This window comes from Salvia miltiorrhiza, chromosome 6 (assembly GCF_028751815.1).
Source record: "Salvia miltiorrhiza cultivar Shanhuang (shh) chromosome 6, IMPLAD_Smil_shh, whole genome shotgun sequence".
NCBI classification, from domain to species: domain Eukaryota; kingdom Viridiplantae; phylum Streptophyta; class Magnoliopsida; order Lamiales; family Lamiaceae; genus Salvia; species Salvia miltiorrhiza.
This window is the reverse complement of record NC_080392.1, coordinates 9,631,000-9,702,681: the sequence shown is the minus strand read 5'-3', so window position 1 is coordinate 9,702,681 and position 71,682 is coordinate 9,631,000. Positions and strand designations below refer to the sequence as shown.

At 37.9% G+C, this 71,682-nt stretch overlaps 6 protein-coding genes across 10 annotated transcripts; 3 read left to right on the top strand and 3 right to left on the bottom strand.

Moving 5' to 3' along the window:
- The first annotated feature begins 24,633 nt into the window (after positions 1-24,633).
- Positions 24,634-26,106, top strand: LOC130988522 (zinc finger CCCH domain-containing protein 20-like). Its single transcript, XM_057912398.1, has one exon. It carries the CDS (start codon positions 24,704-24,706, stop codon positions 25,751-25,753), a length of 1,050 nt encoding a protein of 349 aa, XP_057768381.1. The 5' UTR covers positions 24,634-24,703; the 3' UTR covers positions 25,754-26,106.
- Positions 26,107-43,096: 16,990 nt separating this feature from the next.
- On the bottom strand, positions 43,097-45,733 carry LOC130990465 (uncharacterized). Its single transcript, XM_057914697.1, has 3 exons — positions 45,413-45,733; positions 44,342-45,274; positions 43,097-44,188 (listed from the first exon to the last, which is right to left on the bottom strand). The coding sequence occupies exons 1-3, from the start codon at positions 45,731-45,733 to the stop codon at positions 43,097-43,099; spliced, it is 2,346 nt and encodes a 781-aa protein (XP_057770680.1).
- A 1,476-nt stretch (positions 45,734-47,209) lies between these two features.
- LOC130990464 (uncharacterized) lies at positions 47,210-48,043 on the bottom strand. Its single transcript, XM_057914696.1, has one exon. It carries the CDS (start codon positions 48,041-48,043, stop codon positions 47,210-47,212), a length of 834 nt encoding a protein of 277 aa, XP_057770679.1.
- A 9,227-nt stretch (positions 48,044-57,270) lies between these two features.
- Positions 57,271-61,952, top strand: LOC130988521 (uncharacterized). 2 transcript variants are annotated; one of them, XM_057912396.1, is made up of 6 exons: positions 57,271-57,589; positions 59,483-59,774; positions 60,642-60,926; positions 61,026-61,181; positions 61,268-61,604; positions 61,737-61,952. In XM_057912396.1, the coding sequence occupies exons 2-5, from the start codon at positions 59,496-59,498 to the stop codon at positions 61,598-61,600; spliced, it is 1,053 nt and encodes a 350-aa protein (XP_057768379.1). In that variant the 5' UTR covers positions 57,271-57,589; positions 59,483-59,495; the 3' UTR covers positions 61,601-61,604; positions 61,737-61,952. The 2 variants fall into 2 exon arrangements, with proteins under 2 accessions (XP_057768379.1, XP_057768380.1); XM_057912397.1 differs by having other exon boundaries at positions 57,310-57,589; positions 59,490-59,774.
- Positions 61,953-63,019: 1,067 nt separating this feature from the next.
- Positions 63,020-65,580, bottom strand: LOC130988519 (pentatricopeptide repeat-containing protein At1g73400, mitochondrial-like). 4 transcript variants are annotated; one of them, XM_057912393.1, is made up of 3 exons: positions 65,197-65,494; positions 64,887-65,118; positions 63,020-64,769 (listed from the first exon to the last, which is right to left on the bottom strand). In XM_057912393.1, exons 2-3 carry the CDS (start codon positions 64,997-64,999, stop codon positions 63,293-63,295), a joined length of 1,590 nt encoding a protein of 529 aa, XP_057768376.1. In that variant the 5' UTR covers positions 65,000-65,118; positions 65,197-65,494; the 3' UTR covers positions 63,020-63,292. The 4 variants fall into 4 exon arrangements, with proteins under 4 accessions (XP_057768376.1, XP_057768378.1, XP_057768375.1 ...); XM_057912395.1 differs by having other exon boundaries at positions 63,020-65,118; positions 65,197-65,580; XM_057912392.1 differs by having other exon boundaries at positions 64,887-65,468.
- Positions 65,581-68,394: 2,814 nt separating this feature from the next.
- LOC130988518 (transcription factor MYB36-like) lies at positions 68,395-69,445 on the top strand. Its single transcript, XM_057912391.1, has 3 exons — positions 68,395-68,645; positions 68,714-68,843; positions 68,914-69,445. Exons 1-3 carry the CDS (start codon positions 68,510-68,512, stop codon positions 69,323-69,325), a joined length of 678 nt encoding a protein of 225 aa, XP_057768374.1. The 5' UTR covers positions 68,395-68,509; the 3' UTR covers positions 69,326-69,445.
- The last annotated feature ends 2,237 nt before the right edge of the window (positions 69,446-71,682 follow it).

The window sequence follows — 71,682 nt, the reverse complement described above, 5'->3', positions numbered from 1 at the left end:
CCAAAGTAAACCAACGTCAACAGATGAGATATTGCGAAAAAGGGTAATCGGAGGAGAGAGTTGGAAGAGAATAGCAAAGGAGACAAAATATTGCATGAGAAAATGAAAGGAAAAATAAAGAATAAAAATGTTGATTTACCCTAACTTCAATCTAATTAACAAAAAGACGTCATTTTTATCTTGTTTAAAATGTCGCCGTTTTGTTTCACTCTAATAAGACGCTGTCATTTTATTTCCACGCGGGATAATTAACTTGACACGTAGGCGCCACGTCATTTTTTTCGATTACCAGAAATGAAATCGGTGCCAAATGAACTTACAAAGTTGTTGTATTTAATAGTAAAATCATAACTTCGCGACAAATATGAATTTATAGCAAAATTTGTGTATCTACATGCAATTTCCCCATATTTTAACCTTAACATTTTGTATTTCTGTTGAATACAGTGAGCCCTCGATAATGTCAGATTAATTAAATTCGACAATGGATATTGTAAACAAATTTGGTTTAACGCAAAATATAAACGAGAATGGAAAGAGCTAAGTCGAAGAAGACAAGATATACGTGGTTCGGCCCAAGAATAGCCTACGTCCACGGAGGGTTTGGAGAATGTTATTGCTGTTACTGGAGACTTCGTCGGAATTACAGTGTTATAACGTAAAGTGTTAGAAAATTAATTGAAATATCTTACCCTTGGTTTTGCTGATCCCATAACCCTTAGATTATCTTTTCTAGACTAGAATTTCACTTTCTTTTTCCTAGGTAAACTGAAGAGCAAAAAAGGCAAAAACCAAGTACTGAAGCTCGAAAGACTGAACATCTGAAGATTAAAGACTGAAGACTGAAGATCTAAAGACTGAAATACAGAAGACTGAAGACCAACTGAATCAAGACTGTTGACTCAACTGAAGGACTCTTGTTGAAATACCAGTGTTAGGAAAACACTGATACGCCACGTCGGATAAAGCACTAACTGATGTTGTAGTAGAATATCAGAAGAAACCTCGGACTGATTGCTAATCCGGACTAATTCTTCAGTATAAGAATGTTTCGCTCAGTTCAATCATAGCCACGTGGAAAGTAAGCTGCTGACTGCTAGTACAAGCTGCATTTAATACGGAGATATTCAGAATCGTCCTTCAGAGTGCAGCATTTTCCATTTCGTGTTGCTTTATTCTGCAACACCATCTCCTATGAAAGCAAGGACGGTACCTACTTTTAGTTTAAGGAGATCGAAGACTAAGAACTAGAGCCAGATTCAAATCCGAGTCACAACAACAGAAAATGAAGAAGAACGTCCTCCAACGAATCTATTCTCCATACGCTGCCTATAAATAGAGCTAAAGGATCAACCTCATTATTCACCGATTCAACGCACAAAGCCGAAGCTCTGTCGAACTTAAGAGTCAAGCTAACCCACTGCATCCAAGTTTGAATCGAATAAGAGAATATCTATTGCTGTAATTATAAGTCTCCATTGATAAACAAAAATTCTCTTAGCTTTTCTAGGCATATGCACTCTCATCCTTAGCCTAGAAACTGATTACTGAGATCTTGTTCTCAATAAACCTTGTTGGAATACAAACCATTTTCAAAGAGAGAGAAAAGAGTTTGAGAGAACTATTCGAGACAGTTGTCTGAATACTAGGTTGTTTAGAACCTGTAAGCTAGATGTGTGGTTCACTTAACACCAGCAAGCTAAGGAAGATAAGTCTAATGGTTGTTGGCACTGAAACGAGTGTTTTAGTTGTAAGGTTTGTTGTGCACCCGTAAGCACGAGCTGAATCGATTGTCAGTGTGATCTATTGACCGTGGACGTATGAATAGTTATTCTGAACCACGTAAAAATCATTGTGTTATTTACTGCTTTAAAGTATTTTAGTTTCTATATGTGCACAAATCCTACATATACTGAAACAGATAACTTAAAGGATAAACCCTAAAATTGACTAGTTGATTCACTAAAGACTATTTCTTAAATCGCTTCTGTATCAGCGTTATCAGTCCAACTGATCTGTCTTAGGACAATCAGTAGGATTTCTAACACTACTCTGATTTTGAAAACTGATAAGACTGAAACTCTATCTGAACTTTAATTTGTTGAATAGTTCCTCAAACTGAAGTTACCCTACTGACTCATTATCAGTATCAGTCTTAACCCTACTTCATACTGGTCTTTATTGCACAACTCGCTTCTGTTTCAGTTTAGAAACTGACTTCAGTTTTCATTTTAAAAATAGCCCACTGATGTATTTCTCCCCCCTCCCCACTTCATACACCAGTTCAGATACCCACCGAGACAACATAAACTCTAGAAACTCAACTTGAATTACAATAGCTAATACACCCCAATCTCTCAGCTCAAAACTCACGCGATGCACAGTGAAAAACTAACAGAATAAGAAGAAACAATGGTTTTAACCAACTCGTAAAAGCTTAACTACCAAACGACGTCGCTTTCCATAAAACGTAATGCGACTTTATTAAAGTACTCTGGGAATATTGCAATCCAGTCCTTCTAATTCTTCCAGCTAATAAAATGACCTCAAACGTAAGCTTTGCAGTCACCATTTATAACAGATATTGTTAGCAATTATTTTCAATACTACAAAAAATATTTCAAGTGTCAATATCGTAAATAAAAAATACTAACTTAATATAAAAAGGCACCCAACTCAAAAAATTCGTTCTAAATAGGTTGTGTGACGACATCTACGAAAACATAGTCGAAGCAGCAATTATTTTTAACGTTTTTCCTTTCCTGAGCACCGCGTGTTGTTCTCATATCGGTGTGCAAATATCTCAAAATCCAATAGTGTATAAAATTTTATTAAACAAAAAATTAGCCTAATATCTCATTTTTGTTTGATAAAAACAAGAGGTCTTCAAAAGAAAGTTGAGATAAGTGTTCTAAATTTAATCGTAAAATATATCAAATCTTCTATTTTATCCCAATTATCCTAAAAAGAATAAAATTGTCCACTATTTCGATGTATGTATTTTGACGGTTGAGTATATTTAGAGAGTGATGAGCTTCTTTTAAAGAGTATATTTAGAGGCTGTTTGTGTGAGCTTATTTTAAAGAGCTTTACGAGCTTCAATAATTTATAAAAAAAAAATTATAAATTTATAAATTGTCAACATATTTGATAATTAAATTTATAATTTAGATAAAAAAATTATGATTAGAAAGTAAAAATTCTAATTAGAGAAAGAAAATTAAAAAATAGATGAAATTAAAAAGGCATGTGATGAGGAATAAAATACGCACCAGCGCTGTGCAAAACAGGGTTGAAATATTTCTCTTTATTATTATTATTATTATTATTATTATTATTATTATTTTGGTGCAGCTTTGACTTGATAGAGCTGACTTCCAATCGATGAGTTATCGTGGCAGCTTAACCCGGCACTTGACTTGGCAAACTCAGCTCTGTCTTCCAGCTATGTCACGCCAGCTCTGACAGCTCAATTACTAGATGGAGATCAAAAAAAAAGATTGAGCCTAATTATTTGAGTTAATGAGCTCCTTAGGTTTACTTTAATGCATATAAATATGAGTTTTATCACTAGCTTAGGGGGCTTTTGATTCATTCATCTCTTATTGTAAACTGTAAACTCTTCAATCATAGTGAAAATCCCGAAAAATCCACCCGTGGATGTAGATTCTCGCGATCAAACCACGTAATCTTGTGTTCTTATTGTTTTCCTTTAATCCTTCAATTTTTGTTACATCAAAATGGAAATAATGAACTCTAATATGGTTATTCATATAAATGATTGTTGCTCATAAAATTAAAAAAAATAAATTAAAAACTCTTCAAAGAAAATTTATAAGCTGTTAAAAATTATTCGTACAATTTATAAATAAATTATTATCAAATACTTATTAATAGTAATTTATACTCCCTCCGTCCACGAAAGAACTTCCTATCTTTCTTTTTTGGGATGTCCACAAAAAAACTTCCTACCTATTTTTGGATTATACCCCACCACTTATAATCCTCTTACTTTTCACTTTTCACAACTCTCAATATTAATTATAACATCTTTTCACCACTCCCAATACACTCAACTACCTTTCATCCACTCTCAATACACTCAATAATATTTTTTCTTAAAACTCGTGCCACTCCCTCCTAGGAAGTTCTTTCATGGACGGAGAGAGTATTAAACAGCTATCAAAATATTAATAAAGTGAGTCAAACATATGAAACGAGCATCAATCATTGCTAACATATGGATTCACATAATATTGCATCCAAAAGGGTTATACAATAATGAATTAAAAGCATAAAGAATTGGATAGTTTCACATGGAGAGAGGTAAAAAAAGAGGTAAAAATGTTTGTTTGAGGAAGTGGGAGGTGTCCCGAAATGGGGTCCACAGGGCCGTACGGGGATGGACAAGTGGTGAAGGCGAGGACCGTGAAAATGGGGCGGGCGTGGCACGTGGGGGCCCACAGCCAAAAGAGGGGCGTCACGTGGTCGGACGGATACGTGGGAGGCCTCATCGTACGGCTTCGCATCGGACCATTTAATGTTGTGTCGTATTGCATGTGTCCCCTGCTTTACTGCCACTTCCCATAAACATTCCTCGTGGATGTATCACGTGACAACGACGCCCCTACCATTTTTGACCAATCTTTCCCCCCTCACGCCCCTCTACTTCTCTCTCATTCCCTATTTTACCCACCACCGCCCTACCTTTTTCATCCCTCAACTTCTCTTAATTCCCCTTTTAACCCCGGCAGCGCCATGCCCCTCAACTTCTCCTAATTCCATATTTGACCCAGCACTATGTATTGTAGTCGGTAATCCGGACATGCCAAATCCACTCATCATATACCTCAATGCTTCAATCATGCCTATCCTTGGATATTTTTAGAATCAATTCATCACAAATCATCATCACACCATTTTAATATTTCAGTCGGTATGTTGAATAGTTAAATTAATAACTACTTTAATCCAAGCCTTGTTCGATATTACAATGACTGCTGGTGTTGGACCTTTGGAAGTTTAATCATTTTAGAAGGACATTTTCATAATACTATTTTGAATAATTGCTTGTAAATATAAAATAATAATTTTTAATAAATGTTATTTTTTGCTAATTAATGTATGAACCTTACATATTTTAGAACTTGACCCAAGTTAAAATTTCGATAATAATTAATCTTACATGGACGGCAAAGCTTTATTACATGGCATTTTAGTCGACATTTAGAATGTTGTATTTTTAATAGGCAAATATATTGTGAGTGAAGTAAGAGTCTCATTTTATTATGAGTAAAAAATTTATTAAAAATAAATTAGGTACGTTTTATAATGATAGATGAAAATGACAAATTGAATAAATTTTATGAGGACAGAAGAAGTATCTTATTTCCTAATTATACGATGTGAGTATTCAATTAAGGCCTAAAGATCGAACTAATAGAAAATTCAAAAATAGTCAACCAAACATATTCACTTAAAATTATATTTTTTTTTAATATGATAATTGAGCTGCTATTAATTATACACACACACACACACATATATATATATATATATATATATATATAGGGAATGGCTAAAATAAGAGCATTTCTTAAGATATAAAATAAGAATCATTTTCAGCCCTTAGATCATCAAGATCTACGGTTGATTCGTAATCCTGTTGGATGGATTTATGGTCCTGAGTTCGAATCCCAAAGGTAGCAAAAATTTATTTTTCACAATTCATAATTTTATACAGCAAATTCATACGTGTTCTACATAAAATTCATACATTAAAAAATTGCTCTTATTTCTTATTTTAATATGTGCTCTCACGGTAGCCCATCCCTATATATATATATAGGGAGAGGTTCAAGAAAGAACCATAAATAAAAGAAGACCGGAGAACCATTTTCAGCCATTCGATCATCAAGATCTACGGTGGATGCATCATCTTGTTGGATGAATGCAGATCCTGGGTTCGAATCCTGAAGGGAGCATTTTTTTTTTAATTTTTTTAGTGCATTAATTTTAACAGCGAATGCATTAATTTTTACAGTGGATGCATTAGATTTGATGGTTCTCCCGTTCTCACAAATAATGTAGTTCTCTCTAGAACCACACCCTATATATATATAAAATATTTACCTTATATTGCATAAGTGCTAAGTGCAAATACTAGCATTTTTTTTAAGCTCTATATTTTCATTTTGGTTTGATTTCGATTAATAGAACTTTACAATGTATTTTATTTTTCAATCAAAACTAATTACTAAAAGTAGCCCAAACCCTAATAAAATCAAAATAAGTCCAACATCCATTATACAAATGATTAAGATTAGGCTTTATAAGTGTACGTGTGTTGGCTTAGTGGTAGGTGATTAATGTCCAATGCCTGAGGTCCAGGGCTCGAGTCAGTCCACCATCGTACAATCTTTTAATTTTTTTGTTTATTCATGTAATTTATCAAAAAAAATATTAGGCTATAGAATTTGTTCGGTGTTTAGAACTTAAGAAACAAATAAAACATTAGTCACTTGTTTGGTATCCATATTTGAAAATAAACTGATTAATAAAATTAAGAGAAATAATGAAATAAGAGAGGTTTCTGATTTTAGGGGTGGAAATTTGGATCGGGACGGGTACCCTATCCGATTTTAGCCGGGTACCCGACTCGAAAATAATCCAAAAGTAGCACTCGTACCTGTACCGTTTTATAAAATCGGGTACCCTAATACCCGGGTGCGGATACCCGGTCAGGGTATTCGGGTACCCAATTATCCGATCTAGCTATTAAAATTAATGTTCCAGTAAGTCCTAATTGCTATAGCCTAAGTAGCATGTTTAATTAAGGATACATGGATTGGTGGACATTTCAACATTTCAAAATTGGTGTTTTTTATTTGTTAACAAGTTTCTTTTATCCTAAATAATTTTTATTTCATTGATTACGATTCATGAAAGATGAAATTTAAAAAACGAAAATAAATGATGGATACTAGGCATTTGTCAAAGAAAATCAATATATAATGTCACAAAAATCAACGGTTATTTACTATTTTATTCAATTGAGATAGTATTTATAACCCTTAATTTAATACATAAAATCCTAAATATATAACCATAGAAAAATATGCGGGTAATCGGGTATACCCAATGGGTAGTCAGGTATACCCGTTACCTGAAAAATAGTAGCCTTATCTACCTGGTACCATCCTGCACCCATAAAATATCAGGTATTGGGTACCCAATAACCGATCACTTATCGGGTCGGGTATCCCGGTACCCGACAACCCAAATTTCCACCCCTATTTGATTTTATCCGGTCTCTCTTGATTAATAATCTGAGATACCAAACACATAAATAATCTGAAATTAAAGTATCAGACACATAAATAATCCCAAATCATTTAACTATCTAGGCTTATAAAACCTAAGAAATATGCACTAAAAGTTTTGTCGGTTCGATTGTATCTGATGTTTCTTATGCAGAAACCAAATCTAACGAAATATATATATATTTTCCTACAAATAATAACCTAATCGGACTAGATAGAGCTAAATATTGAGTCCAAGTAAGCCAACAATTGAGTTGAATTAGAAGCGATGGGATCTGATGAGATAAGATGATGCTCAGCTCCACTAGTAATCAATTATATGTACATATCCGTTAGGGGGGAAAAGGCATTTACATTCTTAAGCTTCATCCGCAAGCTTATTGATGGGCATATTGGAAAATCCAAGTAGGGGGAATATAAAACTAGCTCGGTTGTACAAAAAGAAAAGAACCTTAATGCACCATAAATATGGAACAATAAAGTTTGGTGCTAAAGCCGGTTAAAAAATAGATTCTACTATCTACATGTTAGATTTGGGCACATGACTTTTATAAATGCCAACCAAATTAAGTTGTACGTGGACACTCTTTATGTCTATTTTGGTTTGGTTAACAATAAATAAACAAATAAAGGTTTCCTCTTCAATCTATATAAGTAGGTGCGGCCCTTAAAAATCGTTGTGATCTATTATTGAGCTATATTTTAGTTTAACTTAGTAGGCCTAGGTAGATAGGTAAATGCTTTATACGTAGGTCAATACTAACAAAACTACGATTTCTTACCACAAATTTTCTTATACACCTAATTGTACCATACAATTAAATGAGGCAAGAAAGCGTGTATACAGTTATCACTATGTTCAGTTGGTTTGTACGCACAACGTCGTGGGCTCGAGTTCCACAAGCAGCGCTATATTATCTTCATGTTCAGTGCGGTCTAGGGCGAATTGGTCCAGGCCAGTGCGAGGCTTGCTCGGACTGGTCTTTTTTTACCAATTTTTTATTTATTTATTTTTGTCCAAATCCTTTTCGATCCATTCAAAAGTATTATTTGCATGCATTAAAAATATCATTTGTAATATACTCCCTCCGTCCCGTTAATCAAGTCCCCTTTCTTTTGGGCACGGGTATTTAGGAGACTAAAATTAAGAGTTAAATGGTATATTGAAAAAAGTTACTGTTACTTTAATTAAGGCTCTAATACACCGCCTGTGCACCACCACCACCGCCTGTGCACCACCGCACCACCACAGCCGCCAGAACAGTAAGCCTTAATTTCAATTTCAGAGCCGGAACACCAACCAAAACACCACCACAGAGAAATCAAGAAATGGAAACCTTTCAATTTCTGAAATTAAAACAACAAAAATAATTGAAAGGGTGGAGGCAAGCCCTAATCGTTTTGGGCGAAACAACAAAAAATGAAAATCTTTCAATTTCCTCTCTGCAGCGGCCGACGGCAAGAGGTGGTGGGCGAGAGCCGGAGGCGGAGGGCAGAGGCGGCGTTGGAGCACGCGGAGGCGCGAGGCGACGGAGGCGTTGGAAGCGGAGCAGGAGGATGGTGGAGGCGGCGCAGGAAGATGGTGGCGAAGGCGCGAGGCGCCGGAGGAAGAAGGCGGAGGGCAGCGGTTGTTGCGGCAGAGGCGGCGTTGGAGCCCGCGGAGGCGCGAGGCGGCGGAGGCGTTGGAGGCGGAGCAGGAGGAAGGTGGAGGCGTCGCAGGAGGATGGTGGCGGAGGCGCAGGAAGATGGTGCGAGGCGATGGAAGGTGTTGGAAGCCGTGGAAGGTGGAGGGATTGAAGGTGGTGAAAGAAGAAGAGGAGAGGGGGGAGTGGGGGCGATTTTCAGAGAGAAGAGAGGAGAGAGAGAGAGACAGATCGGTGGGTGGGTGGGTAGGTTTTAGGGTTAATTAAGTTACTAATTCATCCCTAATTTTAGCCAAAAAAGGAAAGGGGACTTGTTATATGGGACGGCTCAAAAAGGAATACGGGACTTGAATATTGGGACGGAGGGAGTATCATTTATGTTTACACAAACTATCATTTGAATTTATAAAAAAAATATCATTTACGAAGTATCATTTTGCATGCATTAAAAGTATCATTTGTAAAATGACACTTTCATATAAAATATCATTTGTTATATATAATTTACTTTCATATAAAATATCATTTGATATTATAAAAAATATTATTTACGAAATATGATTTGCATACATTAAAAGTATCACTTTTTGTTATTAAAAGTATTATTTGCATGTTTTAAAAGTGTCATCTATAATAAATTATTTATTTTTATACAAAATATCATTTGATTTTATGAAAAATATTACTTGTGAAAGTATCAATGGCATATATCATTTTATTTTATTAAAGTGTCATTTATAATGTATCATTTGATTTTATAAAAAATAGTATCATTTACAAAATATAATTTGCATATATTAAAAGTATCATTTTATGTTATTAAAAGAGTCATTTGTAATATATCATTTGCGAAGTATCAATTCTCGGTCCATTTGAAAATTTCATTTGCATGCATTAAAAATGTGATTTATAATATACTATCATTTATTGTTATAGAAAATATCATTTATGAATATCATTTGCATACATTAAAAATATCATTTCTATTATTAAAAGTGTCATTTGTAATGTATCATTTATTTTTATAAAAAAATATAATTGACGAAGTATCATTTGTATTATAAAATCGTCATTTGTTGTTAGTAAAAGTAGCAATTTCGTTTGTCCAAAAATATCATTTCCAATGGTGGAAAAATGTCATTTGTACTGTATCAATTTCTTTTAGAAAAATAAATATACATTACAAATGATGTTTTTAATGAATTCAATCGATAATTTTTATATATGTAAATAATATTTTTGAATGAGCTGAAAAGAATCATACTTTTTTTAAAAAATAATATGAATAGACCAAATCGAACTGTTTGTGAATTTCAAACTCGCAACCTTACAGATTAAAGCGCGCTTTCAATAGTTGAACTATATGTTCAACTGGAAATTATACCAGTCATTAATACATATGCATTTTGCTTCCTTGCACCATCCGATTGTATGATACAATTGAGTGCATAACTTTTTAATTATTATTATTCTACATATCTTGTTTCCTTTTTTAATGTGAAAAACAGCTACGTATTATGTGGTCCTATGAAATTTAATCTAGTTTAGGTTGCTTCAATCCAAATTGTTATAGGTGGACTCATTCTTCGTTTATTATCCAAATATTAAATCTTTTTAAGGGTATTGTCGTCAAATATTGTTATAGGTGGAGTAAGTTTTTGCTGAGAAACAACCAGTTATGCACTTAACATAAAAGTATTTGTTCTCTCTTATCCTCACAACTCAATCTAATTTTATAAGTTTTATTTTTTATCAATGACACTAACCCAACTTAAATTATTTTTCCCATTATGTATGATTTCATATTACCTATAATCTAAATTTATTATATTTATAAGGTATAAGAATTATATAATTTCATTTGATATTTTAAATCTATAATTATAATAAATAAAAATTTATGAAACACTTTAAATATACTATGACCTAAATAAAAATGAAAATTGCAAGTGTTGGAATACGAAATTGAAAAAACAAGAATCATAAATATATTTCAAACCACACATACCGAATAATTAAGATTCAAATTACATATTCAATTACCAATGCCAAACTTATCCATATATACTCAATTTTTTATAATATTAAGAGTCCTTTTTTTTCTTTTACATAATGTAATTTTATCTTTTGGGTTTTAAATCATGCTTGTTAGAGTATATTGGCAATTGGAAGCAATTTTTGTACAAATGAATATACATAGATAGAATTTTCTTCGTTCATAAAATATCTTCTCAAGGAGAACGACATGAGTTTTAAGAAAAATTAGTTGTATATTTAATAAGTGGAGAAATAGTCCCACAAATTAGAAAAAATGGTGATAATTAGTGAAGTTATTTTTTAAAGTAGCGGGTGCATCAGTGACAATATGTGTAAAATAGAGAATTGCAAGGGTGATAGTTAGTTGAATTATTTTTAAAAATTAAATAGGAAGATATTTTGTGGACGGAACGAGTATAAATTAATAACCGTTCACCAACAATATTTCAATAAATTTTAGCCAAATTTTAAGATTTTATACAAAATTGCTTCTCCGCCAAATTTAAATCTCTATTATGCAACTCATTTCTAATTTATATTTTTCTCTAGTTTACTCTGAAAATCTTTCCACTGTTGTCTGAAATTTTTTCCATCTTTCCATTAATCTTATATTTTGCTTGAATTGAGTGTATACACGTCCTTATCTTATACACTTGAGAGTGAGTGTTTTTTATTGTTCATATCATTTTTGGTGAGGCTTACAAGTTCATGAGGCCATGGTTTGGGTTTGTCACGAATGCAAGATTTTGATTGTGGATTGCATATATACATGTTTGTGTTTTTAAAAAATTCTGAGGTCACCATGTCATCATGTTCCTACGTTCTTAATGATTCATTTGTGTCTCATCTTTGTTTTGTCCAAGGACGGCCAATAGTTCAAGTTTGGAGGGCTGATAAACATGCATTTTGCTCCTACGAATTATATTTTTGGTACTTAATTGTGAGGATTTTAAGTGATTGGAAGTAATTCGAGCTCTAATTGTGTTTATTTAGTGGAATAGACTACTCGTTGGTGTTTGTGCTATTTTTACAGGTACTTGAACTCGTTTTGAGATAATTTATGTTGGATATTTGAAGAGTTCATGAAGTTACAAGTCTATGGGCGCAAATGGAGGTCAAATCAGACATTGGACGGAGGAGAACGAACGAAGGGAACTCTGTGTATCAGGGAAAATATGCGGCCGCGCCACTAAGGAGGTTGTGCTAGCCATGCATGCGGCCACGTGCCACGCCCGCGTGTCTGTACAAGGAATCGCGGGGAACTGAGCAGTCAAGAAGCATTGCCCCGTGCTTGGGCCGTGCACGCTGCATGCGGCCACGGGTTAGGTAGTCTGTTTGCTCGATTTTTGTTGAATTTCGTGATTTTTACCTAATTTTCGATTCTACTTTGGATTTGCTTATATTTTGAATCCTAGGGCAAATAAATACCTCCAAGAAACACTTTGAGAGAACCTTTTGCCTACATTCACACTTAGAGAGCTTGAAGTGACGAAAAATTTGAAGATCAAGAACTAGACTTGAAGATTCATCATAGTTTTTACGGGTTTTTTTCTTAGATGATTTTTATACCTTTGATTATTGTGCTAGTTCGTATGTCTATGTGTGAGTAGTACTATTTATCCTAGGGGTTGGTAATAACAGATGATGGTTTTCCGATTTTATTTGATTTAATTAATCAACACTTGCTTATCATTTTTGTGTTATTGTGCTTGTTGTTTTCTTAGTTGATTGATCACCGATTTTGCGTGATTATTGACATTAATTTGATTTCGGGAGATGATTATTATTGTCTGAACTAAGAAGACAGAACATACTTGTCAATATTAGCCAAGATGACTTGAGACTTGTGTGAGGACTTTAAGTGTGATCCGGGGACGGTGGCCTTGCATGTAATCTACGGTTTGTATGCCACGAGAGTGGGTATAGATGTTGAAAAAATAATAGAAATATCATTTCCTTGTTCTGATGATCCCAAAACACTTAAATTGTTCTTCACTAGACTAGAGTATTTCTGAACTCAAGTGTTAGAGTTCATTTTATTAGCTAGACTAAAGACTGAAGTTCTGAAGACTGAAATTCTAAAAACTGAAGACTGAAGTACTGAAGACTGAAGACTGAAGTTCTGAAGACTGAAGACTGAAGTACTGAAAACTGAAGACCAAGAAATTCAAGACTGCTGACTCGCACTGAAGGACGCGTATGTTGAAGTATTAGTGTTAGGGAAACACTGATACATGCCACGTTGGATAAAGCAGGACTGATACTTAAGTAAAGTATCAGACAGAAACCTCGGACAGATTATCTGTCCCAAGCTGATTTTCAGTTTAAGGTTGTCTCACTCATTTTAAATGAAACCACGTGAAAAGTCAACTCAGACAACTGCATTTAATGTGCAGATCTGTAGAATCGCCCTTCAGAATACATAGTTTCCTTTTACGTGCTGCTTTACTCTGCAACACCATCTCTCATATAGGAAATGACGGTACCTTGTTCCTTTTGGAGAGAACGAAGACTGAGGACCTTAGCGTAAATTCAAATCTGAGTCACAACAGCAAAATCTGAAGATTGGCCTCCTCCAACGGATCTTTCGAAGGACATTGCTTATAAATAGAGCTCAAGGATCAACCTCATTCTTCACTGATTCAACGCACAAAGCCGAAACTCTGTCGAACTCAAGAGTCAAGCTAACTCACAGCATTCAAGTTTGAATCGAAGAAGAGAATCCCTACTGTTGTAAACTATCAGTCTTACCTGATAACACACATTCTCTTAGTTTTTCTACGCAAACACTTTCCTTACCCTAAGCCTATAAACTGATTACTAAGAGCCTGTTCTTAGTAATACTAGTTGGAAATTCGAATCCTTATCAAAAAAGCGAAAAGAGACTTTGATAGAAGTGTTCGAGCTAGTTGTCTGAATACTAGGTTGTAGCACCAGTAAGCTAAGGAAGAGAAGTCTAACAGTTGTTGGCAATGAAACGAGTGTTTCAGTTGTAAGGTTTTGTGTGCACCCGTAAGCACGACCCTAATCAATTGTCAATGTGATCTACTGACCGTGGACGTAGGAATCAGTATTCCAAACCACGTAAAAATTCTTGTGTTGTTTACTGCTTTTAGTATTCCAGTTTATACATGCGCACTCACTTTGACTTATACTGAAAACTGATAACCTAAAGGATAAACCCTAAAACTGATAATCTGATTCACTAAAGGTTATTTCTTAAATCGCTTCCGCTTCAGTGTTATCAGTCCAACTGACAAATCTAAGGACAGTCAATAGAATTTCCAACACTCCTCTTATTTCAAAACTGAAAAGGCTGCACCCCTAGTTGAACTTCATTTTGTCGATCAGTTCCTCACACTGAAGTTAACCAGACTGACTCATTACCAGTCTCAGCCTTTACCTTTTTCTAAATTGATTATATCCCTCGCTGAACATCAGTTTCAGTTTCTGTTTCAATTTTTTCAAAATAGCTTGTTAGTGTATTCCCCCCCCCCCCCAGTTCAGTACCCCACTGAGACCCAACAATAGACTAATTTTGAGATTGTCTTAGGAAGAATTTTTCTTTGATTGATTGATTGAATTAAATTTATTCGATTTCCTGAGTCTGTTGAAACCAAAGCCCTGTGATATTTCATCTTCATATTTTTCTCTCATTTTGGTCATGTGGATTTTATTTTTGCTTTCATTTATTTTAGGCGTTCAAAACAACACTTATTTTTCTGTCATTTGTTTTTCTTGTTTAGGATAGTAATCAACAAGAATCAATCTTTGTGGATTCAACCTTGCTTGTCTATGTCCTCAATTGCACCCGTACACTCGCGGTGAAAATAAAAATAAGCGAATAGTCGTGCCACCGAGCTTCTATCTTTCTCTCTGTCCATCTCCGATGTTACAAATAAGTCGCTGTTAATACTCTCTTCTCCAAATATACTTTCATTCGAGATCTACGAGAATTATGAGATGCAAATACAAATAAAAATAATATTTGAAATGAATGGAATACCATTCGTTCCAAGATCTATCATATCAACTGGCCAACGCAGTCATTACCATCACCCATAATAGGTGTCTATGCCTAGAGTTTGAATTCAATGGCGAAAGATCCCCAATGGTACCTACCCTATTAGTTATGGCATATAGTTAGGAATCGATGATGAAGATTCCCAGTGGTATCTTTTTCAATAATTGTAGATTTTGTTCTAGCATATAGTTAGATTTGTGCGATTTTCGTTTTATGTTATGTTATTTTGTAAGATTTGTATTCTTAGTTGGATTTGTTGTAAATTGAAGAAGATGAATAGCCAAAAAGTTTATCACTAATTTACTAGTAATAAAATACCGCAACTAACATGATGCAATTGTAGCATATATATAGCAAATTGAGTATTATATCCTCATGGACTAACAAACGAAAATACATGAATAATCCTAATTAGCATTAATTCAATATCCACGCAAGCAAACAGAAATATGATGAAGATCTAAAAATACGACTCAATTAACGCAAAATTAAATTAAATGAATAAACAAAATAATAAAAATACTAATACTAGGGAATGCAATTCCATCAATTAAATCTACTCAATTAGCCTATTAATTTAAATTACATGTTTAATGCAGTCTTGATGAGCAATCACATAAATAATCATACACTCTCTCTAGAGCAGTTTATGATAGTTGATTAGTAAATTCTCTATTTTCGCTAGATCTTGGAAAAATATACAAACTCTACAAAGCACATAAGAATAGCTCTCTATGATTCAAATGTTAAAATCATATATCACATTCCTGAATCCGCTAAACATTTATCTCCGCCATGTCTCAAACCGAATAGCCAAACATGAAAATTATTGGTTAGGTAATTTACAAAAAATAAGCACCATAAATTGTGAATTAGAAACTGGAAGACAATAAGGTATTAATAAGTCAAATACACAAATTCAATCAACTAAATACAAACCCTAGAATCATAAACGAAACTAGTCAGACATAGTAAAATAAATCAAAACATAATTAAAAGAAAAATAATTTAAAATTAAATAAAACTGATAGAACCCGGAAAGAGTTATGAAGGAACAAGTGAAATCTTCAATCTTACAGAAAATAAATCAAAGACCTAAAAACTATGAAAGCAATAAATTTTAAAGCTAAACACTAAAAAATATGAAAAGAGGGGGAAAAATAAATATGTGTCTAATAGGCCAATAAAAGGACTTATATATGGACACAGAAGATAATACAAACATAACTAAAAAATATTGATAAAAGCCCGAAATTTCACAAAAACTCGTAAATCTCGGCAACCACTATTCACTAGTGCGCGCGACTTTCTTGTTTCGGCCATATCTTGCTTGTTCGAACTTTGATTTGCAATTCGTTTGCGCCCGTGAACTCATATCGAGATGATCTAAAACTTTTATTCAAACCAGTCAACCTAATTTAGCCTCAATATTTTTATAGATTTCATCTAAATACGAGTAAGTACCACATTTCACAAATAAAGCACTTTAAGCACAAAACACCTATCATATCAAACAGTCAATTCTCTATAAAATTGTTATCTTAAGAATTTGTGTAATTTCAAATTGGGTTAATGGCTCCAAATATCACCAACTTTGCCCGAATTTTATTTTTTCCATAATTTTAAAAAATTCCATTTTTATCACAGATTGAATTAGTCGTTCAATTTTCCCACGATTTTTAGCTCTGATGACCGGAAAATTGACGTGGCGCTGATGTGAATTTAAATTTACACATAATATTGATGTGAAATATATATTAATTTAAAATTACTCAAATAACAAAATCACACAATAAAACCCTAATATCAATTAGAAAAAAATCACTCTCGCTGTCTCCTTCTTCACCAAAATCCGCTGCACCCCTCTTCTCTCCACTCTCGTTGTCTCCTTCTTCACCAAAATCCGCAGCACGCCACCCCTCTTCTCTCCACGCTGCGGCGTCGCCAGTCGCCGCCCCAACCGCTGCACGCTTCCCCTCTTCTCTCCACGCCGCGGCGTCACCAGTCGCCGCCCTAATCGCTGCACGCCATCCCTTTTCTCCACGCCGCGGTGTCGCCAGTCGCCGTCCCAACTGCTGCACGCCACCCCTCTTCCCTCCACGTTGCGGCGTCGCCAGTCGCCGCCCCAACCACTGCACGCTTCCCCTCTTCTCTCCACGCCACGACATCGCCAGTCGCCGCCCCAATCGCTGCACGCCACCCATTTTCTCCACGTTGCGGTGTCGCCAGTCGCCGCCCCAACTGCTGCATGCCACCCCTCTTCTCTCCATGCTGCGGCGTCGCCAATCGCCGCTCCAATCGCTGCATGTTTCCCCTCTTCTCTCTAGGTCGCGGCGTCGCCAGTCGCCGCCCCAACTGCTGCACGCCACTCCTCTTAGTAAGGTAGAAGAGAGGAATTCTGGGAAGAATAAAAAAAAGTATGGGAAAAATGGAATTCGGACAAAGTTCGTGATATTTGGTGTAATAAAAAAATACAATTTTTTCAATCGACGGAGTGGAACGTGTGTGGCGTGTGCCGGCGAACCACATCATCGCCACATCATCTCCGATTTGAGAGTAGCTAAAAATCGTGTGAAAATTGAACGACTAATTTAATCTGTGATAAAAAAAATGAATTTTTTTAAAATTATGGGAAAAATGAAATTCAGGCAAAGTTGGTGATATTTGGTGCAATTAACCCTTTCAAATTTATGTAATTTCAAATTATTGTTATTCTATTTTACTTCACACTATTGTTATTCTATTTTACTGCTATTGCCAATCGTTGGAATGAATGGTACAAAATGTTGTATTGGAACCGTTCGTCTCAGTTGCGATTGTGTTAAATATTGAGACGAATGGTACAAAAAGACCTATTCGAATCATTCATGCTAATGTCTTTCGCACTTGTGTTGGCACGAATAGGTCATTTCGCATTTCGTACCATTCGTCCCAATATTTTAGCACTAGAGACTGCAACGTATGGTATGAATATGTTCTTTCGCAACATCAGTGCCAAAAACTTGGCGCGAATGAGAATAGTACGAATATTCTATTTCGCACCATTCGTCACAATATCTTACTCGCCAAGTGTTTGCTACAGATTGTACCAATATTCCACTTCGTGACATTTCCATCAAGGTCCATTGTGCCAAGTGTTGGAAGAAGTGGTATGAAGTGCGAAATGACCTACTCGTGTCAACACTAGCGCGAAAGACCTTAGGACAAATGGTGTGAACTAACATATTTGTATCAAATGTTTAGTATGAAAGACATTGCAACGAATGGTTAAATATGTCATTTCGTACCAATCGCCCCAGAAAAATGGCGCAGTAAGAAAACAATAAATTTGCATTTTGTTGTAACAAATTCAATTATACTTGATGACCAAAATTCAAATCAACATATTATTTATTTTTCAAACAATGCAATTACAAATCATATGGGTAAATCAACATCAAATCTTACAACTAACATAAATAAAATAGAACTAAATTCTTAAACTAAATCTTTGTTTTTCATCATTTTCCTTTAGTTTCTTGCACTGGAGGAAAGCGTCATGCGTGGCGGCGGAGATGAACTTCCCCACCCCAATTTTGCGACTTGGTATGGATGGAACAAATTCTTATTCGGTTACGTAATTTTCGCAATTTGGAATGAAATTATGTTTTTGTTCCAAACATTCCTCGCATATGCTAGTCAGATCTTGAGGCGATTGGAACAAATGGAATCATTAGAAACAATGGTACCAGTCCTTATCCTGACAGATCTTGGTACGGATGGCATGGACAGGGCTAATGGGCGCGTTGGCCCCATCTATTCTTCTGTTTGATACGACATATTTTAGAACGAATGGTACGAGTTCGTACCATTTTGTTCTAGATTTTCTTAGATCTCGATGCTCATTTTATGATTTTCATAGATCTGGAACTCCTTGATCTGTTGTAACTCCTTGAACTCATATTTCGCCTACTTCTGGAAGAAGATGATGTCGACGACGACGACGAAGAAATCAAAGACAGATGGGCTTCTCGGAGAAAGAGCATCGAGAGCGAGATATTTGCGGAGAGATACTTTTGAATAATGGAGGCGCAACTGTGAACTAGGGTTACAAAGAGAGAGAGAGAGAGAGAGAGAGAGAGAGAGAGAGAGAGAGAGAGAGAGTGCGAAAATAAGCGAGAGAGAGAGAGAGTGCAAAAATAAGAGAGAGAGAAAGGGCGATATTTTTATACGTAGAAGTGCAGGGGTATTTCCATCTAAAACATTTAATTTAAACTATATTTATGGACAACTATTGATTTTCACTATTTTGTATACTTATCTTAAAAAGCAGTTCCAATTTAAAATATTAAATACACAACTTATACTCCCTCCGTCCACAAAAAAAAAATCATATTTACTGGGTTTTTTTTCACGAAAAAAAGTCTTATTTCACTTTTTGAACCATTACATCATACATTTGCTCCTATATTTAATAATAAATTGTACTCCCTCCGTCCCCGCTAACTTGAAACAAAACATTTGGGCATGAAATATAAGAAATTAGTGTTTTGTGTTTTAAGTGTGATTGGTAAAAAAGTAAAAAAGTGAATAACGTTAAATATTTTTGCCATATAAATAAATGTATCAAGTTAGTTGGGACGATTCAAAAAGAAATACGAATCAAGTTAATGGGGACGGGAAAGGAATTTTAATTCCATTATTTAACTGATAATGTAATTTATTCTATTTTTTTGTATTAACACAACCCCTACAAATTGTACTTTTATTCTACTTACAATAACTTTAATAATTTTATTAAAATATGTGTTCATCCTCAAATGAGACCATTTTTCATAAACGGAGTGAGTATAATACCTACTAAATATTTTTCTAAAATCACGATAGGGCCCAACGCCCCCTGGGCGCTGCGCCCCTCTCCCTCTATCACTGGTGTAGTGCATGTCATCTTTTAAAAATGAGTTAAGTATCAAATACGCTCCTAATATAGAGACCCTTATCACGTCTAGCACCCTATGGTTGAGGTCGGTTAAACTAAACCCCTGAAGTCCTTAATTTCGTGCAATTAGCCCCTCCAACTTAACGGTCGTTTAACACCGTTAGGGCAGAGGGTATAATTGCACCAAATTAAGAACTTCGGGGGTTTAGTTGAACCCAAGTCGAGTATAGGGTGTTATACGTGATACGAGTATCTTCTCGTCGATCGTGGTGGCAGCGAACTTCTTCCTCGAAAAGGTCATTTTGGCCGTCCTTGTCCACGTGTCGCACCGCAGCATCGCCATCCGATCGGTGATGTATATTTTCCAGCCAATTCAGACCAATCGAAAATGCGAGAAGAGAGAGAAAGCAGGGACGCTGTGGAAGAGGGTGTGGTGGCGGAGTGGATGTGGAAGGCGAGGGAGTTGAGGAGGTAGGTGGCCCATCGGCAACAGATGGAAGGGGGGAGAAGGAAGGGTGGAGTGAGGGACTCTAGAGATGCATTCTAGGACAAGGTTATTGGGGAGGCTCGAAACCGTCGCCGATAGTGGTGGTGGAGAGGGCGGAGGGATAGTGGGGCTGCTGGGGGTTGGGGAAGCAGGATTTCATCAGCCATGAAAAGTGTCGGGAGGTGCACGAGTCAAAGCTCGATGCTGGTGACATCGATGTTGTGGTGGCGGTGGCGATGGAGACGTGTTTTCGACGAGCTTGGCAAAGAAGAAGGCGTGGGTCCCACCACCAACGAAATAAAAATAAAATAAAATAAAAAAGTTAAAATAGTTAACGGTGTTAAACGGCCGTTAAGTCGGAGGGGCTAATTGCACGAAATTGTGGACTTCAGGGGTTTAGTTGAACCGACCTCGACCATAAGGTGCTAGACATGATAAGGGCCTCTATGTTAGGGACGTATTTGATACTTAACCCTTTAAAAATTTCAGATGATCCATCATACTTCTGCTATAATAATCCTACATATATTATAACAAAATAAATCTTATCCTATGTGGCATCGTATAATCACTCGATTCTATTTTTCCTCAATTCTCATTCATTCTTATTTATTTATATATTTCTAATCAGTTTTTACATTATAGCAAAATAAATCATATCCTACGTGGCATCGTATAACCACTTCATTCTAATTTTCCTCAATTCTCATTCATTCTTATTTATTTATACATTTCTAATCAATTTTTACATTTAAAAACTATTAAATAATCATATAAAAGTATAGATAAATTTTATACTATTAAATAATCGTATAAAACTATTAGATAAAGTCTGTACTATTAAATAATTATATAAAACTATTAGATAAATTCAACATATCCATTTAATTATAAATACCACATATCCATTTGATTATCGGAACCCAGCCAAATTAAAACACATTAGTACTTCGAGGGTCCATTCGTCTGTTTTCAAACGCCTGAAATCCCTCCCAACCTCATACCAACTTTTCTTATATATATAAACTCAATGACCAACAAGAACTACCAACTTTTCTTATATATAAAAACTCAATAACCAACAAGAACTCATCATGCCTCACAATTCACATTTTTTTCACCCGAAAAAATTAACTTAATAAAATGATGGCATCCAGAATATGAATCTTTATACCCACTTAATTGAGATTGTTCCAAGTGTGACTAAAACTTAAATAAAGTATACCAATAAATTAATCCACGAAAAGCAATCAATTCAAATGTCAATTCATTTTTTAGAAAAGATATTCTTCAACTAAATGTTATAAATAAATAAAATACATGCATATACCCAATCTATATATATATATAATAGCAAAATAAATCACATCTTACGTGGCGTCGTATAATCACTCTATTTTAATTTTTAATCAATTTTCATATCTAAAAAAGATTTATATTTGTATTTTATTTTATTTTATTATAATATTAGTTTAAGTTTATCACATCATACTCACAAATTAATATGTATATATATAATACGTTTATATATATATGATTGAATATGATTTCAAATTTGACGATGTTGTTTAAATTTTGAGCGAGATTATTTTCATAACTTAATTATAGTTTCACAAATTATAGATAAACTGATACTCACAAGTAAGTTATAATCTTCAAACTCCATACAAGATGATGCTCAAAATTCAGATGTGGTATTTCAAACTCCAAAAAATATGGTTTTCAAAATTTTGACGTTCAAATGTTATATGTGGTCTTTAGAGCTTTATATGATTATCTGGTCTTATTAGGTCCATATGAGATGATACTCAGATGACATATGTTTAGTTAAATTATGTCTTATTTGTCAAATTTAAAGAATTTGAACAAACTTAATACTCCCTCCGTCCCCCAAACATCTTCCTAAGAGAGGATGACACGGGTTTTAATAAAAGTTAGTTATGTATTTGATAAGTTGAGAATGAGTCCCACAAAAAGTGATAGTTAGTGAAAGTGGAGAACGAGTCCCACAAAAAGTGAAATTGTAAGAATAATAATTAGTGAAATTGTTTTCAAAAATAGGTTAGGAAGATGTTTTGGGGACGAGCCAAAATAGAAAAAAAAAATGTTTGAGGGACGGAGAGAGTAAAATATACGATTAACAGCAGATGTGACACATCAATCGTACATCATATCATACTTTAAATTTACATATTTTTTTCTTCTAAAATCTCCAATCCCACATCAACTTTTTATACACTTCATCAAATGAATATTTATATAAAAATGTATTTCTATTATCACAACTTACATTTAATTGGCGAAAGTGATTAAGATTAATATTATTTCAAATATTGCATAACTAATTTAATTTGATCATATCATGTATAAACTATTTCATATGCTATAGTAATAAAAATAACATAAAATAATTATAAATGATGACATAAAATGATTCCCGTCGAATTTCGACGGGTTTGACGCTAGTTATAATAATAAAAACAAAAACTGAAAGAGAAGAACAACTAATTTTTTTTTGCAATTTAGTGTTTTTTTCCCCTAAATTAATTGATGTGCTTACAACTTATGTAACGTTTAATTTAAGAAACTTGAATTTTGTTTAATAATTGTTTGGGTTACTAGATAATTAATATGGTTAAGTAACAAACATGGCAACAGTCGTAGAACTTTTGGAAATTGCTCACAGTAATAACTACTACTAGTAATAAATATGCTCAAACGTGATCACTCGTTAGACGTCGGTGATATATAATAAAGAAAAAACTTACTCAGTTACTCCCCTCCATCTCAGTCGATTTATTCTATTTTTCTTGACATAATTATTTTAAAAAATAAAGTTATAAATAAGATATATATTTAATACATAAAGTGATTATTCAACAATAAAATATATCAAATTAAATATGATATTTAAAAAAAATACTTCATCCGTCTACGATATCGTTTTCATTTTTATCATTTTGATACGTCTTCAATATTATTTCTTCATTGGAGTATAGTCTACATAACACTTTATTTTCACCACACATTTACGGTGAGACCCAAACTCCACTTATATCAATGCTCCATTATTTTCTTAAAATTTGTATTGTCTACAATGTAGAAAGGATATCGTGGACGGATGGAGTATAAATCAAGTCAAATAAGATAAAAAAATACTACATTATTTATTTTATTAAAAAAAATACACATTATTATAGACCATTCGTTCATAATAAGTGTGATTTTTTTTTATCATTTTTCATTTATTTACAATAAGTATGATCTTTCTATTTTAGGATATATCTATCATATATTTTTATTTTTGTTTATGCATAATATTTAAAAAAATTATTTATTATTACTAATATTTTTTACACTATATATATCTCTTAATTTCTTAAGTGAATGGGAGGAGTAATTCATAAAAAAAATTATATATACATTATATAAATAAATTTAAACAAATTTAAATCGCGTGAAAGAGAACTCCAACCTAACATCTCACGTATCAGGCATTAATTCATAGAATTCTTGATAGTACGTGAGACGCTCGCTATGGCAAGAAAAATACTCCCTCCGTCCCAAAATGAATGTCCTATTTCTTTTCGGCACGGATATTAAGAAATGTGTATAAAGTAGATTAAGTGGGTTGATGGAAATTATTTAAATATTAAGTATAGAGAGAGTGTGTGTATTGACAAAAAAAGAAACAAGATATTTCGTTTGGAACAGCCCAAAAAAAAATAGGACATTTCGTTTGTCACGGAGGGAGTAATAGATTGCAAAAACGGAAAATTGGAAAAGGATTATAGGGTGAAAATTATTTGAAAGGCCCCCAAAATGTCAAATCGAGTGGCATAATAATTCAATTTCACTTTCATTTAAACAGGCTTTATCTATTTATAACTATTTTTATTTGACGCTCCACCGCCCTCTCGCCGTCGGTTAAAAAACTAATTGCTAAAAATTTAACCCCCATAATAACCTCGGTGACTCGCTGTCCACCCACAATTCATCACAACCCAATCAAATCTAAGTAAACTACACGTGTCGATATCACGTTTCGCCTTCGTACTTTAGTCCACGAATGACGCCGTATTGAAGAATACCCCACTTCTTTAACCGAGAATTTTCACCTACCCATGGTTCGGTCATTTCTCAACCATGGTTAAACACCAGGAGCAGTTTATATTGACCACACCATTTCACTCCACAACAAAACCCCCATCTCCCCACCACCAAAAATATTGAAAGAGAGAGAGGAAAAACGAAAACAGAGAGAAGAGAAAAATGATGCTTGGAGAGAGAAGCTATGGCGGTACGACGGTGCATACTCCTCCGTGGCCCTCCGCCGCAGACGATCACAGCTCCCTCGCCTTGAGCCCCACCGCCGTCAATGCTAACGGCAACGTCGACGACTACTCTTTATTCTTCCAGGCCGACTCCTTAAAGGCGCTGCAGCGTTACTTACCGTCCAACTCAACCGACGTCGTTCCGGAGTTCTCCTTTGCTGACTCGGATGGCAGCGATTTCCTCCCCGTGGACGCGCACTCATGCGATAATTTCCGCATGTTCGAGTTCAAGGTGCGTAAGTGCACGCGCGGCCGCTCCCACGACTGGACCGAGTGCCCCTTCGCCCACCCCGGCGAGAAGGCCCGCCGCCGCGACCCGAGGAAGTACCACTACTCCGGCACCGCCTGCCCGGACTTCCGCAAGGGGACCTGCCGGAAGGGCGATGCCTGCGAGTTTTCCCACGGCGTATTTGAGTGTTGGCTCCACCCGGCGCGCTATCGTACGCAGCCATGCAAGGACGGCGTAAGCTGCAAGCGCCGCGTCTGCTTCTTCGCCCACGCGCCCGAGCAGCTCCGCGTCCTCAGCCCCCGCGCCGACTCCTACGACGGCAGCGCCTCCTCCTCCCACTCCCGCTTCCCGTTCATCGCGTCGCCGGAGTCGCCGTCTCCGCCGGCTGCCGAGTCCCCGCCGATGTCGCCGACGGTCAACGAGATGGTGGCGTCGCTGCGGCAGCTGCAGCTGAATAAGGTGAAATCGATGCCGTCGTCGTGGCTGGGGAGCTGTCCGTCGCCGCGGCTGAAGGTAGCGCCACCGGGCTATTTCAGCGTGCCCACGACTCCGACCCGGGCCGTGGCCCGGCCCGGGCTTGGGTACTTCGAGGCGTGGGACTGCGAGGAGGAGCCAATGGAGCGGGTCGAGTCCGGGAGAAATTTGCGGGCCAAGATGTTTGAGAAATTGAGCAAGGAGAATCCCTTGGAGCGGGTCGATCCGGATCCGGATCCAAACCCTAACCCGGATGTGGACTGGGTGTCGGAGTTGATAAATTGAGGAGGGGCTTGTTGTGAATATGTGTGTTTTTCGGAGGGCAATCTGGGAATTTGTAAATAGTGAAAGGAACAATGAGTCCTTTTATTTTTGGGGGCGGATGGAAATTTTCTCTAGGCTATAATATTGTACACAGCGAAATTACAAAATTGGGGCTCTGCATGCTTAAGGATGGAAAGCAGCAGGAGCTTGCCGGGTTTTATTGCTTGAGCGTCTCCCCTAATTGCTATGCTTATTAGGTTTATTATGTTTACATAAATTTTGCTGCTATTTAGTTTCCCCCAAACTTGCTGATTATTGTAAATTATGTATCAGTGATTGTCTATTTCGTGTTAATTTAATCTATATATTTACTATATTGTCTGTTTCTTGCTAATTTTATCTATATATATTTGCGATTTAGTTGGTACAAAAATATCGCAAGGGTTATAGGGTTATATACGACGGATAATCCGATGCAGCGTAGACAAAAATTATTTGTCTATATGTGGGCTGCAAGTATTTCCTGGAGCATAGGAGAATTCTGAAAAAGTACTTCCAATTCTTTTATTGTTGTAAAGAAAGTACTTATTTGATAGACCAAGGAAGTTTAAATGTGGTTTGCTACGCTTTATGTGCACCGTAGAGTTTCCAGTTATCTTGGAAAGAAAAACGAAATCAGAGCAACCTTTTTTTCTCTACGTAAATAAAATGGGGTGTTACTGTTTGGAGTTTGAACAATTTTCAGGACAAACACAACATGCTCAATTAGGAAATATAATTGGTTCTATCAACAAAATCTAAAATCTAGTTCAAGTGATAAAATTGTTAAATACTTTTATTTGTGAGAGGTCTTGAGTTCAATGTGACCTACATAGTTCAATGTGACCTACATATGATGTAGTACTTTTTCATGTTTACCTCATGTAATTTTTTAAGACTTCAAATTTGGAACTCTAATGAATAAATCTAAGAGACATAGCATCGAAATTCAAGAAGGCACATATTCTGCACATCGCGGTAGATGTGTCAAAAGCTGTTTCTTTCACTTCGTTGTTTAGATCTTCAATTTGGGATAATAATTACCACCAAATTTTATGTTGTACAATAATACCACCAACTTTTTTATTTTACTTTCATTAAAAATCAATCATTCGGATAACTACCTTGTCACCAAGTCCATCGTAACAAAATAATCCCGGCTACATTTACCAGACATGTTAAATCTATTTGTGTTAACGTAACGGCTAAAAATGCCCACATCTACAACTTCTAACTAAAAAAGGTTTTTTTTTTTTTTTTTTTAACAACTAAAACAACTAAAAAGGGTTTTGACTTATAAATAATCGAACTCTTCTTATTTTCTAATTTTACACTCTAATTTTAAAATTATCTATAAATACATAAACTTTGAATTCTTTTTGATTTTACACTCGACGAATTTTTATCCTCAAATCATTGTTGACATGACAACCGAATTAAGAGGGAAATTTGAAGTACATAATGAAGCAAATAAATTTGTTGTCAATGTCAGATCTAAAATATTAGTTTAGGATGTCAATCCGACTTTCATATCAACAACGATTTGAGGGTAAAAATTCATCGAGTACAAAAAAAAAAAAATTAAAGTTTAGATATTTATAGGCAAATTTTAAAGTTAGGGTGCAAAACCAGAAAATGACAAAAATTTAGTATTTACAGAATTACAGGCCAATACCCCAATTAAAAATGTCAACTTTTATAGAAAATTTGATTCTATGCCCAAATTAAAATGAATAATCGAAATCATCCTTGGATGTTGATGGCTTTACATGATTTTTTGTGTAAAGTCTTACCATTTTCTAACAAAAGTATAATTGATCTGCAAGAAAAGTGTAAGAAAAAAGTGGGTTGCTGTCGAAAAGTAGGTTGTCAACCTACTTTTTCGATCGGCAAACTACTTTTTTCTGTAGAAAGTTAAAATTTTCAATCGAAAAAGTAGGTTGTCGTCTGGGTGACAACCTCACTAAGTAGGTTGTCTTGTCGTCCGAATGACAACCTACTTTTTTGAGAACAAGTTATTTTTATCTCTGCAAGTACATTGATTGAGACATTAAGGATAATTTAGTTAATTTGGAGATAAACACAATAATTTTATAAAAACAAGCAATTTTCAGTACAATTTAATAAGAGTGATCAGTTTTAATTTTTACTCAATCTATTTTGTCGGATATTGATAATTGTTCTAATTAAAAAAAGAAAAAAACAAATTAGTACGTAACTAAAGCAGTTAATAAATTTAAACTTAGCTTTGCAATTATAAAAATAGCAAAACATTGTACTCATATAAAATAAATAATCCTCAGAAATATGAGATTGAAATACTAGCTAGCTTATACAGAGGGCCCTAGTTGGGGTGAACAAAATATCTGAAACTGAATAATCGAACTGATCCATATAAAAATATTAAAATATGGTTCATTTTTTTGATTTGGTTCTGTTTATTTTTCAAAATAATTTGGTTTTACAGCTCGATTTGGTTAGATTTTATCAAAATCGTAAATTAAATTATATTTACAGTATATATATATATATATATATATATAATATACATATAAATATAAAAAACAATTAAATTTTGTTTTTTTTCCTTATTTTTCAATTTTCTTTCATTTTTTTTAATTTTTTTTTGGATTTCGAGTTTTTTTGATTCGGTTCAGTTTTAATTCTAAAAAGTTCAATTTATTTTGATTTCATTTATTCGATTAATTCGATTTAATTTATTTATTTTTAAATTAAATGAAATTAAATGTTACTCCATCCGTCCCACGAATCTTGAGTCATTTTTATATATAGTAAGAATTAGTGAAAAAAAATAAGGGGTTTTAATTAAATTTATCTTAATTAATTGTGTATTTTTTTACTTTATTACCTATACACTTACCATATCACTTTTCTACTTTATTATATACACACTTAAAACACTAACATTCAATTTCTTATTCCTTAATTTCCATGTCAGAAAGAAGTGACTCAAAATTCGTGTGACGGAGGAGGAAGTAATTTAGTTTCAACAAGAAATCAAAGTAAAAACAGAATACGCATATGTAGCTATACATTATCCGTGACGCAAAAACTAAACTAAACTAAACTAAACTAAACTAAACTAGGATTTTAGTTAAAGGTAAAAGTTTTCCAGATTGCAACTGTATTAAGGTTGAAGAATGGGGAAAGTGTGTTCATGGGACAGTTGGATATTTTCTTTAAGAAAAGATGGGATTTTGTTTTTGACTGAGGCTCTGTAAACCTGCAGAAATTTCTGGTTCTTATCCATTACAATCATGTGGGTGGTGGGCCCCTTCCTCATATCTAAAAAATTTAAATAATATTAGTACATATTTATAGTAGTGTCATAGGTTTGAAGATTGAACCTAAAGTTTAGCCCAAATAGAAGTAAATTTAACTTATTTTAGAGCTACTCCCAAGAATATTTGGATGCATTGGTGCATTTGGATGGTGCAAATAAGCATATATTTCCTCCGTTTCTCGTAAATATGTCATTTTAGTTGAACATAAATTTTAATAAAACATTAATAAATTTTATGTAATAAAAAAATAATCTCATAATTGTAGGTTATAAATGATTGAGATTGAATATGAGATAAATTTATATATATATATAAAATCATTTATAAGGATAAATGATACTCCCTCATCTACAAAATATTGTTATAACTAGCGTTTCACCCGTGCGATGCACGGGATACGTATTTTGTTGAAATTTCATATATTTAATTCATTTTTCAAAATATATACGAATATTATTAAAATTAAATACAAGTTATAAGATAATAAAAAAGTTCTTAATTTATTTTAAAATTTATCTATTTACATAAAAGTTCATAGTACGTTTATAAGTAGTTGAGTAAGACATGAAATAAAAGTTATGAAATTGTTATACAATTTATATTAATACTAAAGATATATTTTAAGATTAACATTTTAAATTTCTCAAAAAAAATATAAAAATAATACCTCCTCCGTCCATGAAAAAATATGGCAATTTTGTCATTTTTGTGTCAACCAAAAGTATGACACTCTACTTTTTAGAATATGATTCCACATATTTTCCTTATCTTTTACATTACAAATACCCCTCTTATTTACAAAAAAAGATCACCTTAATTCAATTACAACCACTCATTTCATATAATGGTGGGACCCTTTCTCAAGTGTATAAAAATCACCATCAATTTTTGTGCCAATCAAAAGTGTCATACTTTTGGCAGACGGGGAGAGGGGGGTAACATATCAAAAGACAACTGCAACATCTTATTATTATAAATTTTGAAAGACTTCTTTATATACAACATTTGTAGTAGACGAATAACCTACCTTGTCTTTATTACATATCAAGATTTTAGACCTCTTCAGCTTGTAACTCTTAAAACACCTACATAAAATTGATCATGCCAAAAAATAGGCTTCTTAAAAAATAAACCCACGTGAGAAAGTGATTGACCTTAACTTTTGTCTATAGTCATTGCATAAGAAACTATAATAACAAACTACCGTCGTTGAAACTTGAACGATAGTCTTGGATCAGCTGGTTCCGGTGTCATCTTTGGTATCAGGACTTGATGTTCTGCATTATGGCTTGTGAGAATTTTCCATTCCAAAACATGTATACCGAGTTTTGGGTGCAATGTATAAAGCTGTTGTTTTTGGCTACTGCTTCGGATCTCATTGTCAGTTCTCATTGGATCAGATGGTGGTAGCTTTTGTTAGATATATTATAACCGCTCCGAAAATTGTAACTGCTCCATATATTAATCAACCTTCTAAATATATATTGAGTAAAAAGGCGGGAAAATTTTTTAGCCAACGGATCAGCTTTTATATATGTATAGATTTGTCATTTTGCGTTCATAAAAGACGTGAGTTTACATATAATTTTTGATCCGTTCATATAATTTCAAACCTCACACTATTTTCACACTATTAATTATATCCTGAATTATTGAAATTGATTTTTTAAACTTTAAACTATCAATTTTGTATCAATTGTATCATACGTCTATTTTTTTTTTTTTTTTTTGCTTTAGAAGTTTGACATGACTCACCGAATACCACGATCTATTTAGAATTATTCTCTTTTTACCTACATTATATAAAAAACGTAATTATATGTGTTACTAATTAAAAATTTAAAGGGTGAAAAAATGGATGAAGGGTACAATTGATACAAAATTGATAGTTCAATGTTAAAAAATTATTTTTGATAATTCTGAATATAATTGATAGTGCAAAAATAGTTCAGGGTTTGAAGTTATATTTACCCTATATTTTTAGTAAGGGCTCGTTTGCTACGTGATATAGGATAAAACGTGATATCTTTGATTGTGATATCTATTAATTTATTAGATATCAATATCATGTTTGGTAAGATATATAAAAAAAGATTTTACGCTATCACACCTCCTAGATGTGATACATAATCCAAAAGATATGTATAATAGATAACGGGTCATTAATTTATAAAGGACTTTGGGTTTTGAAGCAAACAACATGTTAGGATAATATAGATATCTATCCAACACTAATCATGCATAGCAAACAAGCCCTAAATTTGTGGGTCTTTTTCTCCACTCATTAACATGTAGGTCCATTCTCTACTCACTACCTCAATTAACTTTAATTTTTCCATTTTTCTTCATTTGTGTGTCTCTTTCTCTACTAACTAAATAAACAACATATTTTTTTTTAAATTCGTGCCTCCCTCCATTAGGAAATATTTCGTGAATGGAGAGAGTAAAAAAAATATGTGAGGTTATATCTTAATAAGTGAAGTGATATACTTTTGACATACGTCAAAAATAGTGCTCCACTCATCCCGTTTTAAATGATAAAAAAGAATTGGGCAAGAAGATTAAAAAATGTGTGATAAAGGTGTAAAGTGATGGTGTGACAATTAAAAGAAATGTAATTACTCAATTTTATTTCTAAATTTAGATGGATTAAATAGCAAAAACAACCTCAAGGTTGTCCCGTATTTTTCAATTTCATCCCCCACAAATCAGAAGTGGCATGGCAGACCTTATTGTATATTTTTTTAAAATTTTCCGTCCACGTTTGCAACGTTCGTTAACTGTCAGTCCAATAAATATTTATTTTATTTTTTTAAATTTCAAACGGGCCCCACTAACCGTTTAAATTCTAGGACAAGCAATACGCCTTCAATGTAGAACACCACACCAAAAAGAACCCTTCAACTTCTCATCTTCTCCACTTCTTTGCGTCGGAATCTAGTCGGAGTTTGGCGATTTTTTACATGGTTTGGCTGGCGAAGATAAAGGAAAACAAAGGTAAGTTAAAAAGTTTCTTTTCCCTGTTTATGTCGAATGTACAGTGTTTATGTGTTTTCGTTAGATGATATTCCATAGCTCTTCGAGTTCATCCTCCAATTCACAGGTTAAAGCTTCCTTTGCTTTGCTCAACTCATTCACCAACTTGTTGTTCTCCTTCCTCAATTCAATGATAACATCTCTACCTTTTGAACACAATGGTTCATCATACCATTCAAAATACTCGCAATTCTTAGTCTGAAAAGGGAGCATTAACAACAAACTTACACAAGCATTTATCATCGGTCCAAGATGCCAAAATTACAAGTACTTGAATACCTTCCAGTTTCGACAACTGTAGAACCTCCGGTCGGGATTATCGTCGATCCAAGATGTCATTCTAGAGGCTTTCAACCTCCTACCTTCAAATACGCATGAACAATACCTTGATTCTTCATAGCTAATATCCATCTTCGAGCTTCTACTCCTACTTGCCGAACTGCCCTGCGAATTGCAAGACATATTGGAACTCATCTTATGCGTCGACTGAAGGGAGAGAAACCCCAAGCTCAATCGGAAAATTTTCGTGTAATTCTTCGTCTGATTCTTTGAAAATTGAGGAATGTAAAAAATTAGGGTTCATGTATACAAGATTGGGGATTGAGGGTGACTTATCCCGCTATTTAGGGGTTTCAGCGGTAAGTAAGTGGGGCCCATTTTCAAGTAAAAATTAAAAAAATAATAATTATTGGACGGATGGTAAACATACGTCACAAATGTGGACGGAAAATTTTAAAACTAAATACAATAAGGTCTGCCATGCCACTTACGATTCGTGGGGATGAAATTGTAAAATACGGGACAATGTTGAGGTTGTTTTTGCTATTTAATCCAATTTAAATTGATTTAAAGTGAGAAAAGTCAAAATAAAAATTGAGTCATTTGCGACATAATTTGGAGAGTATGAATAGAGAAATTTTTGCACTTTTTATAAAATGTGGAGGGACTTCCAACTTAAAATTGAAAGCTAATAAAGTCTACCCTGCGTATCAACGCATGTGCCCATCACCTTAGGATGTGAACACGTGTCTCGGTTAAAAAGCTACCCGGTTCAATTCTTTTATTTTATGAGCCGGTTTGTTTTATTGTAATACCGGTTAACCAAAACATGTTTTTTTTTATGATTTTTGTTTGGGTGCTCGGGGTTCCGTACCGAAGTCAAATGAAGGCACATTCACCATAATTACACGTTTTGGAGCTTTGTTGCTTTGATCTTTTGTCGCAATTAAATATCGACCATTTGATTACGTTTAAAATTTTGAGTTCTCAGTTTGTTTTTTATCAATGATTTAACTGTTTTCATTATTTTATTTTTTTCTCTTTACCTCATATTCTTTGTAGTATACGAATAATTTATTCTGTTAGCTCTTTTGATTAATGAAAATTGTATTGTTGGCGTGTTACGACGCTCCAGCGAACAAGTCTTGCATCGGTAGAAGATTAACTATTGGAGTAGAACGTGTATATATATATATATATATATATATATATATATATATATTTATCTTTTCGGGTTGTATTTTTTGTCCAACGATTTGTTATCTTAATTTCTTTCCGTCTCTCGATTTTTTTGTATGTTTTCATTGTGTTATTCTATTTTACGGTAAGGTTTAATGTAGACGTGGAGTATTGTGTTCTTGTCGTTGAATTTTTGGCATATTTTTCATTGGTTTGAATCGTAAAATTGATTTTTCGGATTTGTGATTTGTTTGTTTTCGATAGATTCGTAAATGTGTAAGTTAGAAGGATGGTGGAAAGCATTTTATGTACATGCGTGATTTTTTTTATTTTTTATTTTTGAAAAAAACCCAATCCCGGAAGGCCCCCTGTATGTTGGAGTAAATTTCCACATTTTCGATTTTTCATTGATTTGTAGTCTCTTTATTTATTTTGTTGTGCCATTTCTGCTTATGTAATCGCTTAAATTTAGTATCCAGATTTTATGTTAAAAAGTTGAAATGGTTGCTTACTAATTGTTGCATTGTTGCATACCGCGGTTGACATATGAATACTTGAATGGATATCGATTTGAACACACCCTATAGCAATGAGAGCCATGCTGATACACCTAGCGGTACTAGTTATAACTCGCGTGAGTTTGAAGATAGCGCAACAAGAACTGAAAGCAATGATACTTGTTACAGAGGCGCCCGTGTCGATAGTAATGTTGTGGAAACCGATTGCGAGGAAGATGCGACTACGGACACCGGCACCAACAATACTGAAGGTGATTCGAATGAGGGATTAGATTTTATTGAATCAGAAAAGAGAAGTTATGAAAGTAGACTTGCTGTCGGTACTACTATAAGCACTTTACATGAGGTGCATAAATTATATTGTGATTATGCATGTTTGATTGGGTTTTCAGTGAGGAAAGGCAGCCAATGTTATTTCAAACCTACACTCAATGTTCGAATGAAGATGTATCATTATTCATGCGAGGGTAAGCCAGACACGAAGGTATCTGTTGATCGACTACCTGCATTCAAAAAATAGATTTATAGGAGCAAATACAAGGCAATGCTCTGTGTTGCTCGTGTGGATATTGAGTCACCGTGGAAAGTGACCACATTTGTGAAAAAACATAACCACAAATTGGTTAATCCTACAGAGAGTTATTTGTTGCGTTCGGCCAGGACCATGTCGCGGCAGAAAAAAAAGCTTGATTATTTCTATGCGAGCAAGTGGGATTGGTGTTAGCCGCACATACCATTTTTTGGAGAACGAAGCTGGTAGTCGGCAGAATATTGGATTCATACGGAAGGACGTATTCAAGGAACTATATAAGGAATCCCGAAACATGTCGAAGCTTGAGCACGGAGATGCAAACAAATTGATGGAGATTCTGACAAATAAAGGAATGAGCGACCCGTCATTTTTTTGGAAGGTAAAGTTAAGTGACGATGGAAGGCTACAAAACTTGTTCTTCCGTGATACACGTTGTTTGATTGATTATCAACATTTTGGTGATGTGTTATCTGTTGATGCTACGTACAAGACGAACAAATACGATTTTATTTGTGTGTCATTGGTTGGCATCAATGACCATCGTATGAATGTGATGTTCGGACTTGGTTTCTTATCAAATGAGAAAGTCGAGTCGTATGAGTGGTTATTTAGTATGTTTCTTCAAGCTATGTACCAGAAAGAGCCTTCTATTGTATTCTCTGACCAAGACATGGCTGTCATGAACGCGGTTGATTCGACTTTTCAGCATGCGTCACATAGGCTTTGTCAATGGCATATCAACAAGAATGCCGTGAAGCACTTTAGGAAACTTAATAAGGATCCATGTTTCAAAAATAAGTGGTTTAGGTATATGAATGGATGCGAGATTGAGCATGAGTTTGATATGACTTGGTTAAGAATGATAGAGGATCATGATTTGTCGGAGAACAGATGGTTTTTTTAGCATGCATGACCTTAGGAAACGTTAGTCTTCGGCTTTCACTGGCGATAAACTTTCTAGGGGTTTGCATGCCACATCTCGTAGCGAAGTGACAAACAAAGTTATTAATGGATGCGAGAGTGAGCATGAGTTTGATATGACTTGGTCAAGAATGATAGAGGATCATGATTTGTCGGAGAACAGATGGTTTTGTAGCATGCATGACCTTAGGAAATGTTGGTCTTCGGCTTTCACGAGCGATAAATTTTCTGGGGGTTTGCATGTCACATCTCGTAGCGAAGTGACAAACAAAGTTATTAAAGAGTTATGCTCGACAACATCCACCTTGCATGAATTTGTTGTTGGCTTTGAGAAGATGCAGAAATCTTGGCGCACAAAAGAGTTTGAAGAGGATGCTCTGTGTCATGCCCGGTATGTTCGTGCAACGAACAAGTATTTTAATCCAGGTTGGTCAGGTTTGTACGAGGAATGTTTTCAAGTTGTTTGAATATGAAGCATTGAATGCAATTTCAGTGGATTTGACTGCCGAACCACCTAATTTAAACGTTGGGATTTTAGAGTTCAAGTTGTCGTCCAATACTTCGGTCACAGGTCATTGTGTTGTGAAATACAATCAGTCGACCAAATTTGCGTCATGCTCTTGTCATTTGTGGGAGACGGACGGCATTATTTGTCGTCACCTTTTTAGAGTTTATCTTCATTTCAATCAACATAGAGTTCCCAATGAGATGCTTTTGAGTAGATGGAGGAAAGACTCCAAGCAGCGAATAGCTTCATTGGACAGGTTATCGGATTTTACCGACCCAAATAAGTTCAACAACATGGTTTTTGTAAACCACAACACAAAACTAGTGTACGACCTACTCACAGAATGCAAGGATGGCCGGAGTTGTAGGGATGTTATAAGTGACTCTATTCATAAGCTTATCGATAAGGTGAAAACTTCGAGAATTAAGACAATGGGCGCGAAGACAAATACTACACCTGAAGAAGTGTTCAAAGAGCATTTGGTTCGCCCTATTAAGAACCATGTTTCTAAGAAGAAGCGTCCATATCGTGGCATGCGATTCAGTAAAGATCGTGAAGCTCGTGGATATGACGGCGCAACCACAACGGAGTGGGCGCAGGAGTTGGATGGTCAGTCGATTTCTGTGGTTTAATCATTTATAATTTTCTAAGTTTTGATTGATAATAAACTGTTTTTTTACCAATTTCAGAAAATGGTGAACCACTTACGCAAACATATATGGGTAGTGATCAAGGCCATTTTCGAGGTGTGGAGGATTCCCTTGATCGGTTTTTAGTGGACTAGAGTTAATTTTTTTAGTTGTGGAGCCTATATATGTGGAAGTTATGTTATACATCCGTTGTTGTGGTGTAGATATGTTATTGTGTGTTTTGTGTTGGCTATTATCTTTTTTACTTGTATGTGGAGATTGAGAATATGTGGAAAATACATTTCGTATTAAGACTGGTGAAACAAGGAACCAACACCTAGACTAAAGAGCAATAAACGTAGACTATACCTAGTGTGATTGAACGGAAGAGACAAAGAAAACAGTCGGAATGCAGGAGCTCAAGAGAAAAACTATTGTTGTATTGAGAATTTGAGATAACGTAGTTTACAATGCACAAGCTCAAGGCTTATTTATAGATTACATGGGAGGGCAAAATAGTAAAATCGGCATACACGCATGCGCCTTGCGTAGTTCGAGGGTATTATAGGAAATTTGTCTTTACGCGGGAGATTTCACCGCGCTTTGTTGCTTCCTTCTGGCGAAAGTGACTTCTCTGGTGGGCGAGACTTCTCTGGCGAAAGTGACTTGTCTGGTGGACGAGACTCCTCTGGCGAAAGTGACTTCTCTGGTGGATGAGACTCCTCTGGCGAAAGTGACTTCTCTGGTGGACGAGACTCCTCTGGCGAATATGATTCCTCTGGCGAGGATGGTTCTTCCAGCGAGTACGATTCTTTTGATGAAATCTACCTCACTGCTCCTCGTGGCTCCACTGGCAAAGAGATTCCTCCGCTCCACATATATTACTCCTCATCAACTACTCCCCCCTCTAGTCTGGTTGAACCGGGTATTCTTCGTGTTCAACCAGCGAAGTATTGTTGAAGCCAGCGCTGCGCTATTTTCCTTGATCCCTGTAAATCATGAAGACATAAGAGTTTTAATATTGTAAGAAAGCAAAGGTAAGCCCTGTAAATTTTGCTTTGAATTTTTTGTTTGCTACTCCCCCCTCTGGTCTGACTAGTTCGCTCTGGAACGGTGCAACTAGTCATAAGATTCACCCGCGTGGATGACGTCATTAGCATTAAATGCCCGCCCCTCCTACAGTGCTTTTTCCGTATCCCGAGGTTACTTTTTCAGCCTTCGCGTCTTTTCGCCTCCCCGTAGAAATCCTCGACCGTCGATTGCTTTTTAGGGCCACGCGTCGTTCATCCCGTATACCGATAGCTGCCCGCGTACGTTACATAGTCAGTTTTGAATTTCTATTCCTTCATCTTCTTCATTCTGTTTCCGCCCTTCCCCATTTTCTTCTCTAAGTTTCGGTGATCTCCTTCTTACTGTTCCAGCGATTTTCTTGCGACCCTACCGTTCCCGCCCCATCCGTCGACTTTAAAGAACTCCCGACCTTAGGTAACTCGCGTGCTCCCTTTCCTGGTATCTGTAATTAGTTGTAGCGTAGTTGCATAATTGTTGGTGCTCTGATTAAGCGTGTTAGAAACCCTAGGTTTTGAAAATTCTGACAATGGCCTCCACTTCCGTTCCCCAACCCTCGCGGTCGCCCTCTCCCTCTCCCCGAGGTTCTTCATCTTCTTCCCCCCAGCCCTAGGACCTCGAAAACCTTCCTTCCCCCTCCGCCTTGCACGATTCTCAGGCTACCCCAAGTCCCTCCAGACCTGAGAAGAGAACTAAAAAAGCACCCCAACCCCCTAAGCCTGTTCCCGAATCTCGCCTTAGCGTCGCGGCGATGGAAAAGATGAAGAGCAAGTGTCGTCGTCCCGCAGGCTTAAAATTCATAGCCTTCTCCAAAGCCTCTACGCCCCCAGAAAAACTTTGTGATCACAAAACCGTGGCCATCTGGCAAGCCCAGATAGATGCTGGCCTAAGGCTTCCTCCCCCTGCTCTCCTGGTTGATGTCTCCAACCATTACCACATTCCATTTTACCAGATTACCCCTTCTGCCATCCGGAGGCTATACGCCTTCCACATTCTGTGCCGCGCCCATGGTGTTGGAAACACCGCCGAGTTATTTTTCCAGACCCAATCTCTCCGCATGCAAGGCAGCCCTTTGTATAGTTTTGCTGGCCTTCAAAAATATCCTACTACCTTCCTTTCTTCCTTAAATTCTTTTGACAAAGGTTTTTTAAACCAATATTGTTATGTGCGCACCCTTATTAGCTCCTGGCGTGATCATGGCGCTCTGGAGCTGGAGTGGCATAGCCCTCGGACCACCTATAAGCCAGCTTCTCCGGGCGCCCCCTCTGAGTTTAACCTAGGGGTTATAGCCCGACTCAATGCCATGAATGGTGTCGAGCCCCTATCCTATAGATACCTTGCCGAAAACAATTCGGCTTTGGCAGCTAATGGCTTATTTCCCCTGTATCCAAAGACATCAATAGGTAAAAAATATGTGTTAGAAAATATATTGACTTTGATTACCCTGATTCTAACAGTGTAGAATTTTTCATTTGCAGACATGGCTTGGAGGACCAAGTGTGGGCTCAATCTAGCTGCCGCTACTTCTCCCACTCGCAGCGGGGAACGTGGCTCGGGAGGCTCTGCTTCCCGAACGGGCCCTTCAGAACAACCAACCAGGCCCGAGGTGGACACCCCTCTTCTGGTGTCAGAGATCCCAGAGATGGTCACCTCCCCCAAGGCTCTCGCCCTGGTAAAGAAAAAGAAATGGAGGTCTTGCGCACATTCAGTCCGGAGGATCCGGAGGTTGATATTGGTGGCCTTGTTCACCGACGCAGACGTTCTGGCGTCGGTGGGGTATCCGGTGCTGGTGAAGAAGATGTCCCTATTGTGGACATTACTGATGAAGTCCCCTCCCCAGACTCGGCCCAAGACACCACAAAGAAAAGGAAGAGGAGTCTGATCTCCTTGGGCGAAAAAGAGAAACAGGAGAGCCTGAAGAAGGCCGGCAAGTCTGTAGATTCAGCGAAGAAGTCTGCTGGTGGTTCGAGGACTCTCTCCGCTGCTAGCAAGAAAGGCAAAGGCAAGGTTGCAGCCCCTCCCGCTGAGGAGCCAGAGGTGGCCATTCCTGGTCCGATTGCGCGCCTATCGGGGCAGCAGTTTGTTGAAGCCCTATCTGCCCGTGTCCATCCGAAGGACAAGGAGGTGGTGGAGAAATTGAAACAAGAGTCTCTAACCAGCCATCTTGGCCAGTTGGCTCTTCAGGTATCCTGCACTTTGTGTTTTTGTTTGAAGATTAAATTTCTAACCTCTTGATTTTTCTGGCAAAAAACCATTTCTCTGGTCTAACATTACTCGCTTTACTTCTTGCAGATGGAGTCCCGACTCTGGGGGGCCATCCAGTGCATCCAAGATTATGATGCATTGGAGAAAGAGAGAGAAAAGGAGCAAGCGGCGGTGGCCAAGCGCGATGATGACGTGGCCGGCGTGGTGGAGCGTCTCAGCAAAGCTGAGGCGGAGGTTGCCGAGTTAAAGGCTCAGCTGGCCCAGGCAGAGGTGGAGAAGGCCTCCTTGACCTCTGAACTGGCGAGGGTGACGAAGGAGAGTCACGAGAGCCTTGCCAAATTCAAGGCGAGGTATGAAGATGACTATAAGGAGGCCAAGCGTGGCTGGAGGAGAACTTGCGTGGAGGCTCAGCACCGTGGTTATGTCCTGGGGGCACGGGACCAGCGTCTGGAGTATTTCTTGTCTCCACAAGGCCAGCACTTCTTGGGGATGATGTTGGAGGGCACCTTGGCTGCCTTTAAGCAAACTCCAGAGTATCTAGAGGACTTTGGGCCCCCCTTCGCCTATGTGATAAAGCAGTCCGCCACAAAGGCGTTGGAGATGGCGGGGGCGGCCCCGGAGCAAATTGATGCCCTGAACCTGCCGGCCTTGATGGAGAACATCAAGGATGAAGACATGAACAAGCTGATGGGGATCACTGCGGCTTCCCCGAAGAAACCGGCGTGGTGGTATCCAGTATTGGATATGGCCCTTCCCTTCTTTGCCTTTGGGGTCGGGTCTGACGCATTGCCTGCTGCTCCGCTGTATATGCCTGCCTTCACTGCTTCCCTGGTGAGCTTCGTGAACCGGCTGCGGGATCCAACTGGTAACAGCACCCGGACATTTTCCCAATATAGCATGGAGCCTCCCCTGCCCTCTGGTCTGGCGGCCTCAACCTTCGAAGATTCTGCTTCCTCTTCCTCCGCGGTGGATCAGCTTTTTACCCTGTACAGAGACGAAAAAACATATATGCAAGAAGCTGTGAAGCTTTTGGACGTGGAAGCCCGTCTCCCTAAGGTGAGGGATGCTGGCCCGTTGCAGGTGTTTACAGAGGGAGCCTCTTCTGGCCAGGTCTCTGCAAGTGTTGTCCCTCCCCCGGTTTCCTCTGCCTCTGCTCTAGCTTCCTCTGCTCCTGCTCAAGACTCATCCGTTTCGCCCTCTTGATGGCCCCGATCTTCCCTCTGTCTTTACGAATACTTTTGTAACTTTTTAATTTGTAAAAACTTGGTACTTACTTGTGGTGTTCGATGTATAGCTTGCCTCTTTGGCATTTTTGAATGGAATTTCTTCCCTGCTTGCCTCGCCTTTAGATTTTCTGTACTGATCCTGCCTTTCTTCATGTTTGATGTTATTTTTGTTGCTTGTTGATGTTAAGCTCGCATTCCCAGATCTCCATCTGCGGTGTTTATTTTTGCAAGGTAGAGTATGATTTCTGTTTTTGTTGAAATCTAAATGACTCCTCTGCCGGGAATGTCCTCGGTTTGGCCCGCTGTGCTTCTTCCAAGCGTTTCTCTGATCTTCCTCTCTGGGATTTTTATGACTTCTGTTTCAAGGATTTCGCTGACTCCGCTGGTGAGGATTTCGCTGACTCCTCTGGCAAGGATTTCGCTAACTCCTCTGGCGAGGATTTTGCTGACACCTCTGGCGAGGATCTTGTTGACTCCTCTGGCGAGGATTTTGGCTGATTCCTCTGTCGAGGATTTTGTTGATTCCTCTGCCGAGGATTTCATTGATTCCTTTGGCGAGGATTTTGGCTGACTCCTCTGCCGAGGATTTTGTTGATTCCTCTCGCGAGGATTCTGGCTGACTCCTCTGCCGAGGATCTTGCTGACTTCTCTGGCGAGGATTCTGGCTGACTCCTCTGGCGAGGATTTTGTTGCTGTTTCCCATCCAAGCATTCCCTTGCTGCTTCCCATCCAAGCGTTTCTTTGCTGCTTCCCATCCAAACTTGAGCACTCTGCGCGGAGCATGGAAGACCCGGGGGGTGCAACCAACTTTCGCGGCTTACGATTAAATAGTAACCCTCTGCGCGGAGCATGGAAGACCCGGGGGGTGCAACCAACTTTCGCGGCTTACGATTAAAAGAACACCCTGCACGGAGCATGGAAGACCCGGGGGGTGCAACCAACTTTCGTGGCTTACGGTTAAGAGAACACTCTGCGCGGATCATGGAGGGCCTGGCCGGCGCAACCAACTTTCGCGGCTTACGATTAAGTAGTAACCCTCTGCGCGGAGCATGGAGGACCCGGGGGGTGCAACCAACTTTCGCGGCTTACGATTAAGAGAACACCCTGCACGGAGCATGGAAGACCCGGGGGGTGCAACCAACTTTCGTGGCTTACGGTTAAGAGAACACTCTGCGCGGAGCTTGGAGGGCCTGGCCGGCGCAACCAACTTTCGCGGCTTACGATTAAGTAGTAACCTCTGCGCGGAGCATGGAAGGCCTGGATGGCGCGACCAACTTTCGCGGCTTACGATAGCATCCCTCTGCGCGGAGCATGGAAGGCCCGGATGGCGCGACCAACTTTCGCGGCTTACGATAGCATCCCTCTGTTCTGGTGGCGGCATGATCCCTCTGCGCGGAGCATGGAAGACCCTGGGGGTGCAACCAACTTTCGCGGCTTACGACAGCATCCCTCTGTTCTGGTGGCAGCATGATCCCTCTGCGCGGAGCATGGAAGACCCTGGGGGTGCAACCAACTTTCGCGGCTTACGATAGCATCCCTCTGCTCTGGTGGCAGCATGATCCCTCTGCGCGGAGCATGGAAGACCCTGGGGGTGCGACCAACTTTCGCGGCTTACGATAGCATCCCTCTGCTTTTCGCTTGACTTGCTTAGAAGCAATTTTTGAATTTGTAAATTGGGGACTACGGGTATACACCCTACTCCCCCCCTCTGGTGACATGTGCAATGCCTCTGCATGAACATGTTAAGTAAAATATACAATGTGAAAAAACGATAATGAAAAATACACGAGACAACACCGGGAAATTCCCTAGAACCACGTATCCAATTTTATTGATATCATGGCCCCGAACCTCGTTAAAACCCCTGTGGGGAAAAAGAGTATTCGGTCTACAATTTCATCATTTCTGCTGAGTAGCAGTTATACATAGAATTTTTTGAGAGTGTTGATATTCCACAGCCTAGGGAGAGCTCTGCCATCTGGATCCGACAATATGTACGCTCCGCCACCCAAGACCTCTGTGATAATGAACGGGCCTTCCCAATTGGCTTCGAACTTGCCCACTGCCTTTAATGCATCAGCTCGCTTAAGGACCAGGTCGCCCTTGGATAATTTCCTCGCTCTGACCCTCTTGTCATATCCTGCCTTGATAATACTCTTGTACTTTGCCGCTCTGACCCGGGCTTCATCCCTCTGTGCTTCCACTAAATCCAACTCTGCTCGGCGGAGTTCGGCATTGTGCTCAGTGTTGTAGCTTGTAATCCGATATGACTCCAACCTTGCCTCCGCTGGTATCACCGCGTTAGATCCATACACCAGAGTGAATGGTGCTTCGCCAGTGGCTGTCTTTGGGCTAGTGCGGTAAGCCCAAAGTACAGTGTCCAACTCCTCGACCCACTTGCCTCTGCTTTGATTCAGCCTCTTCTTTATCCCATCGCATATTGTCATGTTAGCCAGTTCCACTTGACCGTTCGCTTGTGGATGAGCCACCGAGATGAATCGTTGGGTGATGTCCATCCGGTTACAGAAATCCGCAATCCGCTGCCCAGTAAACTGGGTTCCGTTGTCCGACACGATGATCCTGGGCACGCCAAATCTGCAGCATATATTCCGCCAAATGAAACGCTCCACAGTCACCTCATCGATTTTCCCCACGGCTTCAGCCTCGACCCACTTAGAGAAGTAGTCCACCGCTACAAGTAAAAAGCACTTGCCCCCTGGTGCCGTGGGCAGCTTCCCGACTATGTCGATACCCCACTTGTCGAATGGACATGCAGCGTACATAACGCCCATAGGTTCCCCTGGAATGTTGATTCTCCCGGCATGTCTCTGGCAAGCCTCAAACTTGCGGACGAACTCCCTGGCGTCTTTGTTGATGTTAGGCCAGTAGAACCCTGCCCGAATGATTTTGCGTACAAGGTCCCGGAATCCCGTGTGACCACCACAACAACCTGCATGAACTTCGTTTAAAGCAAAGTTAGCTTCCTCTGGAGATAAGCATTTTAGTAAAGGCTGAGTAAATGATCATTTGTAGAGTTGGTCATTAAGCAAGCAATAATTTTCGTATCGGGCCCTCTGATTAGATTCTCTGTTCAACCGCTCTCCTGTCTTAAGGAAGTGTATAATTTGAGCCCGCCAGTCGTCCCTGATTTCCACGGAGAAGACCTGTGAAGTCCCCATCGCTCTGATATCACAGAGTAAAATAATCTCATCATTCCAAGTTTGTTCCACCGCGCTGGCCATGCACGCCAGTAAGTCCGCTTTTGTGTTATCCTCCCGGGAAATTTGCTCGATCTTAAATTCCATGAACTTTTCTTTCATCTCGTTGATTTTGCAATGATACGCCTTCATCCGCTGATCTTTGACATTATAGGCCCCTGACAACTGTTGAGCTACTAACTGGGAGTCTGTCTTGACGATGACACATTCGGCCTTGAGTTCCGACAGAATATGCGCCCCTCTGACCACAGCCTCATATTCAGCCTCATTATTGGACAGCCGACAGGTGAATTTGATAGCAAATTGATACGTACCGTAACCTGGTGAGGTGATGTACACCCCAATTCCGCATCCCTCCTTTGTTACTGACCCGTCCACAAAGGCAACCCAAAACTCTGGCGCGGGACGTTGAGTTGTTTCTTGGATGAAATCTGCCAGCGCTTGTGCTTTAATTGCTGTTCTTGGCTCGTACTCCACATCATATTCCCCCAACTCCACAGCCCATTTGACCATTCTTCCCGACAAATCCGGCCGCCCTAACACTTGTCTAAAAGGTAGAGCAGTGCGCACCACTACCCGATGCGATAAAAAATAAGGCCTCAACTTTCTTGCCGTGACCATGACCGCCAGAGCAGCCTTCTCTATTTCTGTGTAGTTTAGCTCGGGGCCCTGAATGATTCGGCTGACGAAGTAAATGGGTTTCTGGTGACTTCCCTCCTCTCTGATAAGCACAGAGCTGATTGCGTCCTCCCCCACTGCTATGTACAGATACAATGTTTCTCCCGGGACCGGCTTGGTCAGAGTCGGGAGCTTTGCTAGATACACTTTGAGATCCTCAAATGCCGCCCGACATTCCGCTGTCCACAAGAATTTAGTTCCCTTCCTCAAGATTTAGAAAAACGGCATGCTACGCTCTGCCGACCGTGAGATAAACCTGCTCAGAGCAGTGATGCGCCCATTCAGAGTCTGCACTTCCTTGATTCCTCTGGGTGGTGTCATTTCCATGATGGCCTTGACCTTTTCCGCGTTGACCTCAATCCCTGCTGAAGTAACTTTGTAGCCCAAGAATTTCCCTGTTGTGACCCCAAAGGTGCACTTCGCTGGATTCAGCATGAGTCGGTGTTTTCTAACAACGGTGAAGATTTCCTCCAGGTCAGAGACATGGTCCTCCGTCCTGATACTCCGCAAGAGCATGTCATCCGCATACACTGAGATATTCTTAGCAAGCTGTTCCTTGAAGATTTTTTCCATCATTAGCTGATACGTGGCCCCTGCATTTTTCAGGCCAAACGGCATACTTCTCCAGCCATAGACCCCACAACAGACGGCGAAGGCCATTTTGGCAATGTCTCCTCTATGCATTTTTACCTGGTGGTATCCCTGATATGCGTCCATCATGGACAATAAAGCGCACCCCGAAGTGGAATCCACCAACTAGTCAATCCTCGGCAGAGGATAGTGGTCCTTTGGGCAAACAACGTTCAAGTCTCTGAAGTCCACACACATCCTCCAAGTATTTGTTTTCTTTGGTACCATCACATCATTCGAGATCCATTCTGGATATTGCACCTCCTCGATGTGCCCTGCTTCCAACAGCCCTTGCACTTGCTCCCTGATTGCAGCGTCCTTCTCAGCCCCAAAATTCCTCGTTCGTTGTTTTACTGGCTTAACTCTAGGATCCACGTTAAGGCAGTGCTCTGCCAACCCTCTGTCAATTCCCTTTAAATCAGCGGTGCTGAATGCAAACACATCTGCATTTCGCCGAAGACAACTAATGAGTTCTTCTCTGACCTGATCACTCATGGAAGACCCGATTTTGGTCTGGAAGCCCTCCTTCCCTGGAAATAACTCGATCATGTTACAAACATCACTTGTAGAAACCAGAGCGGTCTTCTCTGTACTATCCCTGTCCTTCAACAAGTCTACCAACTCATGTCGTTCCTCTGCCGGGGCATGTACTTCGCCCATTTTCCCCTTATTCCGCATATCCGCTCCCTCTGTTGTTCTTTCCCTTTTTTGCCCTGAGGAATGTGTAAGCATTTGTAGATGGCACGCTTTCGATGCCGTTTGGTCACCACAGACTTCTCTCACTCTCCCCCCCTCGATGGGGAATTTAATCTTCAAGTGAAACATAGAGATTACTGCCCTGAACGCCATCAAGGCAGGCCGGCCGAGTATTACATTGTAAGATGGTTTTGGCATATCCACCACCAAGAATCGCACCATTCTAGTTTTGCTGGCAGCAGCTGCAGTGCCGAGATTTAACGGCAATTCCACGTAACCTATAGGCATGACCATTTCTCCCCCGAACCCAAACAGAGGGGCATTCGTTGGCTCAATATGTACTTCGATTCCCATGTTTTGAAGGCACGACAGATATAAGATATTCACTGCGCTACCTGAGTCTACAAAGATATGGTGAACAATGCAGCCCGCTATGTCCGCCATAATAACCAGCGCATCATCATGTGGGCACATTAATGTGCGTAAATCCTCTGCCCCAAAGGTGATAGCCGGCTCCCCTGCCGCGCTTGTAATCTCCATAACCCGTTTAGGGTAGTACCCCGACTTGACTGCTCGGACAACTTGTTTCTTAGCCCTATTTGACGTGGGCATCCCGTTTTCTCCACAGATCATGTGTACTTCCCTCCTATACGGGAAATGAGGTGCTTGTCTTTCTGGCCCTTCTCTGCGGTTATCCCGGTTGTCATCAGGTCTGCGGTCCCTATTATTCCCCTGCTCTTGTCGCTATTCTCGGTTATTTCTTTGATCCCTCTGATCCCTCTGGTCCCTATGATCCCTCTGATCATTTCCCTAATTCCGTCTCTGGCCCTCGTTGCCTCTGTCGATAAACTGATCGAGATTTCCCTGGCGAACCAATAATTCCAACTGGTGTTTAAGATGGCCACAATATTTGGTATAATGTCCAAAGACATTGTGATACTCGCACAACTTATTGTTGGGCCCCTCCTGTGGCGGCCCGTCCCAGTAAGTTCCCGGTGCCCGAAAGAATGGCTGATCTTTTATCAAATGAAAAATTTTCTCCTGTGGTTTATTCAGGGGCGTGTACTCAGTGAACCGTGTGACTTCATTCACAGTACGTTGTTGCCGGGGCGGCATTTCTCCTTGGGGTGGTAGTACCCTTGGAGGTAACCCTCTGAATGGTGCCCTGTCCTGGTGTCGCTGTCTCTCTGGTGCTTCCTCAGCTCTTTTGGCTTTATGTTTATCATTTTCCGCTTTTCTCGCCATCCTGGCGTCCTCCAACTGCAAATAACCTGGCAACCTTGCCATAATATCGTCGAAATCCTTTGCTGGTCGGATCTGTAACTCGTCAAAGAAGATGCCCGGCCTGAGCCCTCTGACATAGGCGCAATTCTTGATTTGTGACTCCGCCTCTGGCACCTCCAGAGCAGCGAGATTAAATCTAGCGGTATATTCCCTCAATGTTTCATTCTGATCCTGCTTGATGTCCATCAGCGAAAGAGCTGACTTCCCTACCCTTCGTGAGCTTGCGAACTGTCGTAGGAAGCGGGTCTGCAAATCCTCAAAGGAGTGAATAGAATTTGGGACAAGCGTCCCAAACCACAACTGAGCTGGTCCGGTCAGAGTAGTGGAGAAGATGCGGCACTTGATGCCCTCAGTATACATATGCAGTGTGACCAACCCCTCAAACCGATTGAGGTGTACCTCCGGGTCGGTAGTGCCATCATAGTCTAGCGAGATGGGTTTGTAGCTTCTAGGTAAAGTGTTCGCCAGAATGTCGTCGGAGAAAGGACTGCGGTTGTTGATAGGGTGGAACCTCGACGTTTTGGCCCTTTGGTGCGTCATGGGCGTGACGCTTGTGAACCCTGTGCCCTGGCCTGCCAGAGGAATACTCCAGCTCCCGTTCCTCTGACCTCTCTATATAGCGTGATTTCTCTGCACGATGGGACCTCTCTGCCCTGTACGACTTCTCTGCTTTGTTCGATTTCCCTGACCTCTGCCCTCTATCGTCCCTCCGAGATTTCTCCCGCAGTGATTCCTCCAGATCCTCAAGCTGGTGCTTCAATTGCGACACCTGGTCCTTCAGTCGCTCTTTCTCCCTCGGCCTCTCCTCCTCGAACACGGGGGAGATGGACTGACTATCAGACTCGTCAACCCTCTCCTTCATGACAACACTATTGAGCCGAACTCGGCTCCCCTCTGGCCTTCTCTCCTGTGCCCTCTCGGTGGGTAGCTTCTGTATTTTCCCAATTGCCGCAGCCTGTTTGTTGATTACCGGATTGTTTGCCTCCTGAGCAGCGGGAGGTGGGGCCTCAATGCCCTACAGATTGGTCGCTCCTACCAGGGGAGTTACAGCGGGGGCGGTGGATAGCAGGGGAGTCCCCAGTGCTTGACGCACGGCAGAGTAGTGAAACAGTGCCAGCATCTGTTCCGTCAGCCCAAAGTTGAGTTGCCCACCACCAGATGTGGGGACCAAGCCTGGCATGTCTGATCCCGGTGTCACCAGAGCAGATCTCTGGAAAGTACCCGTAAACCCTGTCAGCGGAGTGGCTGGGATAGCCGGAAAACCTGGTGGCACAGTGAAGGTGGTGTTGCCCTGCAGGCTGTTGAACAGTGAGGTAGGCACCTCAGTGGTAAGAGCAGCGGAGTCGAACTTCTTCTCCAAGGTGCGGTGAGCATCAGAAGATCCCATGGTACCTGCATATAAACAAAGTGAGAAAAAATCCGGACAGCAAATGAGTAGATCCTCCTTTACCGATTAAAATCCCGATATAAGAAATCCCAAACACCGGCACAGAGGCCATTAAAAAATTCCCCTCAAGATAACTCTATATATTGGGAAATAAACCCAGGGCATAGATTGGAATAACAGAGCCCGAATAAGAGAAGTTTCCCTTGTGAACTCGTATTAAGACCCGGCAGAAGAAACAGAGTGTCAAGAGAACCAAAGTAAGAGACCCAAGGATAGACATAAACAGAGTAACCACCAAGAAACTTGTTAGCGCAATACGTTAGGCATGATATATAATGAGAATTATGCAAGAAAATGAACATCGTAACCCAAAATTACCACGATCGTGCGCTAAAAGAACCACAACACCCAAAAGCAACAGAGTTATCACAGCAATCAGCTGGATTATTAGCATAGCGCGTTAAATAGGGTATAAAACGAAGATTAGCCGAAGCAAACGTGGAGAACACCGATAATTATCACCCTTAAACGAAAAACACCCGTAAATCTACAGCGCAAGCCCAACACAACAGAAACAAAGTACCACCCCATAATCCACCGATAGAAAACGAAAATTAGCCGCAAAAACATGGAAAACATCGATAATTAACACCCTTAAACGAAAAACAGCCGCAAATCAACAGCGCAAACCCAGCATGACAGAAACAGAGTACTAAACAACTTTTCATCGGTGCGAAACCCGTAAATCAACAGCAAAAACCCAACACAACCAAAAACAGAGTAATACCCCACGATCCACCGGTATAAACATCAGATCTGTAAGTAAAACCCAAATTCTACGAAGAAACCCTGCATTTGTCTACAATTAAACCGATCAATCGGTAAATAACCGCAAAACCCCCCAACTCACGATTTACAACCTTCATCACCTTTCCCCATGCATCAAACAAACATAACTAAACACAGATCGCAGAAGATTAAAAGCAAATCAGCCCGAAAAATGTAATTAACGGATCGAAATCATCTGGGTGCCCGAATTATCGGCTCAAACGGTACCAACACACGTAAACCCGATTGGAATTTCAGATCTACATGTGCCGGCGACCACAAACTCACATCTTAACTCAGTTATTTTCCCACAGACGGCGCCAGTTGGTGAAACAAGGAACCAACACCTAGACTAAAGAGCAATAAACGTAGACTATACCTAGTGTGATTGAACGGAAGAGACAAAGAAAACAGTCGGAATGCAGGAGCTTAAGAGAAAAACTATTGTTGTATTGAGAATTTGAGATAACGTAGTTTACAATGCACGAGCTCAAGGCTTATTTATATATTACATGGGAGGGCAAAATAGTAAAATCGGCATACACGCATGCGCCTTGCGTGGTTCGAGGGTATTATAGGAAATTCGTCTTTACGCGGGAGATTTCACCGCGCTTTGTTGCTTCCTTCTGGCGAAAGTGACTTCTCTGGTGGGCTAGACTTCTCTGGCGAAAGTGACTTCTCTGGTGGACGAGACTCCTCTGGCGAAAGTGACTTCTCTGGTGGATGAGACTCCTCTGGCGAAAGTGACTTCTCTGGTGGACGAGACTCCTCTGGCGAATATGATTCCTATGGCGAGGATGGTTCTTCCAGCGAGTACGATTCTTTTGATGAAATCTACCTCACTGCTCCCCGTGGCTCCACTGGCAAAGAGATTCCTCCGCTCCACATATATTACTCCTCATCAAAGACTTTAGTAGTGCTTTGTGATTGCCTTGATATAAGTAAGCTGAATTTATTGTGAGCATTGGTTCCCTACCAGATTAAATGTCTCACTGTTGGATTTGCTACATATAAGTTTAGTTACATAAGTTACACTGCCATCAAGTGCTATGATTTATGTTAATGGAGATTGCCACCAAGTGCTACGATTTATGTTAATGGGATTGTTTGCCTTTTTCCCAATTTTTATTTTGTTTTCCGGCAGGCCGCCGAAAAACATACGATGTGAGGGAATGATGGATGGTGGTGTTGTCAATATTAAATCTGGCGATTGGATGACCATATTTGATATGGTTGCAAATGAGTGGACATGGGAAATGGGTAAGACAAGAAGCAGATGCTATTGAAAAAATTCCCAATCTCTTTACTTGCATGAGATGTAAGCCGGCAAAATTCCCAATCTCTAGCTCATAATTATTTTTTAATAGTCCCTTCATTATTATTATTATTATCGAATTTAATTAAAGATGGGCGAATGTAGTAGCCCACAAAATAGATAACCGTGGTATGCCTCAGATATTGTTACAACGTTTTGGACCCATCATCAAAATGCGAATAGAGTTCTAGATAACCGTGGTTTGGTCTGCTTTCATCTTGTTCCTACATACTAAGATAACACAATCTTAATATTAGTCGACAACCAGAAAGAGCTAACCAAAATATCTTCAATTCTTAAAATCAAAGATATCAATATTACAGAAAGAATACAAAATTCAACAAAATCAAGATTTGTCCAACATTTTGAATTAAACATATGACTAGGCGTAATTAGAATACCCATTTGATCATAGCATTCATCATAGCATCAAGGAAACTAAAAATTTACAAATGTAATGCCCACCAATTTCCAACAATACAGTAATGTGAATCAAAAAATATAGATACATACACATCAGCGAAATTGAGATCGAGGATGGCTGCGGCAACTTGAGAATTATGATTGACTGGAAATTGGAGCTTTGTTTTAGGGATTTCGACACATCCGATGCCTTGGGGGCTCCGGTGGTGGAGGCGGTAGGAGACGGCACCGCCGCCTTGAACTTCTGGGAGAACTTGACGGAACCTTCGACGACCACCCTTTGTCCGACTAGCTCCGTGCTGCCGTCTGGGCGGTAGGAAATTGAGTCGAAGGTGAACACTTTGGAGCTTTTGGAGAGGAGTAGTGGGGATTCTACCGGAGCTTGTTTGGATGAGAGGAAATGTAAATCTAAACTTTATGATTGTGGAAGTGAAGACTACAAATTGACCGTTGATTTTGTTAGATGGTTTTTGGAGGGAACTTTTTTGGGTACTTGGCGGTAAAATGTTTTTTTTTAGGCGGGTAAAATGAAATTTTTGTTTGTTACTTTTCGTGTATGGCGGTATATTGAAATGTTTTACATTAATTTCAAGTTTTTTTTTACTTAGCTATTTTTTTAAATTTAAGTTATTTAATACTATTGTCTATCTCTTTTTTGCAGAAGCAAGATTAAAGAATAATATTTTATAACTTTAAGAAATGAGTTCAAATAGTTGATTGATATCATATTTTAATAAATTGGATAATTGTTTTTATAGATTGTATTATGTCAGATTCTTACTAAAGTTAAAGTCTTAAAGATATGGAAGCAGGTGAGTTTTTGGTGTGTTTTGAAGGATGCTTCGGGACTGCGTCTTATGGATATTGCGAGTACTATTTATGCTGAATTTGATGTTGATGAGTATTCCTTATAGTGTATTATTTTGCATAGATGCTGGAGCTATGTGTGTGAAGTTAACCATGGGGCTGTACAGGTGGTTGCACCTCCTTCGGTGATGGACTGCCAGACGTATTTGGCAGCTTTTGAGGCTGCAAAACCCACTTTTGCTGTTGAAAACCTGATGGGACTAAGGATTGGGCAAAAGAAGTGGGTTCCCCCGAAGAAAGATCGATTTAGATGTGATGTAGATGCTTTATTTGATCCCAATGCACATGTCTATGGTGTTGGGGTTGTTGTTCAGAATTACCGGGGTGAAGTTCAGCTTGCAGCGGCGAAGTCGGCTGCACCGAGCTCTAGTCCTTTGCTCATGGAAATTATGGCGGTGGTAGTAGGTATTTCATGGTGTATGGAGTATGATATGTTGCCTATTGAGATTTACACAGCTTCTATGTTGGCGGCAAGAGTGATGGCTTGTCCGGAGGAGGAGGGTCAGTTTTTGCCAGATGATATTCTGGATATTTTGAGTATTGCTCGCTCGTCTATGCTTGTTAGTGTCAATCATATGTATATGGAGGCGAATAGAGTTGCTCATAGTTTGGCGCAGTTTGCGCATTCTTGTCAACAGCCAGTTTGTTGGACTGGTGATTTTCCTCGCTGGCTGAGCGATTTTCTTTCGGAGGATAACTCCTAATAATATCTCACATCTTGGGTTTCAAAAAAAAATGATTACTATTAGCATGTATACTATAGTGTGGTATTAACACAATAGTATAAAAATTTGTCTTATTATAGTGATGTCAAATGTCGAAAATTTGTATACCACACTATACTCTATTTTTTTATGTATATTATAATGTGAAATCATAAAGATGAATAATTGATGCAATAAAATATCAATTTGTTAAACTAAAAATATAACTACTAGATCTACTAAATTATTTTATGAAATTGGATTATAATATAAATAATTAAGAAGGAATCCTAATATTCCCACTAAGTTTCCACCAATTGCTTCTTGATTCAATTGAGAATCAATAAAGAATCCAAAGATTCTTAATGAGATTTCACTAATTGCTTCTTAATTCAATTGAGAATCAAGTGAGCATCCTAAGATTCTTAATGAGATTTCACTAATTGCTTCTTGATTCATTCAAATGTGAATCAAGAAAGATTCATAAGATTCCCACAAGATTCCACCAATTGCTTTTTGATTCAAATGTGAATCAAGAAGGAATGCTAAGATTCCCACTAAGATTCCATCAATTGCTTCTTGATTCAAACGTGAATCAAGAAGGAATCCTAAGATTCCAACTATGTTTCCACCAATTGCTTCTTGATTCAATTGAGAATCAAGAAAGAATTCTAAGATTCTTAATGATATTTCACTAATTGCTTCTTGATTCAATTGAGAATCAAGTGAGCATCCTAAGATTCTTAATGATATTTCACTAATTGCTTCTTGATTCAATCGAGAATCAAGTGAGCATCCTAAGATTCTTAATGAGATTTCACTAATTGCTTCTTGATTCATTCAAATGTGAATCAAGAAAGATTCCTAAGATTCCTACAAAGATTCCACCAATTGCTTCTTGATTCAATGTGAATCAAGAAGAAATGCTAAGATTCCAACTAAGATTCCATTAATTGCTTCTTGATTCAAACGTGAATCAAGAAGGAATCCTAAGATTCCAACTATGTTTCCACCAATTGCTTCTTGATTCAATTGAGAATCAAGAAAGAATCCTAAGATTCTTAATGATATTTCACTAATTGCTTCTTGATTCAATTGAGAATCAAGTGAGCATCCTAAGATTCTTATTGATATTTCACTAATTGCTTCTTGATTCAATCGAGAATCAAGTGAGCATCCTAAGATTCTTAATGAGATTCCACTAATTGCTTCTTGATTCAAATGTGAATCAAGAAAGATTCCTAAGATTCCCACAAAGATTCCACCAATTGCTTCTTGATTGAAATGTGAATCAAGGAAGAAATCCTAAGATTCCAACTAAGATTCCACCAATTGCTTCTTGATTCAAATGTCAATCAAGAAGGAATCCTCAGTAGGGCTGGGAATCGGGTCGGGTTCGGGTACCCTACCCGAAAAAATCGGGTACCCGAACCCGAAAATACCCTAAACCCACTACCCGAACCCGACTCCGAATTTGAAATCGGGTACCCTAATACCCGACTCGGGTACCCGAGTCGGGTATTCGGGTACCCGAAATTACCCGGTCAAGACTGGTACTTGGGAAGAGAGGCACGCGGATCCTCTTGTGTGGTGCGTGTGTCCTGTTTCCGGTGTGAAGGTGAGAGACACAGAGGGAGAGAGAGAGAGAGTTGAGGGTACCGGTGATGGTGGCTTGGCTGCTTTATCCGGAAGGACGAAGGAGTCGGTGGTTTCAGGGAGGCTAGGTCGGCCTGTTGCGGCCGCCGGATCGGTGAACAGAGGGGCGGGAAAACGAGCACAGAGGGAGAGGGGTGTCGGGAGGCGGCGGCTACCATGGTGGTGGCGGCTGTCGCCGGAGTTCAGAGGAGGGATGCTCTGCGTATGAGCGTTGAGGGAGAAAGAGGCGAGAATGAGAGAGAGAGTCGAGCAGACTGGGCGAGGTCGCGGCTGGGGCTGGGGCGAGGTCGCGGCTGGGGCGGCTGGAGTGGGGGCGGCGGCGGCAGGAAGGAGGGGGGGTTACTTAGGGCTGGGATTGGGGATTAAGTGGGCTGGGGGTTACTTTGAAATGGGAACGGGCCGGCAGTGGGCTGGGATTGGGGATTAAGTGGACTGGGGTTACTTTGAAATGGGAACGGGCCGGCAGTGGGCTGGGATTGGGAGTAATTTAAAATATATTAATTAAAAAATCGAGTAATTCGGGTATACCCGATACCCGATCGGGTATACCCGATACTTGATTTTTTCACACCCTAAATACCCGACCCCGACCCCGATCCCGAATTTTTCGGGTATAGGGTACCCGATACCCGATTTTTTCGGGTCGGGTATCGGGTACCCGATTACCCGATCCCGAAATTCCCACCCCTAATCCTCATATTCCAACTAAGATTCCACCAATTGCTTATTAATTCAAATGTGAATCAAGAAAGATTCCTAAGATTCCCACAAAGATTCCATCAATTGCTTCTTGATTCAAATGTGAATCAAGAATGAATCCTAAGATTTCCCACTAAGATTCTATCAATTGCTTCTTGATTCAATTGAGAATCAAGTGAGCATCCTAAGATTCTTAATGAGATTTCACTAATATAGGACAGGTAAAACGAACGCACGTAGCATAATAAGGAAATAAGAGGATATAATACAGTAGCACAAATAAGTGATTTGGCGGACATTATTTTAATATTAGGTATAGAAATTACTCCAACTACAAAAAAAGAAATTACTCCCACTCCAAAAAAAAATTGTATTAGTGACATAAGATTTGGTAGCTATTAGGTAGGTCACAAAAATTAGTGACTTTTGAAAGTGTCACTATTAGTGATTAACTATATTATCAAATGTCACTAATTTTTGTGACACATGTAATATCCACGAAACATTATGTCACTAATCGTTTGTTTTTGGTAGTGTCCATCCGTCCTATCAGTTTAGCCTTCTTTCACTTTTCACACTTATTAAGAAAATGTTAAAAATTAAATGTTAAATTTTTATTGCGAACTATAGAAACAAAACAAGTACTAATTCACATTCTGTCTTCTGCATTACATTGCGTGGGTTTCTATAATTTTTTCCCACACCAAAATTATTTTCTAACATTTGTAACTCGTTTAGCTCAGTAGAATTTTTTATTACTTTAAACGATACGTCACGTAAAATGGGTTCATTCATTTAGTTTGACAGTGATGGTAGTTGGATCAGTCGAGACCAAATATGTTGAAAGATTTTTTTATATACATTAATTTAAATATTTAATATCAGCACGGTGATTCTAAATGAAAAAGAATTTACCTCCTTACATCGTTTTATAGATTTAAGAATTTTGTCTAACTTTTGTAATAACCTCCTGTATTTTATAATATGCGCCAAGCATCAAAATTACAAAGGGAATTTTTTTTTAAAAACGACAAATAAAATGTTAACATTTTACGAAATTAACAGATTTCTATTGAAACAACAAAAATAACTATACATCCTAATTAGCATTCAAACAATTTTGTTTTACGGAACTTATTTTTATCTGTGGTTGCTAACAATTTTTACACTCTTTAAAATTCCTCACCATATTACTTTGACTAAACATTAAAATGAAAACCTGATTTCATTTTAGTTAGTTGGGACTGGTATATCTTCAATTATTGTCTCGTCGCGATACGTGAGATGGTAAATAAGTAACTAAATTTATATGCGGGTGAATAAATTTAGAAAATAGAAAATTTAACAATCCATTATTGGATGTAGGATTTTTTTTTAAAAAAACGGTCCATGTTTAATCTTGATAAAGATCAAAGCAACACAGGGCCGAAACGTGTCCACTAAATCTCCACTAAAACTATCTCTAACCTACGGTAATTATAGGTGAACGTGCCTTTATTTGACTTTAGTACGGAACCCCGAGCACCAAAAAAAAAAAATCATAAACCAAAACATATTGATTAATTAATCGGTATTACAATAAAACAAACCGGCTCATAAAATAAAAGAATTGAATCAGGTAACTTTTTAACCGAGACACGTGTTCGCATCCTTAAGGTGATGTGCACCTGCGTATGGTAGGGTAGACTTAACCGGGGTTATTTGCCCCTGTTAGCAATACACATAAAAGTCAATTTGAAACCAAAAACTGAAAAACCCTATCAATTCATTCTGCCCGCCGCCTCCCTCTACAGTGATCACACACTCTCCACTACCCTTCTCCCGCCGCCGCCGTTCCCCGTTCTGTCCCCCGGAAACCGTCCATCCACACCGGCGCGGCGGCGAGCTTCGTCGAGTCCTTGCAGCGACCGCTCACCACTTCCCCAGTTCGGCGCCGGCCCGCCCCGCCTTCGGCCCCTTCCCCCTTTTCAAGTCGCAACGCCGGCTCTCCTCCCTTCTACGGTCGACAGAAGCAACTCCAGCAGCAGGTAATTTGTTTGTTTTTTAAAGTTTTTCTTCTACAATGAAAGTTTAAATTATTTGTATGAAAATATTGCTAAGGAACAGAGTATTTTAGACTAAGGAGGAGAAATATTGTGTAGAAAAAAGAGAGTTGAGCTTGTTTTACAGTAGGATTTTGAGTTGAGCTAGCTTTCGAACAGAATATTGCCTTGTGGTTGTTCTCGATTCTGTATTTTAAACAGATTATTGCTTTGCGCTTGTTTTGGATTTTGAAAGAATATTGCCTTGTGCTTTGTTTTGGATTTTGGGCTAAGACTTTTGTTTAGTCGTTAAAAATTGGGTTAATTGTCCATAAAATACTGAACTTTCATCTAATTTTGATTTTGCACACAAACTTTGAATTGTGGCGTGATAATTACTAAACTTTTAATTTTATCTGATTTTGCTACTAATTCAAATTTCGGCCAAATACCAAGCTAATATGACGTGGCGTATTTATTCTTGCGTGACAATTAGTTGGCAAAATAATATTTTTTATTTAATTTCTTATCAATAAAAAAAGAACACAAAACAAATAATTCAAATTGTCAATAATTTAATATATCAAATCAAATAATAGTATTTTTTTTAGTTGAATTAATTAATTGAATAAATTCAATAAATCGTAAGGGGATTCTTCGAATTTAGGTGTGTCAGCAAAAGAACATTTTAATTATCAATAACTTAATATATATATATATATATATATATATATATAGGGTAGGGTTAATATAAAAACCCCTCTTAAGATGAAAACTAGGAACCAATTTAAAGCCATTGATTTAAATAAAATAGAGGGCTGAGATTAAACTACTGATGCACAATTTCGTTTGCATAGATGCACGATTTCAATTGCATAGATGCACAATTTCGATTTGCTGGAGTATTTTGCATTGTTGGTTTCAATTGCATAAATTGCATATTTTTTAAGTGCACAGTAAAATATAATAGATGCACAGTTTCTTTTGTTGACTAAATCCTAACCATTAGATCTAATATTTAAAAGGTCAAGATTAGGTTCATAATTGTCATTTTAACTGAGGTTTTTATTGGAACCTCTTCCTATATATATATATATATAAATATTTAGCTAAGTAATAAAGTTTATTAAATTTTCATTATCTAAAGATTAATTTTTTTATAAACTATATATATTTATTTTATTTGAATGACTTCTATTTTATATATTGGAGTAATTAGTTGTGAAATAGTGAACTAGAAAAAAATTGATTTAAACTTGAGAATTAAAAAATACTATTATTTGATTTGATATATTAAGTTATTGACAATTTGGGTTCTTTGCTTTGTGTTCTTTTTTTATTAATAAGAAATTAACAATAAATACGTCATGTCAAATATTGCCACGTCATATTAGCCTGATATTTGACCGGAATTTGGATTAGTAGCAAAATCAGATAAAATCTAAACTTTAGTAATTTTCACGCTACAGTTCAAAGTTTGTGTGCAAAACCAGAATTGGACGAAAGTTCAGTATTTTATGAGCAATTAACCCTTTAAAATTTGTGAACCTTTGTTGGTATTTTGATTATGTTTCTGTCTTGTATGTGTTTATGCTTTGATTTGGTATTTTAGGATTTTGAGAATTTGGTATGTTAGGATTTAAAAACAGGTTTTTTCGAGAAAAAAAAAGAAGATAAATTTGGTAGTTTCCGTTAAACCAACCAAAACCTTCGGTTTGTGCGGCTCGATTCCCGTATGTAGCTTGTGGTTTTCGGTCCATCAAAATTGGTGCCGGTTCGCACAGGGCCGCACCAATGCACTCCTATAATAGGAATATTTTGCTTTTCTTTTTTGTTGGGTTGAGTAAACTGCTAAATATGATTCCGTGTATGCTATTTTTGTTTTGTAATGTGAATCAGAAAGCAGATAGTTATGGCGGAGAAGAAACGGCTAATAGCGTTAGGGTTTGAAGGCTCCGCCAACAAAATTGCTGTTGGTGTTGTGACGCTGGACGGTTGCATTTTGTCGAATCCTCGTCATACATACATCACACCGCCTGGGCAAGGTTTTCTCCCCCGCGAAACCGCCCAACACCATCTCCAGCACGTGCTGCCGCTTCTCAAACAGGCGCTGACTGAGGCCAACATTACAGTGGAGGATGTCGACTGCCTTTGCTATACCAAGGGCCCGGGAATGGGTGCCCCTCTCCAAGTATAAATTCAATTACTCTGTTAAATTGGACTTATATATTTTTCATTCAGAGTTGTGGATGAAGTATTGTGGGATTATATCAAGGCGCCACAAGCAGCCGGCGATGGCCTATTTTGACTCCTCTCAGACCGGTTTGACTGTGGTGGAATAGCTTGTACTTCTTTACATTCCAAACAAATTTTATTCTTTATTCAGCTCTACTACAAATTTATAATGCGTAGGATAGCATAATCACATACACACATTATGTGCCCATCTTCAACATTGAACCTTTTCCAATTTCATTTTTTTTTAATTGCTGTTACTTGTTACTCTGGTTGAATAGATGTTAAATAAGACCAAAATATCCACCAAGGTTTGAGGGTAAATGTTTTTTCTTGCGGAATATAAGACCATGGAAACCTCTATTGGGAAGAAATATAAATTAGGTAATGGGAAGTGTTGTGTCAGCCTTGTACCTATGGTATCATTTTAAGCCTGGAAAATTGAGAAAATTATAATGAAATATTACTGTAAACTAAAGAAATATCAAATAAGATGGATTGATTCCTTGCCAGAGTAGAGGGGTTTGCCTCGATGTTTATCTTTTGTGAGTTGTATGAAACGTAGGAGTGCCTGGATCCTTTTGTGGATGTGACAAATTGGTGCATATTGATTTTTTCTTTCTTCTGGGCTCTACAATGATATCAATAATTGGATGCAACACTGAAATGATTGTGCTCTCTTAAAGCAGTTTTCTTTGGTGATTTTGTATTATTGATATGTAAAATTGGGGTTCCCAGCATGACCTATTAAATGTTAAAAGGCACGTCTGGAAGGCGATTGCTTTATGGCATCATATTCTTAAAATCTCGTGTTTCCTTGCAGGTATCAGCTATAGTCATTCGCATCTTATCACAACTTTGGAAGAAACCAATAGTTGCAGTCAATCACTGTGTAGCACATATTGAGATGGGGAGGATAGTGACTGGGGCAGATGATCCGGTTGTGTTGTATGTGAGTGGAGGAAATACTCAGGTCATTGCCTATAGCGAGGGCAGGTATCGTATCTTTGGGGAGACAATAGATATTGCAGTTGGAAATTGCTTGGACAGATTTGCTAGGGTTCTTAATCTGTCGAATGACCCCAGTCCTGGCTACAACATCGAGCAGGTATGTTTTTAATAAAGCTGGCTGCATGAATACATGATTCCATATAATACAAAAGTAGCTACTTGTGAGTTGGATGTAAATCCACCGATTTCCTGCCAGCTTGCTAAGAAGGGAGAAAAGTTTATAGAGCTTCCTTATGTTGTGAAAGGAATGGATGTTTCTTTTAGTGGGATATTGAGCTATATTGAAGCAACAGCAGAAGAGAAACTTAAAAATGATGAGTGCACCCCTGCAGACTTGTGTTATTCCCTGCAGGTTCGTTTTTGTTGTAGATGGGCTAATATCTAGGCATCTTTATTGAGAAAAAGGGGAAATTGTTATTGTATTTTGTTGATTTTCAGGAAACTCTGTTTGCAATGCTTGTGGAGATCACAGAGCGGGCAATGGCACATTGTGATACGAAGGACGTGCTAATTGTTGGTGGTGTGGGATGCAATGAACGGTTGCAGGAAATGATGCGTGTTATGTGTAGCGAAAGGGGAGGGAAGTTATTTGCAACTGATGATCGATACTGCATTGACAACGGGGCGATGATTGCCTACACAGGGCTCCTTGCATACGCTCAAGGCCAGACAACTCCGTTACAAGAATCTACGTTTACTCAGCGATTCAGAACGGATGAAGTATTAGCAGTTTGGAGAGGGAAGGAAGAATTTAAATTAAATAGCAATTGACAAGGTATTCTCTAAATATGAGCGATTCAACTTTTATGTGTTTATTTTTAATTTTTTTTGTTGATGAAAACTTGCGTTGTTACAGCTACTAATCAAATGGTAATCACAATTAATTAATTATCTATTTGCATTGCAGGTCATCCACGTGTATTATTTGCTATCAGGATCTGTATTAGGATGTTGGAAAAAGAATTACTCGAAGATGTACTGATTTATACTGGGGATTCTTTCTCTTTTCATTTTTTTTTTGTCTATTGATCTTTGTAATGGTTACTCTGTGCAACCGTGCAAGAATGATGACTCGAACTAATTTCGAGTCCAAGGATAGGCTTCTAAAGTTGATGTTTTATTATCTACTTCTATACCATAATGCAGTGCAATATTGTGAATGCCATATAGAGAACACTAATTAGGAATTATTATTAAATGAAGCATTATAAATTATACATTATTTGTTAGTCAAAAGCTCCATACTGGTTTTGATTTAATAAGTTTCTCTTAGATTACGCCTGTTATGATAATGTGTTGTACAACTACAGCCATAAACAGGATTATTTTCTACCTCTTAATTAACTGGTGGACAAAATGACATCGGATAATTATAGTTTTAAATCTAATCTGGAAATAACATAGAACAAATAACGTCCACGACATTAGATTTAAGGATGTCAATGGGGCCAGTTCATTTGGTTTGGGGGTTAGCTCATTCAGTTTCGGGTTATTTTCGGTTCGGGTAAATCGATTTTTTATTTTTATTTTTTGGGCTAAATTTTTTTTACCCTAACCCACTCGATTTCGGGCTAGCTCGTTTAGGCCCGCAAGTTTACGATTTTTTTTTTATATTTTTAATTTTTTTATAGATAATCATATTCTTGTAATAAAAATATGTCGTATTTTTTAAATCAAGACATTTTGCCTTGTTTTAGATACAAAAACTAGTGATTTTAACGTAAGTTTACATAACTTTAACTTCATTTTTGATAAAAAAAAATTGTATGTAGACTTAATATAAATAAATATCTTTCTTTGACTTTTATGTCATAAATGTTTGTTATTAAGTGTTGAAAAAAATCAAAACATATTCTACAAGCATAAAAATGTTACTTATCGAATTAATAGGTAAAGTATTAAAGTTTAAAAATCAATTATTAAGAAAGTGTTCGGTTAATTAGGTCAACCCACTTAATTTTCGGGCCAACCCTATCGGGCTTGAGCTATTTTCGGTTCGGGCCATTCAGACTAAAATTTATTTGGGCTAAAAATTTTCAGCCCTAACCCTCTTTTTTTATCGGTCTATTTAGGTCGACATGTCGATTTCGGGCTTTTTTGACATCCCTAATCAGAGTAACCCTAGGAATAACAAAATCAACAATAATTGGGGAAGAGAGAAACCCACAGCATAAAACATTGGAGAAATTTGATTCAACCAAATAAAAAATTGAAGAAATTTGAATTTGCTAAAGTTATAACAAAGGATTAAATTCCTGGAGAAGACAGACATTACTTCACTATGCGTGCTTGAGATGTTATTTAGTTCCTCAATAAACCATCTCATTGCAAACTACACAGAAGATAAATCTACATGATGAAGAAAACATGCCAAAGTTTATACTACGTATAAGAAAGCAAATGGCACATGTAGAGATCTCATACCAGCCATTGTGAGTTTACAGAAAACCATTTAAGCAGCACTCACTTTGCTCTCAAGCTCATACTTTTACGCTTCTGATTCACAGCAAAACGACGTGCCATTGCAGGATTGTAGAATTTACGCATTTGCTCTGACAGTCTACTGATGGCACGGAGATCACCAACTGCAGAGAGCTCCTTCAAAAATGTGTCAAATTTCTTAAAGGGCAATTTCATCCCCCTGTCTATAACTTCCTCCAAAAGTGAAATCGCATCCCTGGTATTATTGCATCCGAATAGTCCCTCAATCATCACGCAGTAGGTATCAGTATCACGAGCACAACCTCTTCTCTCCATCTCCCTCCAAGCCTCAAAGGCACCATCAGACTCACCAATCTTGAAAAACATCACAATCAGCATGTTGTACGTTTGCACACTGGGTGTGCATCCCACCTCGATCATTTTCTGGTAAAGACGAAGTGCCTCTTCACTGTTCCTGTTATCACATAGAACCTTGAGAAAGCAGTTGTAAGTGACAATATCAGGAGGGTAGCTCGTCCGTCCCATCTCTTCCAAAAACCTATAAGCTGCTTCGATTTTTCCAGATGAACACATGCCATCAATCAGTTCTTTGTACGTGGACACGTCAGGAAGGCATCCACTAGCTATCATATCTGCTAAAATCACAAAGCACTCGTCCATTCTGTCGTTCTGGACAAGTGCTACCATCATAATAGCATATGTTTTTGCAGTAGGAGAAGACATGGTTGAACCTTTGGTCTTCATGAACTTCAAAATCTCAGCAGCATCTTTCAGCATCCCTGCTTTACAGAAGGTATCAATGGCAGTGTTGTATGTGAAATACTCGGGCGTATGACCCATACTGATCATATTCTCGAGCACGCCCATAGCTCTAGTCGGGTTTCTAACCCTGCACCATCCAAAGAACAAAATGTTATACGTGTCAGCATTCGGCATGACCTTGCTTCTTACCCTCTGATACATTGCCTCAGCATCCTCAACGAGAGCACACTTGCACATAGCATCCAACAGCAAATTGAACGCGTTTATCTCAGGCTGTGTCTTCACGCGTATCTTCTTCTTCTTTGCAAACTTCTGAAGATGCGTCAAGTGCTTCTCAGTATACCGTCTCAAAATGGACAGCAACACATCAATGGGAACCGAGCTTTTGTCGCTCCTTTTCATGTAATCAAGAAGATCACAGATGATACGAAACTGCTTCACCTTGTACTTAGTACTAGATAGAATTTCAATCATTCTATTATAGGATTCGGGCTCGTGACTATAATGTTCTTGGTGCCCCGCCCAATTAAAGAACCTGAATGCTAACTTCTCCTCAAATCGAAGCCTGTGTAAAACCTCTACAACCAAAGGTGTTGTCAATTCAATGCCAAGTTCATCAAGAGCGGCCTCCATTTTGTACTCGGGCCTTGCACAATCCAACACGGTTTTATAGACCTCATCAGCATGATCAGTTCCATCTGTGGAAGATGGCTTGGCCAAATCAAATTCCTCTAAACTGCAATAGGGCCTAAACGTAAGTGAATATCCAGTCACAATTTCATGCCATGAAAAATGCGGGCTGATGAGAATATTTCTGCTCGATAAGAAAGAGGGGTAGGCCTGCATTTTATACCAACTAAAAGCAACTGGATAAGGCGCTGCTGCAACATGATTAGTGAATGATGGCGAATATGCACTTCTCAATAATCTGTGAGTTCTGTATACGAGTGAAAGCCGCCGTGACATTGCACATAAAAGAATTAACAAGACCTCAATGCGTCGTCAAATCAGACACAGAATAGAAGAAAATGCAGGTTCAGAGGAAAGAAAGCACAGCCATGCCGTTGAAGCATTTCATCGAACACCTAAGTGGCATCAAGAAAAAGACTTCAAACACAGAAAAACTGCAGAGCTGCAACAGCAAATTTCTCGTATCCGATTACCTCAAAAGCTTCGCGTGCTGGAGGAGTGATCAGAGGAGTGGAGAAAATTCGCGCGAACAGTAACTTGAAACTCTATGAATATGAAATATATTTGTTCTTTTCTTTTTGAGGAAGGAATTGAATTTTAATGTTATTTAATAATAGCAACAACTAAGGTGCTTTGTTATAAATTCTAATACAAACTATATTAACAGAGACAGCCAACAATCTATGCACAGATTACTATAGTAGTACTATATCACAACAGGATAAAAAAGAAAAGCCTTTTCTTCAAAAATAATTAAATGAGAAAATAACTATGTTGTCATCAGGTTCTTCTTAACTTATATTGATAATTTTTTGAAATTTTATATTATGTAAATTAAGGGTACATTAAAGTTTTGAATTTTTTTTACTGTGTTTGAATCACTTAATTATATAGTTTTGAGATTTGAGGGCTTGGAAATTGTTTACATTTGTATATTTTTTATGTTAGGGTAATTTTATTCATAGTCCTCATTTTACATTTGTATACTTTAGTGTTGAGGATCATACCTTGTTAGTATACATCTCAAGCACCAATTTTTTTATTAATTGTATTATTTTAAAACTTCGTGATTTTGATATTCTTAGAAAATTTTGGATTCTAACATCTTTGTATTCGAATTGCTCATACATTAGCATTCTCATGAATTTGTCATGAGAATAAAGGCGTCGAGATATTAGTGCAATCATTTTGCACTAGTCGTTATTTAGGAACGACACCGTTTTAGCAGCGGAAGAATTTAATTAAAATTGTTGCCTTTATTTCATACGGCATCGTGATAAAGCACAGCTCATCTCATCCTCATGTGTTTCTTAACATGCTAAAACTTCTTGTTCGATATTAAGGCAGCAGGTTTGGCACTGCTACAAGCTTTTAAGGCAGCTCAACCGACTTTTGTTGTGGATAGGTATGTGGGGGTTAAAGTTGGAGAAAGAAAGTGGCGTCGGCCAGCGAGGGAGGTACCGTGTTGATGTTGATGCTCTTTTTGACAGCAAGAATAACACTTATGGAGCTGGTGTCATTATCAGAGACTGTGATGGCAATATAGTGGCAGCTGCTGCAAAAAAGTTGCGAACAATGTCTTGTCCTATGGTGGCGGAATTGATGGCGGTGGTACAAGGAGTCATTGTCAGTGTGGACAACGATGTGGCACCGATTGAGATCTTTACTGATTCGCTTCTTGCGGCGAGGGTCATGGCGAATGAAGGTGAAGAGGAGCAGTTTCTTCCAGAGGATTTTTGCGAAATTATCCAGGTTGCTAGAGAGCATTGTCTGATTTGTGTGAATCATGTGTATAGGGAAGCTAATATGGCTGCTCATAAACTTGCTCAGATGACTAGAAACTACCCAACTTCTGTATGTTGGACGATGGAGTACCTTGATTGGCTCAGGGAATGTATTCTATTGGATGATCCATGACTTTATAATACTTTTCCCTTCTCAAAAAAAAAAAAAAAAAACACGCGTCACACACAAGTCTTAGTACAATTAAAGGATGGATTAAAATAATATGACTAATATATTGTTTCTTAAGATGGATTATCTCAAGTCTCTTAATAATTTCCATCATTCAAATTAATTTTATTTAATTAATATCTCATTAAAAGAGTAAGATTGAATATATTCTAATAATGAAAATAGAAATATTCAATCATACATCTTATCATTCATAAAAATAAATGCTTCTTAAAGTGATCAAACCAATTACAAAACCTGATAATCAAAATATATATATACTGAAAAAATCACTAATCCATAGAACATGTGGTGAGATATGTTGTAACAGCGAATGTGAGTATGAAAGATGAAACGCGCAAAATGATAATCCAGTTCGGTGATAACACACCTACGTCTGGAGGGGCCTCGCCCAGAGAAAATTATCAACTATATGAAGTTAAGATGTACAAAAGACTTACACAATAAGACACCCTCTTACTTAGTTAGCCTCTACATCTTCCCAAAGCTCCATCAACGATGAATAACTGAAAGCTAGACAACGACTAACTTTCTAGGCGCACCTAATCCCTTGAGAAACAAGAACCAAAAATAAAGGAGAGTTTATCACTCTTTTACAATGTACGCTCAAGACACTCTTCTGCTAGGAGAAATAAAAGTACTAGTATATCAATGAATGTACTACAGACGGTACCAAGTCTAGGGGGACACCAAGCAGGAACAAAAATTCTCAACTACATCGTGAGGGCTGTTGAGCACGAATTTCCCCAGCCATTATGAATGAAATTGGCCTCCTCTTATAGGTTTCAAGCCTTCTTGTTGCCCAAGTTAATCATTCCCTAGTCATAGAAAGAAACATGAGTTCTAGCTTGATGCATGGGGACTATATATGTTTGGATGATCTTGATCTATCTATAACTGTGCTCCAGTAAGACTTCATTTAATATGTAAAAGCGTGCCCATATATATCCAAAAAGATTGCATAAGATAACTTCAAAGTTATCTGCTAAATTCGCAAGTATGAATGCACTGAATGTCTCAACTTCAACTTAGAACATCTGAAGAGACTGACACAGATACTTAGAGAGAAGAACATCTGCATATACTATTACTTATCTACATAATAACAATATAATAGAGTACAAATTTTACTCTAACATATACTTTCCCTTAACATTAAATCACTATTACATTCCGGGGGATTTCATAAGCCAACATTCAAGGCTTAGAAAAGAAAAGAAAAAAAAATGATACTTGCATACAAAGAAAAAAACATAAACCCAAAGTAGATCGTTAAAGGATCAGTAGATCAAATCTGATTAATTAGAAAAAGTTAAAGGTATTGCAAAAATATGGTAGAAAAAATGTCATGAAAAAAGTTTAACAAGTATTCTCTAAACAAAGTCGTGCAAAACAACGAAAAACTAAAAGGAAGGCTGACTATACCGAGGATTAATAATCCCCTTTCTTATTTTTCTCTTCTTTTAGTATTTTATGTATCCCTCTATCTCTTTTTACTATGTATTTCCGAGAAGAAGTCCTAGTTTTGATTGTGTGAATGCATCAAATCTGAGCAAAGCAAGATATGTATTGGGGCCCTATGATACCCAAAGCTAAAAATGTTGACATTATCATGTACCAAATTGACCAAGTTGTTTCCTTTATCCAGCACAGGAAAAAAGTTTTAACACTTAAAAATCAAAGAGATTAGCAAAGTGGTTGACAAAGTCAAGCTCAGCTCCCATCCTTAAAACCACACACATGTTTCTTCTCTTCTCTTCCCCATGTTTGGTCTCTCTCTCTCTCTAAGTGAAAAAAATAATTGAGAGTTAAATGGGAAGAGCACCTTGTTGTGACAAAAGTAAGGTGAAGAGGGGGCCATGGTCTCCTCAAGAAGACTCCACTCTTAGAGACTATGTTGAGAAACACGGCACTGCTGGAAGCTGGATTTCTTTGCCTCAAAAAGCAGGTTCATTTTTATTTACAAATTAAATTTTAATTGTTCATATATATATATATTGATATTGTGTTGGGTAGGGCTGAAGCGATGCGGCAAGAGCTGTCGGCTGAGATGGCTAAATTACCTTAGGCCCAACATCAAGCATGGCGGCTTCACTCACCAAGAAGACACCATCATACTCGCACTCTATCATAACATCGGAAGCAGGTAGTTATTCAAAATTAATATGCATAAAATAGTTTAAAAAGAATTTAATTTGCATGTATATATTGAATAGGTGGTCAGTGATAGCTTCACAGCTCCCAGGAAGAACAGACAACGACGTCAAGAACTACTGGAACACCAAGTTGAAAAAGAAGTTAGCAACCAACCACCTCGCCGCCGCCGCCACCATTAACTCAAACATGTTGCCCTACTTTCCCTTTGATGCCAACTCCTATCAACACTCTCAGATCCCACTTCCCGCCCTCGTCGAAGCGCCGGAAAACGCTCTGCTTCCTTCTGCTCCGGCGACTCTCTCTCCACCATTTATCAATGCAGATGGATCATGCGAAGACGACGCCTTTCTGCTTGACTTCATGCCTAATTATGATCTTCTCGATGCCTTTGATTTCCATGACAAGTTCAATCATCAAATTGATTACCATCTCCAACAGGAGCAGCACATCTATCAAAGTTTTACGTATTAATTAAGTAATGAAAAAGGGATGAGATGTTTAATCGTTATGTAATAATGTGATTTTAGGATGTAAAGTCTTTCCAGCTGAAATTTAATTAGTGGTAATGGATATGTTTAGTTGATTAGTTTATTTATGTGGTGTGTTTAAATTATTATTAGCTATTGTTGTAGTTGTTTAAGATATCATTTTGTGATTGCGAAAATAATTCTACTTTTTTCTTTGTTTGGATGACGATTGGCGATGACGCAAGATAGTAACTATTGGCGCTTTTACTTTCATGTACTACTCCCTCCGTCTCATTATAAATGTCATACTTTAGTTTTATAATGGAATGTCTCATTAATTATAAATATCTCGTTTTTTTGTACAAACATATTTTCTCTCTATACCTAATATTTAAACAATTTTCATCAATCTACTTTATCTACTAATTACATATTTTGTAATTTATGTGCCTAAAAGTAATATATGAGACATTTGTAATGAAACGAAGAGAGTAGTATGCAAATTATACAAACTAGACAAATCGCACTCACATCAATTATACCTCATATTGTATCAACTTGTTTCGGATATAGTAATTATTTTATAAAATATGCCTGCAGTATTTTTATTATCAATAAATATTCACAACACATAATTATAAAATAAAAGTGTGAGTGACTATGTTACATGTGAAAATCATTTCAAATAAATTTGTTTTGATTTTCTAGTAATTTGCAAATCGTCTTTAACTAGAATCTCATATCTCATCTTCCATAAATGTGTAATTTTGAGTTTAGCATATAAGAAAACAAAAACTTAATATATATAATTGATAACGAATTAAAAAAATATATTATATAACATAACATAATAAAATTAAATATTATTTCAATAATTTCACCAAAAATGAAAAGGCCGATTGATGTTAATTAATTATCATTGACAATATTGTTAGAAAAAATTAATTCATATCTAATTGAGTAAAGACTATTAATTAAATGATGCACTTTCTTCAAATAGTAAATAAAACAAAATAATTTAAACTGTTACTACATAAATTTGATATAGGAAATTTACTAACATTAATAAGAGAGAACCTTTTTTCTGAACTATTCAAAAAAGTATATTATGACTAAACGATTTTTGGAATAAAAGATGAACTGGTAGCTGGTATACTAATGCAATAGGGTTTGAATTTAGGAGCATGGTTTTGAATTTACATCCCAAACAAATGGTTTTGCTCTTCGATAAGTTTGAACCAAAGTTAATTGTCATAATTATCATTGACTAATCTTGCAATAAAATATTAGATTAGTAAAAGAACGATCATCTCAACGCGAGTAACGACAACGATTTTACTCGAGGCGGCTCCTTTTTCAGATAATTATCCAATAATTAATTTCCCCCTCGTATTATATTTTGATTCATTTTATATTAACATCTTGTCCTTTATCACAAAACGTACGATATTAGAAAAACTTAGATTTGTTGACTTCACAAACGTAACGGTGTAAATAGTGCTTTGAATCGAATCAAAAGACAAAGTGTTAAATAAACCATGTTGGCAAAATACGATGACATTAATTAATCAAGACTTACATAATCCTTGTTGATAATAAATAACTATTGATTATACGACCAATAATGCAAAGGATCAGCTTTTATTTGTGCCAGCAAGATATTTCTAAGTGGCAACACCATGTGGCCGAAAACTTATCAAATTTGATTAAATTACCTTTTTTTTTTTCGAGAAGAATTTGATTAATTTACCTCTTAATTTAAACTTGCGTAATTTAATTTCGTAGACTTTACTCTGAAATTTATTGGTATTTTTCCATGGTTGGGAAACTGCTTATCGACATGCACTGGGAATAAGTTATTACATTGCGCGCCCAAAATAATTAAAGGGTTTGTTAATCACATAGGGGACATTTACTTTGCATGATTGAGTATTTTTATATTCAAAAATAGGATTTCTTCAATCTCATTCTTTCCATGGGATAAAAATCAAGTCAAAACTAACTTAAATGATAGAAAATATCAAGAGTCTTGAGATATTTAAAAGTTTCAATTCATTAAAGTGAACACAAGATTAGCCTTAATTACCATTTTTAATTATCTATCAATGTTAATCCAACAAAGTAGACGCTTTCTTATTGGATTAATTCCCGCAATCAACACAATATTTATATGTATTTATAATTTTTACATGACTATTGTAATATTGCAATTACAACATCACCTCTTAATATTTTACAATTACAAAATCCCACATTATTTTAGGGTGTGGATGTTCTAATCGAAAGAGTTAATTGCAATATTGTGACGTTAATAAAAATGTGGATGTTCTAATCGTAAGTACGTTAATTGGTATATTGTGA

What these genes read in the sequence shown, in the direction of transcription:
- LOC130988518 (XM_057912391.1), top strand. Translation starts at nt 68,510, where the DNA reads ATGGGAAGAGCACCTTGTTGTGACAAAAGTAAGGTGAAGAGGGGGCCA. An exon ending in TTCTTTGCCTCAAAAAGCAG is followed by an intron (nt 68,646 to 68,713) that starts GTTCATTTTTAT and finishes TGTGTTGGGTAG; the next exon opens with GGCTGAAGCGATGCGGCAAG. An exon ending in TATCATAACATCGGAAGCAG is followed by an intron (nt 68,844 to 68,913) that starts GTAGTTATTCAA and finishes TATATTGAATAG; the next exon opens with GTGGTCAGTGATAGCTTCAC.
- LOC130988519 (XM_057912395.1), bottom strand. Translation starts at nt 64,999, where the DNA reads ATGTCACGGCGGCTTTCACTCGTATACAGAACTCACAGATTATTGAGA.
- LOC130990464 (XM_057914696.1), bottom strand. Translation starts at nt 48,043, where the DNA reads ATGTATACTGAGGGCATCAAGTGCCGCATCTTCTCCACTACTCTGACC.
- LOC130988521 (XM_057912396.1), top strand. Translation starts at nt 59,496, where the DNA reads ATGGCGGAGAAGAAACGGCTAATAGCGTTAGGGTTTGAAGGCTCCGCC. An exon ending in CTGGCTACAACATCGAGCAG is followed by an intron (nt 60,927 to 61,025) that starts GTATGTTTTTAA and finishes ATTTCCTGCCAG; the next exon opens with CTTGCTAAGAAGGGAGAAAA. An exon ending in ACTTGTGTTATTCCCTGCAG is followed by an intron (nt 61,182 to 61,267) that starts GTTCGTTTTTGT and finishes GTTGATTTTCAG; the next exon opens with GAAACTCTGTTTGCAATGCT.
- LOC130990465 (XM_057914697.1), bottom strand. Translation starts at nt 45,733, where the DNA reads ATGGCCTTCGCCGTCTGTTGTGGGGTCTATGGCTGGAGAAGTATGCCG. An exon ending in TTGAGGTCAACGCGGAAAAG is followed by an intron (nt 45,275 to 45,412) that starts GTCAAGGCCATC and finishes ATCTTGAGGAAG; the next exon opens with GGAACTAAATTCTTGTGGAC. An exon ending in GAGCGATGGGGACTTCACAG is followed by an intron (nt 44,189 to 44,341) that starts GTCTTCTCCGTG and finishes TCATTTACTCAG; the next exon opens with CCTTTACTAAAATGCTTATC.
- LOC130988522 (XM_057912398.1), top strand. Translation starts at nt 24,704, where the DNA reads ATGATGCTTGGAGAGAGAAGCTATGGCGGTACGACGGTGCATACTCCT.